General features: G+C 42.5%; 1 protein-coding gene across 1 annotated transcript; it reads left to right on the forward strand.

The window, feature by feature from the left end:
• The first annotated feature begins 478 nt into the window (after nucleotides 1-478).
• LOC133384185 (solute carrier family 22 member 2-like) lies at nucleotides 479-53,117 on the forward strand. The gene is made up of 10 exons (XM_061626107.1): nucleotides 479-983; nucleotides 6,220-6,323; nucleotides 8,771-8,925; nucleotides 10,404-10,572; nucleotides 12,023-12,137; nucleotides 12,615-12,727; nucleotides 20,989-21,203; nucleotides 33,847-33,955; nucleotides 42,578-42,690; nucleotides 52,993-53,117. The coding sequence occupies exons 1-10, from the start codon at nucleotides 570-572 to the stop codon at nucleotides 53,115-53,117; spliced, it is 1,632 nt and encodes a 543-aa protein (XP_061482091.1). The 5' UTR covers nucleotides 479-569.
• The last annotated feature ends 18,972 nt before the right edge of the window (nucleotides 53,118-72,089 follow it).

Raw genomic sequence — 72,089 nt, forward strand, 5'->3', positions numbered from 1 at the left:
TGCTTTGGGGCAAGTCAATGATTCTCTTGTGCATGGGTAGCCTTTTGCCTTTTATTTGTGTGTCTGGGTTCCTCAATAAGGCTGGAGATTTCACCTGAACCAAGCAGACAGAGAAAATGGGATTTCTAGAATGCTTCATAGAGGTTTAGCAATCAGTCTTCTTTTTCCCGCAACTAAGGGCTGTACCTCAGTGGTAGAGCAGCTTGCCATGCATGCCGAAGGTCCCTATCTCTAGATAGGCCTGGGAGAGGCTCCCTGCCTGATACCCTGGGGAGCCGCTGCCAGTCCGTGAAGACAGTACTGAGCTAGATGGACCAATGGGCTGACTCAGTACAAACCTTTCCTATGTTCCTAAAGGTGTTTTTTTCAAAAACAACCTTGAAGAGTACCAGCCGTTAGGCTTGCTTCTCTCTCATGCACACACACCACCTATGAAATTTAAATAAAAGTTACAACGGGTGGTTTAATAATTTATAAACTTTGACTTTGGGTTAAATGTCTTGTTATTTAAGCATATTTCCACTCAGCACAATTAGGAGCAGTGCTGTGAATAAGAGGCTTAATCCAACATGCCAAACTTAGATGACATTCTAGAGCACATTGGTGAGTTTGGCCTGTTCCAGAAAAGAGTCTTTTTTCTTATTTGCCTCCTCTCTGCTGCCTTTGCCCCAGTCTATGTAGGAGTTGTTTTCCTAGGTTTCGTACCCGAGCACCGGTGCCTGAGTCCTGGAGTTGCTGAGCTAAGCAGCAGGTGTGGCTGGACTCCCGAAGAGGAGTTGAATTACACGGTTCCAAAGTGGAAGACCAGTGAGGAAGGTTTCACCCATCAGTGCACGAGATACAATGTGGATTGGAATGCAAGCGAGCTGAGCTGTACGAATCCATTGGAAGACTTTACCAGTCACAGGAATGAGAGCATCTCTCTTACCACCTGCCAAGATGGCTGGGTCTATGATTCTTTGATACAGTCCATTGTGAGTGAGGTAAGATCATGCAACTGCCTTTCCCATAAATGCATAAATAAGGTCAGCCTTCGACAACCTAGTGCCCTTTTTGGAGTACAACTCCCATCGTCTCCAAACTGGACAGACATGTTGGTTTGGGATGGTGAGATAGTTCAAAATATCTTGAGGGTGTGAAGTGGGTGACTGCTAGGTTAGGTCACAAGACCTAGGTTAGGTCACTATATCATGCAAAAATGTGTGCCTGCTCAAATTTGATAAGGTTGTTCGCAAGCTTAAGATGGATTCAGGTGTGATTCTGAAAGATAGGCATATCTGCTGAGTTGTTGCCTCACTGGGCAGAACTGCCACTTTTCTAGGTGGAGCTTCAAAGAAACAAATGGAAAATCTATGATTTCCTCATAACAAACGTAGATTCCTATGGATATTTGTGTGTCAATGAATTGTTAGCATCAGAAAAATATAAATGGAAAGCAAACATTTATTTTTAAGTTCATACATTTTAATGCTAGTTATGAACACCTTTCTTAAATTTTTAAAAAAACCTTAAATTACCCCCTGTGTGGATAGTGCCATTTTATAATTTAGTTACTAGGTGGCACTGGATTTGTATCTCGGTGGACTTAGGAGTTTCCTGTTCTATTATTGTTTAAGAGAGACAATAAAGGTCTTGTGGCTTCCTGACTGGTATGTGTCCTTTTTATAACACCTCTTGATTGGAATTTACAAGGCTATTGGAATACTCGCCCATGCATCTGTTCTGTGTAAAATAATTTCTGTGTAAAATTATTAATAAACAAGGAAGTAAAAAAATGAGCAAAAGACTTAGGAAATGTTGGGCTGGTTGAGAAGACTGACAGCTTCTCCACCCTACGTTTAACGTGTGTTTGAAGCTGCTTGTGTCTCAATCAGATTTGTATCATCCACACGATATCACCCTGATGCCATTGCTAACACACTCACTTTCCAAAATAACTATGCACACACTTGGTTCTGGGTAAAATCCGAAAAGTTTTTAAAAAACAAACTCATTTCAAAACTACTACAATCCCAGGGATGGGTGTACTGTTTTTCAGTGTCTTCTAAATCATCAACTGTCCCTAATTCCTTTGCCTCTTCATTATTATTTCCATTTGCAAATGTGTTTACTTCCACACAAATGGCTTGAATAGCGGGTTTAAAAACCACAACCCTGTTTTGCACAAATCAGTAAAGGAAAGCAGGTTCCTTATTTCCCATTCATTTCAAAGAGAGAAAGCCTGCTAGAACTGCTGTGCACCAGAGCTCTCCATTTGGGTGCACAGCAGCTGCCTACAGAGAGGAGACTGTTTCCCTCCTGTTCATAGCCTGAGGAATGGGGAGAGGAAGCCTGCTGGATCTACTGTGGCTCCTCTCCCGTCAGCTGTTGGGTGGGAGAGGCTTTGCCTGTTGGACTGGAAGTTCAGCTCACCCACCTGTCAAATTTGGCCATGCTGAGATTGGGAATGTGGTGTGAATGGGGAACAGCAGATCACAGCTTAGAGATTTAAGTGCAAATCTGCACTTGTATGAATGACAAAGGTCATATATGAACAAGGAAAGTGTGGATTTTAAGCAAGATAGCGTTAACATGTGGACCATCCCTGACATTTCCATAACAGGTTTTCTCCCCCCACCAACTATGTGGAAAGAGGTTCAGCATGTGATCCATAATGTGTAGTGGCCATATTAATAACAGCGTTTTAGACCATTTCTAGGGTGAACTACGTTACCTTAAAAGCCTGGCTCCTGTTGACCCACATCTCCTGATAACGTTTAGCGAAAGCAGGCATGTGATATGATGTCATCACACTCAGATGTCATTCCCCACTCATACTCTACCTCATTGGCTGCTATCAATGGGGGTGAGGAATGCAGAGTGCAATGGCATCATATCATATGTCTGCTTTAACCAAGTGTTACTGGGAGATAGAGGAGCCAATTGGGTATTGCCAAATAAGTGCACAAAAGAGGACACAGATTTACATAACGTCTTCTTATGCTTATGTATGAGAAGATACAGATACAAATTTAGATATAATTACAATAATGTTACTATAATTTAAATAGAAATTCAATATGTCTCAGCATAGAGGCAAGACTGTGATTAGGTAGCCTGTGCGCCTGCTCAGCCATATCTTGCATATATGTTCACAGAGCAACTACTATGGGTTTTTATGGAGATGACAGTGCATCACAGACATTGTTGCAATGAATACAAATTCTTCTGAAATCATCTACATTGCCTTGTTTATTTCGGTGGGGGGGTAGCAATAATAAAGATGCAAATTTTATCTTGCTTGTTTAGGGGAATTAGCAAAGAACCACACAATTTCTATGAATAAAATATTTACACAAAATATTTATTTATATCCCACCTTTCCTCCCAGCAGGAGCCCATGTTTTAAAATACCTGTCTTTAACTGTTTTTGCAAATCATTTCATTGATTTAATTCCTTCTGTATACTGCTTTGAAATTTTGTACAATAAAGCAGTATATAAATGTTGTAAATAAAATACATAAATACATTTTGGAGTCACTGTGGCCCTTGGGTCTCTTTCCACTTTTAGGAACAAAGGTATCAGGGTATGTGATACCAACTAGCTCAGTACTGATGACATGGACTAGCATTGGCTCTCCAGGATTCCAGGCAAACGTCTTTTCCAGATTGAATTTTGGACCTTTGCATGCAAAGCATATGCCCTACCACTGAGCTATAACCCTTCCCATGTTTAAAAAAGGATCTTTTAACATTGTTCTTTTCCATTCACTAATGAACGCACAGCATACCTAGGGCAGATCCACACCATTCATTTAAAACACATTCAACACACATTTCAAGAATGTGAATCACATCACAGAATCATGGGAACTGTAGTATGTTAAGGGTGGTGAGAACTATAACTGAGGGGGAAACTACATTTCCCAGGATTCTTTAGGAGAAGTCATGTGCTTTAAATGCAAGTTGGATGTGCTTTAAATGTATTGTGTGGATCTACTTAATAAACTTTGCCTGCATGTAAATTGCTTTAATTAATTTTTTAAAAATGGAAATGAGCTATAAAGCTTACTGGGTGACCATGGGCTACTCACCATCTATCAGCCTAATCTGTCCCACAGGAGGAAAACAGCAGAGGGGATCCATGACCACCCCAAGGAAGAAGGGCACACTTAAAATGTAGAGGAAATAATGATGTACAACCATAGTGTGAAATCAGACACTTACTTAGACATAGTATGAAGAAATATTTATATAAGCATGACTGTCAAAGATGTTTATTATTTATACAACCTGTAAAGATTTATAGTGCAATCCTATGTTTGTTTACTCAGAAGTAAGTCCCAATGTATTCAGTAGGGCTTACTCAAACAGGGAAGCGTGAACAGAACTGCAACCTCATGTGATAATAAACATCACTCTCCCAACTCAAAATACAGAATCATGCCACTTTAAGCTGTTTTGCAACTGTCTATACTTGTTTTTATGGTTATTGGATTTTAAAGGGATTTATTTCTTTTTGTGAGCTGCCTTGGTTTCTAGCTGGCAAAAGGGTTGTTGGAAAGACCTCTCTCTCTCTCTCTCTCTCTCTCTCTCTCTCTCTCTCTCTCTCTCTCTCTCTCAAAACCACTTGGTCATTACAGAACATTTTTTATAAAAATAATATCAGTATTAGTTTCGTACATGATAAAAGCTGTGATACCTAAGTAAGTCTTGCCTAATTGATTTAAAAATAGGATTGGAGAGGAGGAGAAAGATTTACAACACAAACACAATTATTTGCTATATTCACTCAAAAGTCTCATTGCAGCACACTCCTAACCATGTCTACTTAAACGTAAGTCCTATTTACTTCAATAGGGTTTACTCCAGATATGTGGGGTTAGCATTGCAGCTTTACTCCCAGAAAAGCAAGTATTGGATTAAACCTTCATATTGGGAAGGTTTTCAAAACACTGCCCTCTTCAACAGCCCAGGAAAATTTAAACTTGTTTGACTCCTGCACCCAAGAGAGAAAAAGACTGAAAGCTATATACTTACTCAATTTATGAGATTTCCAGATAAGCAGGAAAAAAACTACCATTTTCTGAGCTTGCAATGGGGTCTAGCTGCTGCCTGAAGGTCAACAAATCACAAACCTGACTTCATTTATTGGCTACAAACCTGAAAGTGCAGAGTTAGAGCAGCCAGCTACAAGCTCATTTAACAGAAGTTGCGGGGGGCAGCTGACATTTTGGTGTATATCTTGTGAACCAGGCCACCTAGAAACTTAATTTTTTTTCAAAAATGAAAGCTGGGAGTCTGGAGATTATGGTGTCTCACCCACAGACCCATAGAGGACCCAAAAAATCCGGAGTCTCCAGGTGAAAACTGGAGACCTGGCAACCCAAGGTCTGAGGTATCCAGTTATAGGAAAGGAACTTTCTGGCAAGCGTGGGCTCTGACATAGTGGTTAATCTTGTTAAGGAGAGGGCTGGGTAGAGGATACATTCCATGACAAAATACAAAGGTAATGAGTTGTCATTAGACACCACAATATGATTCTCCTGCCATAGAATTGCAGGGTAGTCACAAAGGTTCTGTTAGCGAATCAGAGCATGCTCTTAGAGGACAACTTTGTTTTCATCAGAAAAGGTGCCAACATTTCCCCAGAAATACTATAATACTATTATGGAAGATAGGTACTTGCTGGAAGGTACCCCTTAATTATTGCTGTCAACAATTAATTAATGCTAAATAAGGATGCCTACGTGCATTAGATATTGCAGAAATTCCCGTGACTAATTAGACTTGAACTTATGATCTATTATGCATATAAGTTGCTATGAGTAAACTCCCCTACATAGCAGCTACTCCGGAGAGGGTCTCTGATGGAAACTGCTGGGGCTTCCCCTATTAGAGGTGGCTAATCTCTGGTCCTCCAGATGTTGTTGAACTACAATGTCCATCATCTTTGACCATTGCATAATGCAAGCTTGGGCTGATGGGAGTCCATCAACATTTGGAGGACCACAGGCTCCCCTAAATAAAATGCACTTAAGCTTAGTTTATAATTAGTTTGAACTCCCTCTGATTACTGGTACTAGTGACATACTGTTCGCTCAGAGCAAAGCCAAAGTAAACACATAGTCTTGGGGCATGTATAGAGTTCCAGTTGAACTGAGCTTCTCAGGAACAGGTTATTTTTATGCAACTATTTATTAAATAATAAATAAATAAAACTAATTGTGTCCTCACAGTTTAACTTGGTATGCGAAGACTCCTGGAAGTTAGATATATTTCAGGCATCTGTCAATGCTGGATTTTTCATTGGATCTATATATGTTGGCTATATAGCAGACAGGTAAGTGAAGAATACATATTGCATTAGGATTCTTTGCAATAGTATATACAAAATCAAACCTCCATATGACAACAGTGAGATTATTATTTACTAGGGGCTGCCGGCCCTGCTCACTTCACTCCCCAACCCCAGCTACCATCACTAAAGTGCCCCATTCACCCCATGGGTCACCAGAGTTCCCCACTCCCTCCACAGGTCACCAAAATCCCCTGATGAAATATTGCTGTGAGGGCCCTGCTCATGCCATCTTGAATTTCATTATGTAAATGTAATAAAAGAGCTTGAGGCTTTGCCAGTTGGCCTGCAAAGGCAGGTAGAAGAGACTATGATAAGTACAATACTAGAAGCAAAATGGCAGGCAGGGTATATCTAGCCCAAGGCCTGAATAGGTTTGACACTGTGTGCCTTCACTCTGTTTGAAAGTTTCTTTTAGCATGTCCGTCTTCACTCATCACTAATTTAGTTAAGAATAAAAATTACAAAAGTAGGGCTGAGCTGAAATTTCTCAGTAAGAATCTTTTTGCATTTTTTAAAAAATGTCTTTTTTGAGATTCTTTTGAAGTATTGAAGGTTTTCTGTCCTTTCCCTAAGAACATTGGAAAAGACTGCTGGATCAGAAAAAAAGGCACATCGAGTCCAGCGTCCTGTTCTCACAGCGGCCAGCCAGAAGCCTGGAGAATATAAATCAAAATGCCCCCACTCACATTTTATCATCCATGAATTTGGGGTGCATATGTAGATCCAGTTTGAATATTGTTTAATGGTATTTTAACATTATTGAAGGAAGCAATGGGTTTGAACCCTACTCCTTCCAGTCTTCATCTCTTAGTTCACCTACCAAGATGGACTAAGAGATTTTGATTCAGCACTGAAAATGGAAATGGACCGGCTTCAAGTTGATCCCGACTTATGGCTACCCTATGAATAGAGTTTTCATGGTAAGCGGTATTCAGATGGGCTTTACCATTGCCTGCCTCTGAGGCTAGTCCTCCCCAGCTGGCTAGGGAGTAAAACTGTTGGAAAACATCACTTCCCCCCCAAGAATATTTGACAAAACTCCCCTTCCTCATTTTATTGACTACAAATACTGTGAAGAATCACTTAGCCTTATTACAAAGGCTTTCCACTCTATCTTGCCATTTAGATTAAGTCAAGAACTTTTGGCATTTTCCACATCTTGACTTGACTGCCTTTTATGAACAATCTGTGCCTGTCTCTGCAAATAACACATGAATAAAATGGCCCATTTCCCTCTTCTGCTCCCTGGTATGATTATAATATTTGGAGACAAACTGTTGTAGTTAACATACTGGAATAAAACAACAGCAAGGCAGACTGCAAATGAGTAGCTGAGGGGCTACAAATGTTTAGCTGGATTAGGGTATATTCTCTCCTTTGCTGTTGTATCAAAATGAATAATTGTATATTGTCCCTTAGTTATTTTTCTTCATGATGTTCAAGAGAATTTTCAAGGAACCCTTAATGTGGGAACATACAGATATAGCAGTCCATGATACCTGAACTGGACCTCATCCACAGATCAATAAACCTTCAGGGTTAAAACAACAACCCACCCATCAAGATGTATGTGGCGTTTAGAAGGACCATGGCTGGATGGGAAAATAGATAGGGCCTTCTCAGTGATTCCCCTCAGATTATGGAATACTTTGCCCCATGAAGGGCAACTGCCTCCTCCACATTGTTCTTCATGAGTAATAATAATACCTTTTTATTCTCACAGATTATGTTTCTGTGACTTTTTAACTGCTGATCCCATCAAACAAACATAAGAGTTGAAGGCATATCTAATCCAGCACCCTGTTCTCACAGGGTCCAGCCAAATGCCTATGGGAAGCCCACAAGCAGGACCTGAGTGCAACAGCACTGTCCCATCTTATGATTCCCAGCAACTGGTATTCAGTGGAGTTAGAATATAGCCATTATGAATTTGTCTAATCCTCTTGTAAAGCCATCCAAGTTGGTGACCATCACTACAGCTTCTGGGAGCTAATTCTAGTTTAACTATGTGGTATGTGAAGAATACTTTCGTCTGTCCTGAATCTTCCAACATTCAGCTTCATTGGCTGGGCCTGAGTTATGGGAGAGGAAGAAAAACTTCTCCCTGACTACTTTCTCCACTGTTCCCTCTTGTTCACCTTTTTTTCTAAAGTAAAAAGCCCCAGATGTTGTAATCTTTCCGCATGGGGGAGTTGCTTCAATGGCTTGATCATTTTGGTTGCCCTTTTCTGATTTTTTTCCAGCTCTGTTTTGTTCTGTTTTTACAAAATTGTAATTTTTATATGTTATAAGCTACTTTGAGCGTTAAGGTGTTGAGGGAAGGATATAAATAGACTAAATAATTTATTAATTAAAGTATTCTTTTGCATGTGTGTTAAAAAAAATCCTTCTGTATCTTTTCTTGTGCCTGTCACTCCACCTCAATTAAGATTTGGACGTAAAACAAGTCTCTTAGTTACCATCCTGGTCACTTCCATCTCAGGAGTTCTTGTGGCCTTGGCACCAAACTACTTATGGTCGGTGATATTTCGATTCATACAAGGACTAGTCAGCAAGGGCAGCTGGACGGCAGGCTACATCCTAAGTAAGTCTGACACCCTGCAAGTGGTGTTAACAGGTGAAAAAACTCTGCCCAGTCACTGCATGTTGTTGGACTACAGCTCCCATCATGCTTGGCCATTGGTCATACTGGGTGGGGCTCATGGGAACTGGAGTCCAACAACATCTGGGGAGTCTACAGGTTCCTTTAAGTGTTAGGGACATAAGAAACTGTTATATTGAGTCAGGACAATACGCAGTAAGGGTCCCTATGTAAAACATAATCAGTAAAAAGACCCACAAATATGAAAATGTACTTGTATTATTGCTCATTGTCCTGTGTTTATTCTTTGAAGCATGCTTTCATATTTGCGGGTCTTATTGCTGATTGTGTTTTATATTAAGTCAGATATTTGGTCCATCTAGTCCAGTGTCCACTACACTGACTTGCAGCAGCTCTCCAGGTTTTCAGACGGGCCTGTCCCAGCCCTACCTGGCGATGCCACGGATTGAACCTGCATGCAAAGCAGTTGCTGTGCCACTGAACTGAACTTCTCCAACTATTGTCTCTGGTCACATGGGTTTTGCAAAATGTCAAAGGACTTCAAAAACAACAAAAAAGCTGTCAGCAGGTTATATTATTAAGCACACCTGGACATATTCTTCATAAGTCTGGCACCTGGCATATAGTCTGTACACGTGGGGATGGAGGTATGGTGTAAGAATCAGTCTTTAGATTTGAGTTTGGGCCTAAGAGTATGTATATAACATAAGCATAAAATAAGAGCTCTGCCGGATCAGTCCAAGTTTCCATTGAGTTCATCATCCTATTTCCAATCGTAGCCAGCCAAACCCTTCTGGGATGCCCAAGCAGGGTGTGAAGGCAACCATCTTCCTCTTTTGTTTGGATCTCTTCCCTTCCCTCCCCCACCAGCAAAAGAATGCACCCTCTGATCATCATATGTGATGCAGTATGTATGGGTATGCATCCTGTAGATGCAAATGGTAAGCCACAAAAATCCACATAACACATGCAAATGTACTGCAAAAGGGGAGTCAACCAAGATCCATGGATTATATACTTGTATAATGTACCTGTGTGTAGGCCAGATGTCATGGAGATGTATACACACAAGCATGCCCTTGCATTCCACCACATTTAGAATCAATGTGTCAGGGTTCTACGTGAAGCAGCTAAGGCCCAATTTACACATGATACTGAGCAGGTAAGGAAAACTTAGCTGAGCAGCATTCCACAGCTCTGGCTCTTTGTTACCTTTCCAACATAGGTTGTTTCACACACAAGGAATCTGTGGCCCAGCCAGGCATCACTCTGGGGAGCAAACACTGCACATGTAGGGACTGATGCGGACACCCTGTTTTAACTTGAGTGTATGCATTCATAATTCCAGATGGGCATGTTTCTTTTAAACACCCAGCATCATAACTAAACCAGGCTTGAAATTAAGCTACATTTCAGGTCAGAACTGTCCTTGTTATGAGATCAACTCATTTATTTTCCAGTCACAGAAATTGTTGGTCCAGGCTACAGGAGGATTGTGGCCATTCTCTACCAAGCGGCATTTACTGTAGGCCTCCTCATCCTCGATGCTTTGGCTTATGCAATTCCCTATTGGAGATGGCTTCAACTTGCCGTTACTCTGCCAGTTTTCCTTCTTTTGTCCTACTACTGGTAAGATGCTCTTTGCTCAGTTTCAGTCTTCTCATTCAGTGCTAATACTTGTCATCTCTCTTTATAAAACCTGGTTTCCAGCATCTTGTGACCAACAAACAGAGCCTGGGATGGAGCTGCAAAGGGATGGGACTGTGTGCAGCTAAGAACAGGCTTGATTCTCAGTAGCTTGGGGACACAGGAGCATACAGCAGGTTTGCCCTCTTCCCATATAAGTGAATGGTTGCCATTAGGGATAGACGATAATTGCATCTGGTCTGCATTTTACAATGAAACAACCTAATTTGCTGCTCCTAAACTTATACATGGATCAGAGTCCAGTCAACGATCAGACTGTGCATTTCTCTGACTTTTCTGATGTCATTTTGGTTCCAAAACTGCGTACCAAATGTGCACCAACTGTGTATTTTAAGGGGATAGCCACAAGAAAGCATACAAAAATGCATATGGGATGAAATGTGTACAAAATACAAATGTTCAGGGGAAGTGCCTGTAAAATTGTACAATTTAAATATAAATTTCACATGCTGTTTTTTGAGAAAAAAATCCACAGAAAACAGAATGGATTTTTGATTGACTGCATGCAAAACTGATATAGCATGGAAATAGGCTGATCTGTCTGCCCCCACTGTGGTTTGAAGAACTACATTTAGGGACACTGTTTCAATAAAGCCAAATCCTGCCCTCCACCCCTGCGACTGGGTGGCCTGTGACCCACTCACAGGGAAGAGGGCAAAAACTTGTTCACTGTTGTCCCAGAGGGCAGACCTAGCTCTAATGGGCTTAAATTACAGGAGGGTTAGGAGACATGTCTTGAGAATCAGAGCAGTTTGACAATGGAGTCCATTTCCTAGAGAGGTGGTGGCTCTCCCACTGGAGGTCTTTAGGCAGGAGGTGGATGGCCATCTGTTTGGGGAGACACTAGCTTTGGATTTTGTGCACTGAAGTTTTGGCTAGATTACACAGCCAAGAAGACCCCTTCCAACTATACATTTCTATGATGCAGGGGAAGGGAATGAGTATGGGTGGGCGGGCTTGATACTACCACCCATCATAATGACTGCCATTTTGTTAATTTGAGATAAATAGCAGTAGAGTGTTTTAGGACTGATTCAGATGTGTACACATTCTTTCCTGCTAAGCATGTGAACTCATACGATATATTCACTGGCATATATGCATACATCAGTTCCTGACTGCCTGGTATAGATGACATATTACTCTATAGTAGTCTCATTTGTATTTTGTTATGGGGTATTACCGGAGCCTGAAAATATGTGCTGACACATACAGGGGTGGTGAGGACTTGCATGTAGGAATTCCATTTCATCGTCACTGTGTCCCTAGTCTTCCTGCAACGGACTAATATCACAGCTAATCTGGAATGTGTCACATGGCAATGATCTTTCTGGAACGTGTTGCACAGCAATGATCCTGATTTTAATTGTAGGTGTGTTCCAGAATCTCCCAGATGGCTGATCTCTCAAGGACAGAATGGCAAAGCTATGGAAATTGTGAATGACATTGCTGAAAGTAATGGAAAAATCTTGCCTGCCGATTTTGAGGTGAATTTTCTTCATAGAAATTAATAGCTTTCTTGGAATGCTCTTGAAACTATAAGGGTGCAATCCTGTGATCCATGGGAGTGCATCCTACAGGCCATGGACTAGATCAACTCTATCCCCATGACACTGGAGACAGAGCTCCAACGTTGGGGAAGGAGATCTGATGTCCGAGCCTTCCCCTCCAACAACACGTGAAGCGGCCTTATCCTGAGTCAGAGTATTGGTCCGTCTAACTTAGTACTGTCTACACTGATGGGCAGTGGCTCCCCAGGGTTTTGGAAAGGGTTGTCTCCCAGCTCAGATGCCAGAGATTGAATCTGAGACCTTTTGCATGCAAAGCAGATGCTATACCACTGAGCTACATCTGATGCCCTGGCCCTACCTCCTTTGAAGCTCTGACATAGGTAGGGACAAAAAATTAAAAGCTGCAAACTGTCCCATTACCCTTGGTTAATATTGCAACCATTATCTTATTAGAGTATAAACACCGAAGAAGAAAATGAAGAAAGTGGAAAACAGAAACCTTCACTGATAGATCTTGTGAGGACATCGCAGATGAGAAAACACACATTTATCTTGATGTATAACTGGTAAGAGACATTTAACTCTGCATTATTTTCCTTGCTTGTTTTATATATGCCTTCCCCCTGCATGCACATGCTTATTATGGATCAGTTTGTTGAAGGCCCTTGGGTTTAAGGTGGTACATGCAACAGGGTTGTAAGTATGAGGTTTGCAAACATAAAACCTTGAATAAAACCTGGATCCTAATGCCTATGAAATTATGCAGTTAAGTCCTGTTTGTACAGGCTGTTCACCCCTTTCTCATAGTGAGTGAGTGAGACCTATTTGTGTAGGCTTTTTAGTCTGTAGCTCCCAATTCATAATTAGTATTGAGAAGCTCTGGGAAGGAAACTCAAGGACTTTGGGGCCCAGATAGTTTTTTCATCCATCCTTCCAGTACTGAGAAGAGGAGTAGAAAGGGAAAGAAAAATACTCCATGTGAATGAATGGCTACGAAGGTGGTGCCGACGTGAGAGATTTGGATTCTGGGACCATGGGCTATGCTTCCTGGAAGATGGACTGCTGGGAAGTGATGGGTTGCATCTCATAAGGACTGGGAAGAATGTGTTTGGCCACAGAATGGAGAAGTTCATCAGGAGGGCTTTAAACTGAATCCTAAGGGGGAGGGAGACGTAAACTTGGTGGTAACGACTGATGAAGGCTGGTGTACAGTAACGGGAACAGAGAGATCGGCTCTAATAGGGCCCAGTAACAGTCCTCAGAAAAATGTAGTAAGGAAGCCAAGCCATAAATCACATGGTCTTCGATGTCTGTATACTAATGCACAGAGCATGGGAAGCAAGCAGGACGAACTTGAACTCTTAATACAGGAGGGCAATTACCACTTGATAGGTATACCTGAAACTTTGTGGGATGACTCCCATGACTGGAATACAGCAATTGAAGGATATAACTTGTTCAAAAAGAACAGAAGGAATAAAAAGAGAGGTGGAGTCGCGCTATATGTTAAAAATATGTATCCCTGCACAGAAATACAGGACTATGAGCTTGGTAGCTCCACCGAGAGTATCTGGATTAAAATTAATGGGGCAAGTAATAAAAAGAATGTGGTGCTTGGAGTCTATTACTGACCACCCAAACAAGGAGAAGATGAGAATGTAACTTTTGAAAAGCAAATTGCCAATGTTTCGAGGAGGCATGATGTAGTAGTAATGGGGGGTTTCATTTATCCTGATACCTGATACAAATTCTGCCAAACATGGTCCCTCTGAGAAATTTCTGACTTGTGTTGGAGATAACTTTCTCCTACAGAAAGTGGAAGCAACCAGAGGATCAGCTATCCTTGACTTGATTCTAACCAATAGAGATGATTGGGTGGATGAAGTGGCAGTTAAGGGAACTCTGGGGGAAAGAGACCACACCATACTTGAATTCTTGATTTTAACAGAAGCAAAAGCTGAGAGTAGTCATATGCGCACCCTGGACTTCAGGAAAGCTGATTTTAATAAAGTCAGAACAATTGTAAGTACGGTTCCATGGCAAGCCACCCTAATGAGAAAAGGAGTCCAAGATGGGTGGGATTTTTTAAAAGAGGAAATTCTAAAAGTGCAATGGCAAGCAATTCCAACAAGGAAAAATGAGGGGAAACAACAGAAGAAGCCAATGTGGCTTCACAAAAAGCTTAGAGATGGCCTGAAAACAAAAAAGGAAAAATACAGGAAGTGGAAAGAAGGCCAGGCCACAAAGGAAGAGTACAGGCAGGTATCACGGAATTGCCGGGATGGTGTCAGGAAGGCTAAAGCTGAGAATGATCTGAGGTTAGTGAGGGATGCTAAAAGCAACAAAAATAGGGTTGCCATATTGCCCGGTTAGCTGGGTTTTACCCGGATTCTTTGCATGCCACCTGACGCCCGGCTAGCCCCTTAGGTGGCCCGGATTCTCACCTTTAATTTAAAAAAAAAATGAAGTTTCCAGGTGGTCCGGTTCTCGAGATATACATAAAAATGTCAGCCGCCCCCCGACTGTTAAATCTGTCTTTAAACAGTACTGTATACAGTACTATAGCACTTCGTAGCTTTAATCCCGCCCGTTCAGCATTGCAGCCAATCAGAGAAGCCACGATTGTTTCAGTTTCATTGACCTGAGGCAGTGTCTAGAAAACAAAATGGTGGTTCCCCCCCCCCCCCCGTTTATCTGAAAATCTCATAAATTGGGTAAGTATATACATTTCAGTTTCTTTTCCTCTTTGTGCAGGAGTCAGATCTTGGGCAGTGTGTTAAAAATCTTCCCAATACTAGCTTTTTGTAAAAGCAATGTTAATCCCATATGTTGCTTATCACTTGAGGTTGCATTTCTGTCCCTGTTTGAGTAGGCCCCACTGAATACACTGGGACTTGCTTCTGAATAAATAAACCTAGGATTGCACTATAAATATCTTTACAGGTTGTGTAAATAATAAATATATTTGATAGTCATGCTTATATAAATATTTCTTCATTTATCATATTTTTGGTTAGGAATCCTGACTGGTTGTGAGATGCTTAGTTTTCTGCCTTACTCATAGGAATCTTGTTGTGGTTGGTATGGTGTTGCATTTAAGAAATCATGGTACTAAATGGCCTGAATCAGTATAAGGCAGATTCCTTGGTTCCTAAAAGTGGGAAGAGACTCAAGGGCCACAGTGACTCCAACATTTATTTATTTTTATTTACAACATTTATATACCGCTTTATTGTAAAAAATGTCAAAGCGGTTTACAGAAAGAATTAAAACAATAAAATTATTGGCAAAAGCTTTAAGGATAGATACTTAAAAACATTCAAAATAATAAAACGAACAATGAGTTAAAAACAGATTTAAAAACACAATAGCTTCCACATGCCTGGAGAGGCTTGCCTCAGGAAAACTGATTTTAGCAGGTGCTGAAAAGAGGCGTCTGCCTAATGTCAATAGGCAAGGAGTTCCAAAGTGTAGGTGCTGCCACTTAACAGGACTGATTTCTTACAAGAGCAGAACAAGTACTATTTGGCACCCATAACATGGAAAGCACAGCTTGAACTTGACCTGGTAGCAAATCAGCAACCAATGCAGATTTCAGAGCAGAGGTATTATGTGCTGATAGGATCTCACTCATGTCAGCAATTGTGCTGCAGCATTCTGCATTAACTGCAGTCCCCAGGTCAGGTTGTGCTGCATGGGGATTTCTGTGACCTTGGCTGACTGTCTGCTAGGATTTTTTTAGTTTGGGTTTTTGGTTATGAATCCTGACTGGTTGTGGGATGCTGAGTTTTCTGCCTTACTCATAGGAATCTTGTTGTGGTTGGTATGATATTACATTTGGGAAAGTGATACTGCTTTTTGTGTTGTTTTTTTCCTATTTACATTTCACTTATCTTTAACCTCACTCCATTACAGCCATAGAAGCAACAGTAGCATATGCAAGATAATTAACTCCCATTAGTGATAAGAGCAAGAATTTATAATTATTATTTCAATTAAAACAAGAGGCTTATCAATACTTTGAAGAAGACCAGATATTTATTTTCTTTCTGAGCCCAGAACTGGGTCTTTCATGATGCCGGGGGGGGGGGGCAGGAGAGTAGTCGATAAGACAGACATCCTGGCATTGGTAATCTAATTAGCAAGGTATGTGTGGGGCTGTTGCACACTTCCAGGCCCAGTTTCATTTTGAGTATGGAGGTGGAACCTGTGTAGATGTGGTTGATCAAAGGGAGAAGAAATTTTGAGTTAAGCAAAGCTCTGCTTTTATAAAACCTAAGACACATACAGATACTTTGAATGTCTGAGTGCCTGCACCAGTGGAATACTGTAGGAACTTGTAAAACTTGCTGCAACAGTATTTAGAACTGAGCATGTGGTGTGAAAGACTCCTTTTCCTAACATTTTGGCTTCTTGTTTTTCTCCACCCACCACATCTTTGAAATATATCGTATACGGTTAACCGTACTGCTGCCCTGACTTACTTTATGTTTGTTGCTATTTTGTGTTTTTATTATGTTTTTATATTGATTGTGTATTTTTATTGTTTTTATATTTGTAAGCTGTGCTGAGCTCTGTTTTTAACAGCAGAAGGGCAGGATATAAATCCTCTTAATCAATCAATAAATACTCCATAGTGTTGGGAACTAGAGTCTAGGCATTTAAGGCTGAAAATGTTGCTTTTAAAAAAAAGATTTCTCACATCTTTCCCCAGTTTTTGGTGGTAATTCCTAGGCACAAAAACAAAACAACTGGACAATCCAAATATTAATATGCATAATATGCAAATAATTTGCATAATATGCAAATTAGCCTGCCGGATTTGTGGAACTGGAATATGGCAACCCTAAACAAAAAAGCTTTCTTCAGGTATGTCCATAGTAAAAGACAGATAAAAGAAATGGTGGCACAGCTACTCAATGAGGATGGCAAAATGATAACAGATGACAAAGAAAAGGCAGAAGTGCACAATTCCTACTTTGGCTCAGTCTTCTCCCAGAAGACGGTCTGTGACCCTTCCGGGAAACATGAAGTGGAAGGGGCAGGATTGCAGCTTGAGATTGATAGACAAATGGTCAAGGAATACCTGATCACTTTGAATGAGTTCAAATCGGCAGAGCCTGATAAACTGCATCCTAGAGTATTGAAGGAACTGGCTGAAGAACTCTCAGAACCGCTGTCTATTATCTCTGTGAAATCATGGAGGACTGGTGAAGTGCCGGATGACTGGAGCAGAGCTAATGTTGTCCCTATCTTCAAAAAGGAGGAACTGGGGAACTACAGACCAGTCAGCCTAACATCAATCCGTGGAAAAACTCTGGAGCAGATTATAAAGTAGTCAATCTGTAAACACCTTGAAAACAATGCAGTGATTACTAGGAGCCAACATGGATTTATGAAGAATAAATCCTGCCAAACTAATCTTATCTCATTTTTTGACCGGGTAACTCTCGACTTCAGCAAAGCTTTTGACAAAGTGCCCCATGATATTCTGATTACCAAGCTAGCTAAATGTGGGCTGGATGGAACAATCAGGTGGATCCACAGTTGGCCCCAGAATCGTACTCAAAGAGTGCTTATCAATGGTTCCTTCTCAAACTGGGCAGAAGTAACGTGTGGGGTACTGCAGGGCTCAGTCCTGGGCCCAGTGCTCTTCAACATTTTTATTAACCACTTGGATGAGGAGGGAGAGAGCACGCTTATCAAATTTGTGGATGATACAAAATTGGGGGGCATAGCTAATACCGTGGAAGACAGAAACAAAATTCAAAGGGATCTTGATAGGCTGAAAACAACAGAATGAAATTCAACAGGGATAAATGCAAAGTTCTACACTTAGGAAAAAGAAACCAAATGCACAGTTATAAGATGGGGGATACTTGGCACAGCAATACGACATGTGAGAAGGATCTTGGAATTGTCGCTGATCACAAACTGAATATGAGCCAACAGTGTGATGTGGCTGGAAAAAAGGCAAATGGTATATTGCGCTGCATTAACAGAAGTATAGTTTCCAAATCACATGAAGTATTAGTTCCCCGCTATTCAGCACTGGTTAGGCCTCATTCTGAATACTGCATCCAGTTCTGGTCTCCGCATTCAAGGAGGATGCAGACAAACTGGAACAAGAGGAGGGCAACAAGGATGATCAGGGGACTGGAAACAAAGCCCTATGAGGAGAGACTGAAAGAACTGGGCATGTTTAGCCTGGAGAAGAGAAGACTGAGGGGAGATATGATAGCACTCTTCAAGTACATGAAAGGTTGTCACATAGAGGAGGGCCGGGATCTCTTCTCGATTGTCCTAGAGTGCAGGACATAGAATAATGGGCTCAAGTTGCAGGAAGCCAGATTTCGACTGGACATCAGGAAAAACCTCCTACCTGTTAGAGCCATATGACAATGGAACCAATTACCTAGAGAGGTAGTGGGCTCTCCGACACTGGAGGCATTCAAGAGGCAGCTGGACAGCCATCTGTCGGGAATGCTTTATTTATTTATTTATTTAAAATATTTCTATCCCGCCCTTCTACCCTGTAATAGGGCAATCAGGGTGACTTACAAAAATAAAATCAAACATGTACATATTAAAATTGTAAACAATAAAATCACAAAACATTAAAATTAATTAAAATACATAAAATACAATTAATATATATATATAATATATATACACACATATATACATATAGAGAGAGAGAGTGGTGCTAAAGGGGACTACAAGGGTAAAATTTAACATAGAAGGCATAAAATAATAAAATCAGTGTCAGGCTCTACCTTCAGTCCCTCCCAAAGGCTCTCCGGAACAAGATCATTTTCAGAAGTCTCCAGAAAACCATCAGGGAGGGAGCAGAGCGGACTTCTTGGGGTAGGGTGTTCCAAAGCTTGGTGGCCACAGCTGAAAAAGCTCTCTCCCGTGTGCCTGTCAGTCTAACGTCTTTCACTCCAGGCACACAGAGGAGACCAGAGGCAGATGATCTTAAACCCCAGGCAGGTACATATGGGCTTAAGCAGTCCCTCAGGTACATTGGTCCAAGGCTGTTTAGGGCTTTAAAGGTGAGAACCAGCACTTTGAATTGGGCCCGGAAGCAAATTGGGAGCCACTGGAGTTGATAAAGCACAGGGGTGAGATGCTCCCTGCACGGTGCTCCAGTTAACATTCTGGCTGTTGCATTTTGAACCAACCGTTTTCAAAGGCAGCCCCACATAGAGTGCGCTACAGTAATCAAGCCTCGATGTCACCAATGCATGTGTCACTGTGGCCAAGTCAACTGCCTCCAGGAACGGACACAGCTGGTAGACCAGTTTGAGTTGGCCAAAAGCACTCCTGGCTACCGCAGCCACCTGATATTCAAGTAGCAGGGCAGGATCCAGGAGGACTCCCAAACTGCGGACCTGCTTCTTCAAGGGGAGTGCAACCCCATCCAGAAAAGGTTGCAACCCTGTTCCTGGTGCAGTTTTTCCTTTGACCAGCAGTACTTTTGTCTGGATTAAGTTTCAGTTTGTTAGCCCACATCCAGCCTTTCATAGCCTCCAGGCACTTAGGATACTCCCTCCCTCCCTGCAATCAGGTGGCAGGCTTTGATTTGGATTCCTGCATTGAGCAGGGGGTTGGACTTGATGGCCTTATAGGCCCCTTCCAACTCTACTATTCTATGATTCTATGACATATGAGCTCCCACACCTTACCTACCATATGTATTATCTTCACCCTGGACTATCTCAGGAGGAGTTATCTATTTGATACCAAGCATGGAATGCACTCATCACATCTCAAATTATCTCCCATTCAACCCCATCTTTTGGATTTGTCAAAGTATACTCATTGATCCTGAGACCAGGGTAAAAGAGAGTTAATAACAGTCAAAAGGTAAAGCTAGTGAAAAGAGTCCAGAGGACTAATGCAAAGTAATTCATTCTATTTCATACCACTATAGTCCAATCCCAGCTTGTTTTTCAGAAGTTTGTCACTAGAGAACCCTGGTGGAACAGAAGAAAGATACATTATGTATTAACAACAGCAACAAAGAGTTTTGTGGCATCATAAAATCTAATAAATTTATCATGGCATACATTTTTATGGCATAAAATTTTATGGACTATTAATAACTACTACTCCCTACTGGGAGGAAGGGTGGGATATAAATCTAATAATAAATAATAAATAAATTTTGATAATGATATTTTCCCCAGTATTTTATTGTTATTGCTGGCTTATTAACGGTCATATCAGAGGCTCTAAAACCGCATGTGATCATCCTTGTCACAAGTAGTCCACTAACTTGTGTTCTGCCTCTCCTCCCTACTGCTTTGTTTCCTGGAGCTCCTTAGAAAACCAAGGATAGAGAGTAAGGGGGAAGATCTTAGCTTACCCTGGATGTGTGTCCCACACTCATACAACATGGGAACGCCCTGCTTTGTGCCACCACAGCCTACTGCCATGTCTAATTCTAAAATAATTGCTCCTCTCCCAGGAAGGCCACGTTAATAATTCCCTTATCTGAATCTGCCCACACTGCCTGTTACCTCCACATAAGATGAACTTGCAGAATACAGAAGGAAAAATAGGGAAGACACATTTTGTAGTTTCCTTCAGCATTAAAAATGATAAAGAAGCAGTCAGGAAGTTGACAGGAAAAAGACAATTTTTCCAAATAAAACTTTACCATGGATCAACTTCAAAGGTTTTGAATGTAATTTGGGGCCAAAGTATCATGTTTTGAGCAGCTATTTCTTAAACAGTTGTTTCAAATTTCTGAAAGGAACATGTCTCCTCTCAGACTGATACATTGTTCCACATTTAACCACAGTGGTTCTTCTTTTCCTAGGTTCACAAGTGCCATAATGTACCAAGGACTTATCATGTACGTGGGAATTTCTGGAGACAACGTTTACCTGGATTTTTTCTACTCTTCCCTAGTTGAGTTTCCAGCAGCCCTCATACTCATACTCACAACGGAGCAAGTGGGCCGCCGCTATCCCTGGGCCACTGCAAACCTGATGGCGGGAACCGCTTGCCTTGTTGCAGCTTTCACCCCAGAAGGCAAGTTGATTATCTCCATTGATACAGTTATAGGATTGGTGGGTTGGTCTGGATGATGCTTGTGGTTTCCCTCCAAGCCCACAATTTTGTATCTATAAGACGGGAGTCTATAGTACAGATGGCTGCCAAAGTGGCAGTTCCTACCGGTTTGTTAAGTTAATAGCCCTAACTGGACCTATTAAGCACTCTTTTTACATGTCTAAAGAGTTGGTCAAGAATAGATGTGATACCATAGGAACAACTGCCTGGTGATACTCTTTCAGGAGAGGATAGGCCTTTCTCCCTCACCTGTCTGGAGGCCACCTTATGCTAGGGCCAGGAGGTAGCCTTCGTGTTTTTAATCTGGTCTGCAATTGGGAGCTGGGTAGACATAGGGCAAGAAAGACTGAAAATAAATGAAAGAAATGTAATATTTATTTTTATTATTATACAGCCATGAGAGTGGCTGTATACTATAGCCAGCATGGATTTTTCACATTCTGCAATGTTAAATTGAAAATATCCCCCATACCATTCTGATGCTTCCCATAAGCTCATTTCAAAACAAAACCTTACAAAATGTGTAGTCCTGAACTCAGAAACGCTTGCTTAACAACCCTCTGTTTTCATGGCAATACACAAAACAGAGAGAATCGAGAGTTCAAAGTCTAAAGCAAGAGAAAAAATCCAGACCCCTGTTGGACTTTTTTCTTTCAGTGGTCTCATAATTTGTTGAAATTAATTAAAAATCAGCCATGTTCACAGAGTACCTGTAATAACTGACCTTGCTCCATACTGTGACCTTCATCGTCTGCAGTTTAAAGGTTAAAAAAATGCATGGCTGATTTTTAATTAATTTAAGAAATTTAAAATTGAAGTCTATTAGAGTGTTGGGCATGCTCAGTAAGAACTGTCAGTGTTCTAAAAGCCAGACTCACAGCTGTTTGCTTGGCCAAACCCACACCAGACATTTATTTCACTTTAGACACTCATGGCTTCCCCCAAAGAATCCTGGGAAGTGTAGTTTGTGAAGGGTGCTAAAAGTAGTTAGGAGACTCCTATTCCCTTGATAGAGCTGCAGTGACCAGAATAGTTTAACAGTCATCCCCCCCTTCTGCAGATTGTAGTTCTGTGAGGCGAATAGGGCCTCGCCTAGCAGCTCTCAGCACCCTTCACAATACATTTCTGAGGGTTCTTTGGGGGAAGCCATCACTGTCCAAAGTGAAATAAAGGTCTGGTGTGAATGTGGCCAGGGACAGCTTTGGTTTAAATTTGGGTGGGAGACTACATGTGCCTGCTGTAGAATATAAAGGAGGGGAAAACACAGAAAAGCAATGATACTGTTCACAATGTTTTCCTTTTGGAAAGGGGCTTTCCCTCTGCCCAGAGCCCGCTCACCCAATCTCATTCTCTCCCTCTCCCCTCCACCTTCCTTTCTACTCCTCCCCTTCTATCTCCCTTCCCCCTCCTTCTCTCTCCCTGCCTCTCCCCAGGCCAGTTTCATCTATCCTAAGCATGATTGTACAGGAGTAAATCCCAATGAACTCAAAAAGCATGCAAATGATCAAACCTGCCCTCCCCTCCTCCTCCCTCCTATCCCCTTCCTTTTGCCTCTTCCTTTGGCCATCCCTTCTCTTCCCCATCCCCTTCCAGTCCCCTTGCCCCTCCTTCCCCTTCCACTCCATGGTCAGTTTCATCTATCCTAAGCATGATTGCATGAGACTAAAAGCCATTGAACTCAATAAGCAGGCAGATGATCAGATCTGCCTCCCCCTCCTTCCCCTCCCCTCTCTCTCCCTCCTTCCCCTCCCCTCTCTCTCCCTCCTTCCTTCTCCCTCCCCTCTCTCTCCCTCCTTCCTTCTCCCTCCCCTCCCCTCTTCCTTCTCCCTCCCCTCCCCTCTTCCTTCTCCCTCCCCTCCCCTCTTCCTTCTCCCTCCCCTCCCCTCTTCCTTCTCCCTCCCCTCCCCTCTTCCTTCTCCCTCCGCACCTGCCCACTTCAGCCCTCCCTCTTCTCCTCCTCCCCCACTGTCAGTTTCTCCTATTGTAGGCATGATTGCACAAGAGTAAATCCCACTGAACTCATAAGCATGCAAATGATCAAACCTGCCCTTTTCCTCCCTCCTCTCCTCCCGCCCCTTCCCTCCCTCAAACCTGCCCTCCTCCTCCCCTCTTGCTCCTGCCTGCTCCCATCCCCTCCTCCCCTCTGCCCTTCCTCTTCCTCCCCCCTGTTCCTGCCCTTCCTCTTCCTCCCCCCTGTTCCTGCCCTTCCTCTTCCTCCCCTCCCCATCCCCCCATGGTCAGTTTCACCTATCTTCAGCATAATCACAGGGGAGTAAATCCCTTTGAACTCAATAAGCATGCAAACGATCAATTCATTCTCTGCAAACTTGCACAGGATCCCATTTCTTACCTCCTGGATTAAAAAGCAGGGAAATGCATTAATAGGGGGGAAACCCTGTGGTTTAAGAATGTACCTATACCCAACAGATATTTCTATCAAACTTTAAAGAGCTTGGGAAATTGTGCTATAGTTAATGCACCAGGGGAACAGGAGACCTGACCTCCTCTTTGATGTATTGTACTGCCCTACACATTTGTAAAAATGCAAACACAATTTGGATTGGTGTTTCATAGTCCAATCCATGTCCAGTATAGCTTGGAAGAATTTGTCGGAAGGCAGAGGGGGGTCCCAATCCCGGGGAGCTGGATCCCGGAGAGTTGGGAGAAGAGTATTCGGATGGATGGCAGAGGGAAGGGGGAGGAACTTCCCCCCTTTGGAGCGAAGATGAAACAGAGGAACTGCCAGTGATAAGGTCGCTTAGCAACGGGAAGCCTGAGCCCTCCCTGGACATTCTCACGCCTCCCCCTCTTTCAGGCTCAGAGCAAGAGGGGAAAGAGGGAGGGCTGCTCACAGCCGAAAAGCGGGGAGGCAGTTTACCATCAGCCCCTCCCCTATCCCCCATCCTGGAATCGGAAACTTCAGAAGAGGAGGGGGTGATGCTTCCCCCCTCACCGCACAAATGCAGACAGCTGAAAAGACAGGAGAGAAGGGGGGGGAAGGGGGGCAGTACCTGAGGGGCAGTTAAGGAGGAGCGAAAGATTGCGCGCCCGTTTGGCCCCTTCTTAAAGAACAGGTGGGAAGAAGTCCCTTGCTCTGTCAACTTTCTCCCAATGCCGCAGGACCTGTATCCCTGTATTGCTTCATGAGAAAACGCAGTCTTTGTTTGGACATTACCCTAATAAAACACGAATTAACTACAGCCGTTGGTCTGGTTCCTGAGTCACATCCTGGGCCTGACAGAATTACTATTGCTGTTTCTTTTTGGCCCTGCCCCCAAATCTGCATGTTTACTCCTTCCAGAGTATTGCTAATGGAGAAGGGGAGGGCTGTTTTTTTCATTGTTTCTTGTCAATTGCATGCTGAAGCATGGAAACCCCCCCCTTTTAAAGTACTTATAAAATATAATTTTTAGTGGAAGAGTGTATGTGCATGCGTGTGCGCATGCCTTCTACAACCTCAAGCAACTACCTTATTTACTCAGCCTCAACAGGGCTTGCCCTCTGCTCAGGGCTCATCATTGATAACCGTATTCTTAGTTGTTATGCACTCTGGGCTCCCTCAAAGCTGGGAGAGTGCAGTTGACACGAAAAATCTTTTTCATGCTGCGGTGTCCAGAGGGATTTACTCCCCTGCACATGTGCGCAGGCTGCAGCCTCAAACAACTACCTGGTCCCTCTCTCCCTCCCATAACTCACCTTTCCCCCCCAACTTCCCCCTTTACCTCCAGCCATTTCTACTTTCGTAAGGAAGCGGGATCTTGCTGCACGCGCACTCACACATACACACTGGCTGTGTTTTCAAAAATGTTCTTTTTCTCCATGGTTTTTTTCTTTTTATATCTAAGACTGCAATCCAAAACATGTCTACTCAGAAGTAAGCTCTCTCCAGCCAGCTACAGAGAGAGATCTGTTACATGTTTACTCCCTCCCCAGTATCGATTTTGCTAATGGAGAAGGGGAGGGGTTTTTTGTCAGTTTCATTGTTTCTCGTCAATTTCACGCATCTCCCTGCTGGGGGTGGGATTGACACGAAATGGGGGGAGTGAGTGAGTGAAAGCAAGCTGATCCAGCAGCAGACAAAGCCTCTCTTTTCCTGCCCAACAGCTGATGGGGATGGGAGGGGGAGCTAAAAATCAGGGAACGTGAAGAAGGGGAGATCAGGTTCTCTCTCTACAGGCAGACAGATCTGTGTGTGTGAGTGCAAGCACACGCACTATGTGTTCTTTTCCTCCCAGCCTGAAACAACCCAGATGTTTATTTTGCTTACACTTGCGGGGGGCATTAACGTTGCCCTTTTGCACATCCACAAACCTGTGTTAACGTTAATGGGGAAAAGGGGGGGAAAGGAAGGCTAGAGCTGCCAGAAGTGTTGGCTAAGGCAAGGGAAACAAAATGGAATTCTTGGGGAGTTTAGTGGGTGGAGAAAGGGGAGTATCTGCAAGTTACAATCCACCCCCCAGGAGGAAACATCGGAGTAAGGCGACTACTACATGGGAGGAATGCTGCGAAGCAGAGACATTTTTCCTTACTTTTAGGATTTTCTGTGGGTTGGTTTGATCCGCATTTAAAGGGATGCAGCACGCCTTCCCTTTCCAAGAAACATCATGTGATCGCTGCAGATTAAACAGGTGCAGAGAGGCACCAACTCAAATTAAATTGCTGTGTGAACGAGTCCCTAGTTATGTATTCACCTAATTTAGTTGCTGAGAGCTTCAAAACTATCGCTTTTTCTACAGTTTAGTATCTTTTCACGCCATTCTAAAGCTGCTGAGGCCTAGAAACCATCATACTTCCCTGTTCTGATTATTTAAAATAGTGTTATGGGTTTGGGGTCGAGATAAATTATTTTTATGAGTCCCCTTCAGCCTCTGATTTGGAACCCTGCACCTGGAGGTGAGAAACCTGCTCTGCTGGCCAATTTCCCTTTGTTAGTTTAATAGAGTGGCCAGGTGAGTTAATGGGCCTATCAAGTGCCCATTAACTGGTGAATGAGTCAGGGAGATCCTATTGCCATTGAAACCCTTCAGGACAGCCCCCACTTCTTTAGGGCAAGGAGAGGTATGTGTTTTTTTAGAGTGAGTCTGAGGAAAGGCTGGGGACTGGAGGCAGGCAGAGAGGCTGGCTCTCTGCACCATGACTTTGGGGTGCCTCCTGTAAGCCTGATGGAAAATGCAAGATCTGTTGGACTGCTGATGCCTTGAATCCCTCCATCCTAAGCTCAGGTTGGAATGTGTGTAAATTAATAAACCACATTTCATATAAAGATACCACAGACTCCACTGACCTTTTTTCCAAGGAAACCAAACCCCGGGCCAAGTGCAGGGACCCCTGGACATCTCCCACCGCTCGGAGATTGGGGTGGTGCACAACCATAGTTACCAGATGTTCCCACCAAGAAATCTAGATCTGTACCTCAATTTCCCATCTGTGTTCCATGTCTATTTAGATTGCAAGCATGGGCAGAGTGCCTGTAACTCTTGCTCTGTCCTGCCTGTTTCATTGTCTGCTAGTTCCTTTTCCCCCCTATTCTTGCTCAAGCTAGCTGCAGGCCTGACCACAACTTCCTGTTCTGACACAGCCAGCACTTTGTTGTAAGTGTGAAACAGAAATAGGACAATACTTTCAGTACCATGCAAGAGAAGTAAAAAGAAACAGATTTGTGGATCCAGATTTGTCCTTCACAGTGGAACTCTCATACTACAGACTGTACATTGGCAGCATACCCCAAAGTCTTGCACAGTGGATGTTGAGCACTGTGACGCCCTTCCCTGGCTCTCCCTGTCAGGTTACTACCTGCTCGTGGCTACTGCCTGTCACTAGGCACCACCAGGGACTCCACCAGTCCAGACCGTCCTTTTTTTATGGTTTCTCTCTCCGCTCTAGCATAGACCTCACCAGATCCCCCTGCTAGGCAGCACCACCAGTCACGTTCTATAACCAGTATCCCCAGAGACTCTGCCTGAGTCTCTCTCAATCAGGTTACCTCTGTGACTGCGTGCTCAAGCTGTCCCACTCCCTTTGTATCAATGCAGATACATATATTTCTGATTTGTTCTGAATACTTGTGGTGTTATTCTTCAATTCCCCGCTGCCACTATTTATTACCCTTCAGCCTTGGTATTTACCTTACCCTCCCTTCTGGTCTGTGAAACCCCAGCCAAGGATCAGGCCTTTGGTAAACCAAAAGTATTTGTTAACTAACAAAGATAACAAGATTACTTTAAAAGGCACTTAAGCATATGGTTACATCTATTCCTGAGGTACTGGTCTTAGTATTAATCCGAACTCCACACTCTCCTCTCATAAACCCAACCAAACAACCCACTAACATCCACCTCACATCCACCCAGATTTACATGTCATCCTTCCATTTATACTGTCAGCCATTTTAAACATTCAGCCAATCATCTAGCATTCTACTGCCCATTCACTCCCCCCTCCTCTTTCATTCCACTTACCATGTATCTCCTATACAAACAGCACTTACCATATATACACTAATAGAGGAACATCACATTTCCCCCCCCTTAAAACAACGGCAGAGTATTATTCCTGTTCCAGGATTTATACGTCGCGTTAACAATATAACAAGTCTCTATGGGGAAAATGTCTTTCTTTGTTCCTCCGTCTGGTCACGTCACTGCAGTCCTAGCCACTTGCCTGGAAAGTCCATTGGCCAGTACATTGTCCTTGCCTTTTATGAACTGGAAGTCCACTTGATAGTCTTGTAGGGCCCAGGATCACCTCTGCAGCATAGTGTTATGGTTTTTCATAGTCTGCAACCATAACAAGGCCCAATGATCCGTTGTTACCGTGAATCTTCGTCCCCACATGTATGGGCGCAACTTGTTCAGTCCCCACACGACCGCTAGGCACTCCTTTTGGACCGACGAATAGTTTTTCTCCCTTGGCGTCAGCTTGCGACTCAGATACGCCACTGGATGTCTGGTGCCTTCTCTCTCCTGCAGCAAGACGACTCCCAGCGCGAGGTCTGACGCATCTGTAGCCACGATGAATGGTTGCTCATAGTCTGGTGCTATTAATATGGGTCCTTGGCACAAGGCTTGCTTCAGCAGATGAAAAGCCTTCTGACATTCATCCGTTCATACCACACGCTCAGAACACTTCTTCTTTGTCAATTCATGCAAGGGGGTTGCTATTTCCCCAAAATTTTTCACAAACTTCCTATAAAAACCAGCCACACATAGAAATGCCCTAACTTGTTTTTTGGTTAAGGGGATCGGCCACACTTGTATTGCCTCCACCTTGCTCCATAAGGGGGTGATTTTCCCACTCCCCACCTTATGTCCTAAATAGACCACCTCCTTCAACCCAAACTGGCATTTCTTCGCTTTTATTGTGAGGCCTGCCTTTCTTAATGCCTCTAATACTGTTGTCAGGTGTTGGACATGTTCAGGCACCGACTTGCTATAAATGGCCACGTCATCGATATAGCCCACTGCAAAATCTGACATGCCTCGCAACACAGTATTGATTAGCCTCTGAAATGAACTTGGTGAGTTCCTTAGTCCCATGGGTAAGGTCACAAACTCATATAACCCATCGGTGTACTGAAGGCAGTTTTGGCTCTGGATTGCTCGTCTAGTTCCATTTGCCAAAATCCTTTACAGAGGTCTAATGTAGAGGTAATGGTTGCTGCCCCCAATAACTCTAACATTGCGTCTACCCTGGGCATATGATACGCATCTGGGACCGTAATTTTATTGATTAGCCGATAATCAATGCAAAATCTTGTCGTTCCATCTTTTTTCGGAACCAGGACAATACTTGAGGCCCAGGGACTGATGGATTCCCTGATCACTCCTAGTTCCAGCATATCTTCCACCTCCTTTTTGATCTCACTCAAAACTTTCCCATTCACACTGTACGGCATAGATCTGATTGGGGCATGATCTCCAGTATCAATGGAATGTCTGGCTATACTGGTTCGGCCAGGTTTATTGCTAAAGAGATTCCCATAGTTTTTCAAAACTCTCAGAATCTCTTCTTTTACTTCCTCCTTCACCTCCTCTGACCATTCCACTTGATCTACCCCTCCTTTGTCTTTGCTTTCCTGTACCAAATCTGGAAGTTCAGGCCCACTTCCCTCAGGGAATAAGGTAACTTGCAACACCTTTGCATCCCTGGTATGGTAAGGCTTTAACATATTTACATGAACCACTTTGCTTTTGTTTATTTGGTCTGTGGTGATTACATACGTCACTGTGTCAAGCCTTTCTCTAATGGTATATGGTCCTTCCCAGTTAGCCTGTAATTTGTCATGTTTCCTGGGTATGAATGCCATAACCATATCTCCCACATCATACACACGTTTCCTGGCTGTTCTGTCATACCAGTAACTTTGCTTCTCCTGTGCTTGACCCAAATTCTTTTTCACTACTTCCATCATTGATGTTAATTTATTGCGGAATTCCAATACAAAATCTACTACAGATGTTTTGTACTCTCCCAGGGTTCCTTCCCATGAATTTTTTAACAGTTCCAAAGGTCCCCTCACTTTTCTAGTGAACATCAGTTCAAAGGGTGAGAAACCTGTTGACTCCTGAGGGACTTCTCTGTATGCAAATAAGAAGCATCCCAAACGTTCATCCCAGTCTTGTGGGTGATCTTGAACATAGCTTCTTATCATGCCCTTCAAAACTCCATTGAATCTCTCAGTTAGCCCATTAGTGGCGGGATGGTAAGTAGTGGTCTCTAGATGTTTTAGACCACAACATTTCCACATACATTGCATCACTTCTCCCATGAATACACTGCCTTGATCCGTCAGCACTTCATGAGGGAAACCCAGCCTCATAAAGATTTTTAATAAAGCTTCTGCCACCACAGGGGCTTCTACAGATCTCAGTGCTTCTGTGTCTGGGTACCTGGTGGCAAAATCCACCACCACCACTAGATATTTCTTGCCATGCCTTGTGGGTTTGGAAAAAGGGCCTACCAAATCTATTCCCACTCTATAAAAGGGTTGTCCAATTATAGGAAGGGGCTTTAAGGGTGCCTTAGTCTTTACTCCACTTTTTCCCACCTTTTGGCATATACCACAAGATAGACAATGTTGTTTTACATCTTTGGAGATGTTTGGCCAATAATAGTGTGCAGCCAATCTCCTCTTGGTCTTTTTTATTCCCAGATGTCCTGCACATGGGACATCGTGGGCTACCTCTAGCAATCTGGTTCTGTATTTGCTAGGTACTATCAATTGCTTCACTGGTTCACATTCATCCTTTCTCTCAGCAGGCATCCACAGTCTATATAAAATCCCATTCTCACACACAACTTGATTCCTCAGTTTGTCAGTGAAAGGAATCTGTTGGGTCAGGGCTTGTTCCTTTATTTGACTCAAACTGGTATCCTTATTCAGTTCTTCTCTGAAATGCTCTGTCTCTTCCCCAGAGACCAGTTGATACAGTTTGTCTCCTTCAGCAGGCCTGCCAAGGGTTGCTATGGGGACCTGAGGCTTGTAAACAGATTCCACCCTGTTTCCTTCAGCCCCCCTTAACATGGCTTCTGTTTCTCTGCCAAGTTGCTGTCTGGTCACCACATATATTTTCCCTTGTGCCCCCATAACATCTCTTCCCAGTATCACTGGTTCTTGTTGTTGGGCATTAATGCCTACTTTATATCTGCCCTCTCGGCCTCTCCATGCCATTTTCACCAGGGCACAGGCAAGCTTTCTGGTTGACCCCTCACTCCTTGGATATTCACCGTTTCCTGAGGTAATATTTCTTCAGATTTTATTAAATCTGGCCTCAGTAACGTCTGAGCGGCACCAGTGTCAAGCAATGCCCAATAATTTGCCCCTTGTACACTCACTTCCTCTCTCAGACTTGAATCAAGGTCTGTTACTTCTGTCCAGTTTATCTGGCAGAACTGAACCTTTTTTGTGGTTAAATCTTTTGGTTCTATTTTTACTGCCCTTGCCTGAGCAGGATTACTAATGGGGTTGGCAACCTCACATTGAAAACGTAGGTGCCCCGGTCTACCACATTTGTAGCATAATTTCTCCTCTGTTTTAGGGTACACAGATCCACTCTGGGGTGTCCTGTGCCCTTCAGATTTTACTGGAGGACTCACTCGCTGTGGTACCACATCCTTTCTGCCACCATTATATGGTCTGGGTTTAAACTCTCTTGATGTTTTCCCCACCTAGCCAGTTCTGTTGGAGGCAAAGTGATCCGCCATCTCTGCGGCCTCCTGCACCGATGTAGGGGAACGGTCTTTGACCAGGAGCCTTATTTCTGGTGGTAACTGATGGAATAATTGATCCAGTATCATGAGGCTTTTCACCTCTTCCACTGACTGAGCTTTGGCACTACTCATCCACTTTCCAAATATATCCATCAACTTTGCTCCCAGTTCAACAAAAGACCTCCCTGCTTGGATCTGACAGTTTCGGAATAATTTTCTAAAATGGTCAGGTCCCAGTCTGAACCTTTTGTATACTGCCTCTTTAAACTCAGCATAGGTGACGGGCTTGTCTGAGGGGAAATATTGGTATACCTCAGCCAATTCCCCTTTAATCAGGTTTGATAAATATTGCATATATTTATCCTCTGGTAGCCCCCACAATTGAGCTGCCTTTTCAAAAGTGCTGAGGTAAATCTGTGGATCTTGTCCAGGCTCAAACACTGCAAAGTCTTTTGGTGTAACTTTTATTTTTATTTCATTTCTGTCCTTTCTTGTTTCATCAGAATGAAACTTCTCCCTTTCAAACTTTAACTTTTCCACCTGTAATTCAGCATCCAATGCTCGTTGCTTCTCCCTCTCCTCAAACCCCATTCTCATTCTCTCAATTTCCAACTCCCTCTGTTTTTCTTTCTCATCCATTTCAAAGACCCTCTGCTTGTCTTTTTCCTCAGCCTCCCTCCTCAGTCTCTCAGTTTCCAACTCATGCTCCCATCTTAACTTCTCTCTCAAATACTCTATATAAGCGGGATTGCTTGAGTATCCTTCTGGGGTCTCTTCCCTGACAGGTTGTTTTTGCTGGGCAGTTGCAAATCCTATAAGTGCTACCCTCAATTCATCTACCCCTTTACCCTTGTGAGGTAAATTGAATGTTATGCACTTCTCCACCAGCTCCTCTCTTTTCATTTTTATATATTCAGCCATGGTCACTCACTCTTTGCCACACACTCTTTGCCAGTCACTCTCACAAGTAATCTTGTTTTGTTATTTCTGTTTGCCACACCACTGTTAGGGATTCTCTAGTATTCGTACCACCGCTACAGCCAACACCTGTGACGTAGTCTCCTTTGTTCGTATCCCACCGCTACTGCCACCACCTGTGACGCCCTTCCCTGGCTCTCCCTGTCAGGTTACTACCTGCTCGTGGCTACTGCCTGTCACTAGGCACCACCAGGGACTCCACCAGTCCAGACCGTCCTTTTTTATGGTTTCTCTCTCCGCTCTAGCATAGACCTCAACAGATCCCCCTGCTAGGCAGCACCACCAGTCACGTTCTATAACCAGTATCCCCAGAGACTCTGCCTGAGTCTCTCTCAATCAGGTTACCTCTGTGACTGCGTGCTTAAGCTGTCCCACTCCCTTTGTATCAATGCAGATACATATATTTCTGATTTGTTCTGAATACTTGTGGTGTTATTCTTCAATTCCCCGCTGCCACTATTTGTTACCATTCAGCCTTGGTATTTACCTTACCCTCCCTTCTGGTCTGTGAAACCCCAGCCAAGGATCAGGCCTTTGGTAAACCAAAAGTATTTATTAACTAACAAAGATAACAAGATTACTTTAAAAGGCACTTAAGCATATGGTTACATCTATTCCTGAGGTACTGGTCTTAGGATTAATCTGAACTCCACACTCTCCTCTCATAAACCCACCAAAACAACCCACTAACATCCACCTTCCACCTCACATCCACCCAGATTTACATGTCATCCTTCCATTTATACTGTCAGCCATTTTAAACATTCAGCCAATCATCTAGCATTCTACTGCCCATTCACTCCCCCCTCCTCTTTCATTCCACTTACCATGTATCTCCTATACAAATAGCACTTACCATATATACACTAATAGAGGAACATCACAAGCACAACTTGGCTTTTGCACAGCAGACATCAGTGAATCTGTTCATTGTTCAAAAACTCAATTCAAGATTGTTCATCACATCACGCAGCACAAGGCTACAGTTCAGATTGTGTACTGCTATTACTGGTTCACAGTCTAAGAGGCTTCACCACCAGGAAACCACCACAAAAATATGCAGATCTGTCTGATAAGAGAAGTACTGTGCACACTATGGGCAATAACAGTTATAGCTGCTGACCTTTGGAAAAGCTGGTTGCTCTCTAAGAGTTCAGGATTTTCAGTTGATGTTTCACCAATGGAGATGCAGACAATGGGGTCTTCATGGCTGGAAACTGTTTTTCAGCATCTGGAATGAGAGCCATCAGTCAAAATTAAACCGATTCACTCTGTCATTGAAACTTCTCACTGCTCCAAAATCAGGAGTTTATTAAAAAACAATTCTCTGGAAAACAATGATCGGTCATGTCATCAATATTAATTGTCTTCCTGCAACGAGCCTTTTGGAAATTATGTATTAATCCTTCCTTTCCAGATACGTACTGGTTAAAGATGATTACAGCTTGCTTGGGCAGATTGGGAATCACAATGGCATTTGAAATGGTTTGCTTTGTCAATTCTGAATTATATCCAACATTTCTCAGGTAGGTGCTTTTGCAATCAAAGGAAATGTGACTTTTGAAAATGCAATATATATATTACTACTTTTATGCTTTCACTGACAGGTATTATTTACAGGCACAAGAATGCTTTTTCAGAGAGATATTTCCTATTTAGTACTAAAATATCAGGCTATTATGGAAAGCCATTATGCTCTTTCCCTTTAAGACTTCTACTGATAATCATCATCATCATAAATAACTTTCATATTTAAGATTGTGTGTGTACACACACATTCAAAAATATGGATAAAGAGCAGTACATTAAAAACACTCCCTGTTCATAGACTTATAATTGACATGTGAGGATAGTAAGAGAAACTGAACATGGATAAGGAGGCACCAAACCAAAGGAAGATTGAGTTATTGTTTGAAAGTATATTAGTATTTTTATTCCATCTGAAAAAGTTTTCCTTCTGATAAACACACCAGTCATACTTTGTGAAGATGTTTACAGAAGATCTTGCATGTGAAATGGGCAATCTGCCTTCACTGAGGCATATTCTGTATATACCAGAAATAGTTTGGTTGACTTACATAGTGTACTTTTGCTATTTACTATTTAGGTTTTTAATTATCTTTTTCACTATACTTATTTATCAAAGTGATTGATAATACATCCTTCCTTACCAGAATTTTTGAGTGGGTAATAAACTGAAAATGTTTTCTGATTCATATACAACAGAATTTAATCCACCAAATGGAAATTTGCCACCACACCAAAGAAGACTCATGACAAATATATGGAGGAATGTCATATTTATTAAAATATAACACATAATCAATCAAATTCAAATCAGACAATTAATGAATCTCAGATACTTCGGGCAGGTGAGGCTCAACCTATCTGTGAGGGTATAGACCCTCCAAACCAGGAGGCAAGTCAGTCACATCATACTGCAACTCCCCAGTCAAGGATGTGGGAAAACTTCTCCATCCTTGCAATTGGAGTCAGGTATGTGGTTCCAACCTCCGCATCCTGGCCCCGCCGTACAGGCGTTCACCATGACGCACAAGCTGGTCCCACGAGGACACTCCCCAGATCCACACCAGACATTACGCCTTGATGTTTCACCAGGGGGTGCCCTTTACCAAAATGCCTCAGCCACCTCATTTTAACGCCAATTACTTCACCTGCCCGAATTCGATGCCAGCCAAACCGGAATCACCATGACCCCCCTAGGCAAGCCAATTGAATCAAACCCAAGCAGTATGGAGTAGGCAAAACCAAAGAGATTCTGAAATCAGGATCTCCAAAAAAAATTCCTACTCAGCCCCATCAGGCGACTAGCAGAGCCCATACTGAAAAGGGAGGGAGGGTGGGTGCCACAAGGCAAAAAAGGTGCGATTTTAGGGAGGAGCAGGCTATATATAGCTGCTCAATCCCTCTCCTATATGGTCAATATGCCCCACCTGACCAATTACAAACTTTCTCGAACCTTCTTGAGTCTTCCCATAAATAGGGTGTCGGCAAACACCCCCCCCCACAAGAATGCAGGAACGTCATTACCACCACACCAAAGAAGACTCATGACACATATATGGAGGAATGTCATATTTATTAAAATATAACACATAATCAATCAAATTCAAATCAGCCAATTAATGAATCTCAGATACTTCAGGCAGGTGAGGCTCAACCTATCTGTGAGGGTATAGACCCTCCAAACCAGGAGGCAAGTCAGTCACATCGTACTGCAACTCCCCAGTCAAGGATGTGGGAAAGCTTCTCCATCCTTGCAATTGGAGTCAGGTATGTGGTTCCAACCTCCGCATCCTGGCCCCGCCGTACAGGCGTTCACCATGATGCGCAAGCTGGTCCCACGAGGACAATCCCCAGATCCACACCAGACATTACGCCTTGATGTTTCACCAGGGGGTGCCCTTTACCAAAATGCCTCAGCCGCCTCATTTTAACGCCAATTACCTCACCTGCCCGAATTCAATGCCACAAGAGGGGATCAGCTGAAGCTTGGTCCCCGCAACCCAAAGAAAATAGAGCCCCCAAACCCAACCTATAGTCCTCCAATAATAAGTCACACCCATTCTCCGAGAGATGGACACCATCATCCCGAAACAAATGTGGGGAATGAAAGCGAATCCCGTCGTGTGGGATATAAGCCCCTCCCAATGACAAAACCAAATTCCTGAACCTTCCTATTCACCCACTTTCTGGATCTGTCGATCCTGTTAGGGTGTTGTGCACCCCTCCAAATTCTTCTCACCAGCATATCGGACCACACTAGAATGAGGTCCGGATATGACTGAATGAGTCCAGTGAAATCCCGCATGATCTTGAGCAGCAGATCCATACCTGGCCACTGCACCAAGTCATTTTCGCCCAAATGAACCACCAGGACATGGGGCCGATTAGTCGATGACATAATACGGCACGCCAAAGGCATTAACGCATCCCACAGCATACCCCTCTGAGCCTCCCAGCTAACTGTTGCTCCAGCAGAAAGCTGCAGCTGTGTCCCGGCAAGAGAAGGCCCTCCGATGGGACAAAAACAAAATCGAATGGCCACACAAGACGACCCTTGCAGGCACTGTAAGGCTCAGCACACCTAAGACAAAAGAAAAGAAACAACACATTAGAATCAATACCTGATATAAGACTTAAAAGCAGAAGAACGCCACCTTCCTAATGCCTGTATATCCTCAACGCTCATGCCCATGAGGGTAGAGGCCGTAGCCGACCCAATCCGAAAGGAATGCAGCCCATAGACTCCAGCAGCGCGACCACTGGCCAACAAGGCCCGCCGAACAACGGCCCAAAATTAAAATTGAGTCAGGGCAGAACCATCCACGTGTATAAAGAGATAACGCTGGCTCGCTGGCCTGATAGACAAAATAGACACACTGCAGCAACTGGGCATAATTCAGGAACCTGGCAAACATTCAATGAAATAATACTGCCACGGCCCTTTTGATCAGTCTTAGAGACTCATAGAGAAAGCCTAACTATATCAGCACCTAATGTGCAATCGCCAAAGCAGAAGGCTCGGTAGGACACATCACGCTTCGAGGAAACGAATACTTCACTAGGGCAAAAAGCACCATAGAACATTGTCAGAGTTACTGCGGCGAACAGGTGCGACTCATACAGCGATGAGCACATAGACCTAAATAAAGGCAGGATCTGAAGGAGGACATCGGGCGTGATTGGCCTCCTTCGGTCAGAGGGCCTGTGGGCGGAACGCAACCAACCCTGAAGGACCTTTCTGACCCTAAAATCTACAGAATGATCCTGCACTCCTCATGCCTTAGAAATAAAGGCCAGCACAGAGAGGTGCCCGGTGATGGTGGAAAAAGAATTATTTTGCCCTTTTAAATATAACATAAACTGCAGCAAATGAGATATAGGAATTGGCCAAACAAAAGGCAGAGCATTGTGGGCTCGAAACGACTGGAATTATTCCAAAGGTACGCTGATACAGTCTCTTGAATGCTGAGAGCAAAGGCAGAAGCTATGGCGGCCCCCACCTCAAATTCCAAAAGCTCCACAGGAAAGGAGGTAACGCTGGCTCGTATAGCCTGAATACTATCTGGACGCATGCCCATGAGGGTGATGGCCGCTGCCGGTCCACTTTGAAAAGAATTGCGTTAGTGCGAATCCATCGAGATGTATAAACAGGTAAAACTGGCTTGTATGACCAGAAAGCTTCCAAAAAGCAGGTTTATGAGGGCAGCGGCAGCAGCCGCTCCTGCATGGAAGAAATATAACCCTTCCCCTCGGGTATCACACCCATGGGCCCACATGGCCCTGGGAATATACCAAAATTAAAATTGAGTTAATGCATAGCCACTGATGCATATAAAAAGATAGTGCTGGCCCGCTGGCCTGACAGAAAGAAAGCTCCTTTAGAGCAAAACCAGACACCAGGTGGGCCATGCGTAGCACCTCAGCTACAACACCCAGCTACTACCCCCCTGGTCCGTAGTGAGTATATGCACTGAAAACATCACAGCAATGTAAGCGCAGGGCTCCACATGTCGTGACTTGCCTTGAAGGCTCATATATTACGAGGGCAAAAGGCTCCCTACAAACCATTAAGGCCACTTCCAGGAATAACTTTCCCTCGTAAAGAGGGAAACACAAAGTGCTGATGGAAGGCAGGAGCATCATGAGTACATCAGGGGTAAATGGCCACATAGAACCGGGCGGCCTTAGGGTGGAGCGCCACAATCACCTTTGAATTTCATGAAGTAGGTTTCAGAATGCGCTTGGCATGGAAATTAAAGGCCAGGCAGAAAGGTGGGCGGATATATTCCTTATGATAACACCCTGCCCCTTTTAGGAGAACATGAACTATGAAGGTGTAAAACTGATATCGGCCACGCCCGAAGTGGGGGATACCAAGATGGCACAGCTGCATCAGTCTGCAAACCCAGAACATGCCGAGCCACGAGCAAAATATAAGAATGTACATTGCAGAGCAAATGCATGCACAAGGCACATGGCACAAGTAGAGTTAGGGGTCTGGGGATTTACCAAAGAACCAATAGTCAGGCTGGACCGAAAACGTACCGTGCAGTTCCGAAGGGCAGAAGTCCACACATGTACCACAAGCACTATTGGAAAAATAGCCCAAGAAAATAAAATCCAGGGAAAACCCCATGCAGCCACCAACTGCATCAAAGCTTACCTGCAGTTCATCCTCCAGGACAAGTCCTCTTCTCCCAAACAAAGAACGGCCACTGAGGTCCTTCAAAAAAGTAAGCCACAGGGGATATCCACACACCTCCGATCTGAGACACCACTGAAATAGAAAACGTGAGCACACCACTTCCGTGTTCTCACCAAGGCACTGAATTAATGCTCTGTCAGAGGAAAATGACCTAAAAGGTAAGTACAAGTGACCAAGCAACTCCTGTCAGAAGAAATGACCCAGGAGGTAAATACAAGTGACCAAGCAACTCCTACAATAAAAGGAGTCTAAGCATAGGACCAAAGACATGATGCATAGGATCCACCTTTTTAGGATGGCAATACAAAATCCTCTAAATGTGAACTTGAAATATCATCAAAAAAGGCATTACTGTCCGAGAGAGTGCTTGTGCACAATGGTTTAAACCAGTCACCAGTTGCCAGATAGCTTTGGCTCTAAAAAAGTTAATTGAATATGACAAATGGGCCAGTGTTCAATTACTCTCACATCTGGTCAACAGCACCTGTACAATCCCAGAGACGTGTCGGCCTGGTCATGAAGTGAATGCCCACACAACCTATGCAGCCTTTCCACCGAAGGTTCGCCTTTAGATGAGAAAACAACAACAACAACAACAACTGCCAGCCTGAAGTACAACTGAATATGAATATGACAGGTAGCAATCGCTTCTTATGTGCAAGACTGCCGTGAAATGGTCATGACTTAAAGGGTGCCTATATATTGTTAAACATATAATATAGAATTGACATTTTTGGAAAAAGTTAACTCGACTTAAACAAGCCCTGCAAAAGCTTCATATTATAGATTTACCAATGCTAGAGCAGCACTTGAAGCAAGGACCAGTAAACTGTCATTTTTAAAATGAACATATTTCATTTAGATATTTCAGTGATGAGAACAAAACATATGAAACTACAGGCAATAGAATGCCTTAGGCAACCAAACATATCAAAACATTCCTGCCATACTCCTGCTGAATAAATAACTAATTTTTATCAGCTAATCAGCTACTAGAGATCCTTAAAGAAAATTACAGTTAAACTTAATCCTACAAAAAGCCATACTTCGGATTCAGCGAACTTATAATCTTTTCAATTTAATCATTAGCTTAAACATCTTGGCTCATAATGACAGCCACAACGATGAATTTTAACTGGCTAAGAGCATTTCCTTTAAACTTCTTGGCATACATTACCTTTCACTGAATCTCACTATATTAACATATTTTAAAGCTTCATAGGAATTCTAAGAGGCAGGATTTTTATTTACCCAGATTAAAATATCTATTATGCCCTCCAAAGATGATATTGCATAGGCATATCATTGTATTGTTATTTTATTTTAAGTTATTTATTATTTTGTATGATACATGGAGCAGAATTAAGAAGCTAAATAATCTAAAACAGCATTATAAGTCAAACCTTGAACTCACCAAGGAACAACAATGAAGTGATCGCAGAACAACAAAATGTAACTGTATTGAGTTCAAGCTAATCGAAATGAAACCCAAACCATATGAATGGCACTTAACTAATTAATTGATCAATTAAATCAATCAACCAATCAATTATTTATTTATATATTCATATATATTGGCAAAATATGCCCAGGGGAGAAATCAATTAATTGTACCCCACAATGGAATACCCCAAACCCCTAATGAATGAAGCTGCACATAAATAATTGACTGGGAGAAAAAAGGAAGGGGGGGTAATAGAGAAATATGAGCATAGGGCTGCAGGCGCACTGCAAAAACAAACAAACAAACAAGGTGCCCAAGGACCAGCACTACTTAACCCCCTATATTGTACTGCTGTGGCGACTAAATGCGATATGCACGCCAAATCTGCATGACGTAATCAAATTATGTACATATACAATTTTTCTTATTATTTTTATATGGCTTTACTTAAAAATCAATGGGAAACAGCAGGGAACAACTCGTTCCCGGCCTCAACTCCACTCCCAAACCACCCGGCTGGGCCCTGAATGTGGAGGAGATAATGTGCAGCAGGGCGGGAAATTCAAACAAAAGCCGGATGCAGGCCCAGCGCTCAGGCCCCAGCTACAGCAGGCGAACTGATAAAAGCTGCCAGGCACCTGCCTCCCAGCTCATGTGCGGAAAGAGTTTTACTGGCCTCTACTCGGCTCCCAATCCACCCGGCTGGGCTCTGAGGGTGGGGATAGAACAGACAACGGGGCGGCAAGTAAACAATGAAGGCAGGCTCAGCGCTGCGACTTTAGCGGCGGCCAGCGAGCCAAGGAGGAACCGCTCGGTGCGCGCCGCTCTTCTGGCGTGCGTGAAGGAGGAATTCCACCCAATAGAAGGCAACGCAGGCAGGCAGAGGGACAGGCAAGCAAAATTTAAACTGGCCCGATGCCCGCTGCCCAGCTGACACGCGGGAACGGCCAGTGAAGCAGCCAATCTTGAGAGAGCAGCTGCTGCTGCTCAGCGCTGCAATGCAAGCCTGCAAGAGGAGGCACAAGTTGGCATTTCTTGTTAGGGCCGGCTCACAGAGAGGAAGGCTGACCCAACCCCTGCCCCCCAGGCAAGCCGCGGGGAAGAATGAGGGGGGCCCCCCCCCACACACTCCCACTTGGAGACAATACAACAACAACGACGACTCAAACCTGGAGGTTAGTCACAATGTGCTGGAGGATGTAGGAAAGGTGCAGCCCAACAGTTACGGAGTTGCCACACAGCGTGCCGCAAGGCAAAAAAGGCACGATTTTAGGGAGGAGCAGGCTATACATTGCTGCTCAATCCCTCTCCTAAATGGTCAATATGCCCCACCTGACCAATTACAAACTTTCTCGAACCTTCTTGAGTCTTCCCATAAATAGGGTGTCGGCAAACACGCCCCCGCAAGAATGCAGGAACGTCATTGGCAGAAATCACAGAACTAATATCTCATATTCAGATAGGTCCATAGTCCCAGTTACTGGGAAATCTAAATTCCTCCCTCTCACCATTAGATACATAGTCACTGAGTATAAAACCTCCCAATATGCATTGTTTTGAGCAGATGTAACAATAATGTTCTGTTATCTGTCCCCAGCCTTGGGAATGTGACACCCATCAGAAAAGGGGAAAGGATAGCTAGAAGCAGTAGCAGTTATGAACTGGAATGCAAAGGCAGGGAGTACAGATAATTATACTTGGAGTTAACTGGACTTGAAGCAGCTTGGTGGGGGAGGGCCTGTGGTTGTGCTGGATGATCTGAATCAGCATCCACAGTTGTGATGCGTGCTGTAGGCCAGCCTTCCCCAATCTTTGAGTCCCCAGATGTTGCTGGATTACAACTCCCATCAGCCCCATCCAGCATGACCAATGGCCAGGAATTATGGGAATTGTAATTCAGCAACTTCTGGGGACCCAAAGGTTGGGGAAGGCTGGCCTACAGCACGCATCACAACTGTGGATGCTGATTCAGATCATCCAGCACAACCACAGGGAAAGGCTGCTCTAGAAGTATTTTTCTTTCTACTTGGCTATGCATTCATATCTGTACAAAGGTGCCTTAGCTGTCCTGTGCACTCTCACCCAAAAGAAACTGAAATCTATATTGCTACCCCCCTGAGGGGCGCTCACACATTACATTCAACCAGTATGCAATCTGTGTACCTGCGCAAACAAAAGTGGAGCTGTACAAATCCAAAAGTATAGCTCTTTCACAGAAACACTTGAAAATAAAGGTTTTGGCAGGAGTTGGATTTTTCTTCTATCTCTACCTATACTTGAGCAATGACTATGGAGAGTTTCACCATCCTAACTGCTGTGAAAAATGGGTGGAATATAAAGGCATCTGTTCCTTCTCCCTAAGAAAGACATTACTATTGACAAGGAATAAGATATTTGCAAGATTTACAGCCTAAATTAACTATATAAGTTTTTGGAAACCTATAATATAATGTCTTTTTTCTTTTTTATCAGAAACCTTGGTGTGATGGTCTGCTCCTCTCTGTGTGACTTGGGTGGAATAATTTCCCCATTTGTTGTTTATAGGCTAGCAGAAATCTGGCACAAGCTACCTCTTATAGTCTTTAGTAAGTAATATTCTGCTTTAGGTTGTTGGACTATATGAATGCCTAAGTTGTTAATTTAAGAAAAATTAACTATCTATATGCCATTTTTCTACTTAAAAAGTAATAGGCTTAAATGAGATAAAGCAGCTAAAGAGTTCTATCTCTTAGCAGAGTATAATTGGCAAAAACGGATTTAAGCAATAATCCAGCCCACCTCCCCCTCACATAGATTAGCGGAATAAAACAAATAGTCTTCTTTAGTAAGGAAAATAAAGTAGACTTTAGTCACAACCTCATATGTTCAGGAAACATAGACTTTAGTTTGGAGAGAAAAAGGTAGAAGTAGGTAGTAGATTCAGTTCATTATTCGGATGTTCTGGCAGAGAAGCCTTTTGAGGTTTCTCTCTTCTGTGGCTTAATGGAGAATATGCAAACAGACAAATCTTAACAAAGAAGAGGAAGTGAAAGGAGGAAACCACCTGGTCAACAGGAAGTTACATCCCAGTAAACAAGCATAGAAGTGTACCCAAACCTGGCTAGAGAGGACATCTCCCTACTACATGCAAGCTTGCTCATTCCCAACAAAAAGTATTGTTACGAAGGGATCTTGAACTTCCTCATGAGCAGAGCTCACTAGAAACCCAAATTCCCCAAAAGAGAGCAGCAGGATCTTTTGCTGGAGTTACCCGCACGTCACTCCCAGAACATGTATAATTTTACCCTTAACCCAATAACACATACACTGAAAGTAAAATAAAGAGTGGTTTTATTAAGACAAGGAACAAGGAAAAATATTTCAGTTTACAATTGCAGTTAACAATGAGTAGTTTTCTATTATTCATTCATTCAGCAACACTGGATAGACTAAAGCAAACTCGTTCAAAGTGAGTAGATATTCCTTGATCATTTGTCTATCAATCTCAAGCTGCAATCCTGCCTCTTCAACTTCATGTTTGCCAGGAGGATCATAGACCCTCTTTTGGGAGAAGACTGAGCTAAAGTAGGAATTGAGCACTTCTGCCTTTTTTTGGTCATCTGTTATCATTTTGCCATCCTCATTGAGTAGCTGTGCCACCATTTCTTGTCTGTTTTTTTTTACTATGGATGTACCTGAAGAAATCTTTTTTGTTGCTTTTAGCATCCCTCACATCTCTCACTAACCTCAGATCATTCTCAGCTTTAGCCTTCCTGATGCCATCCCTGTAATTCCATGCTACCTGTCTGTACTCTTTCTTTGTGGTCTGGCCTTCCTTCCACTTCCTGTATGTGTACTTTTTTGTTTTCAGGTCATCTCTAAGCTTTCTGTGAAGCCACATTGGATTCTTCTTCCCCCCTTTTTTCCTTGTTGGAATTGTTTGCCATTGTGCCTTTAGAATTTCCTCTTTTAGAAACTCCCACCCATCTTGGAGTCCTTTTCTTCTTAGGGTCCCATGCCACAGAACCTTACTTACCATTGTTCTGAGTTTATGAAGACTGGCTTTCCTGAAGTCCAGGGTACACCTTTGGTTACTCCCAGCTTTTACTTCCTTTAAAATCAAGAACTCAAGTACAGTAGGACCCCACTCATATGGCAGGTTAGGTTCCAGACCCCCGCCAAAAAGCGAAAACCGCCGAAAAGCAGATCAGCTGTAGCATGGGGTTCTGGAACCTAACCTGCTGATTGTGCAGCAGGAGCAGATCAGCGGTAGCACGCTACCGCTGATCTTCTCCTCCGGTGTGATCAGCTGCAGCACACCCTTGTCCTGCTCGTCGCTTTCGTCCTGGAAAGGGATGAGCTCGTCTGGAGTGCCCAGGTCGTCGCTGCCACCACCACCACTGACTGGCTGCAGCTGAGGCATGGTGCAGTGGGGTCCCGGTGCAGCGGGGGGGCTCTGTGCACCCCACCTGCCTCAGCCCGGCCTCCCACCTCAGCCCCATGCTGGCGCCGCTGCCTCTGCTGCTGCTGCCCAAACAAAGTTTTGACACTTGCAAGAAGGGGAGGAGAGGGATGAAGAAGAAAAAGAAGGCACCACAGAACTTTTAAAAATCTTTTTTGGTGTTGAAGGAATGGGATAGGCAGGAAAGGAAGAGATCAAGGGGAGGTGGCACCCTAGAGGGGGGTTGGGAGGGGGGAAGGTGAGCAAGGCAAAATCCCTGAGTTGCTCCAGCAGCGGCTGGCGGGGACCCCTGCCTAGCCCACCCAGGGAGGGTCAAAAATGCAAGCAAGGGGTCAGGATGGCTCCCGCTACAAACTGACACCTTGAGACAGTACTGGGGGAAGGATGGGAGGGGATGGAAACGTGCCCCCTCCACCTTCATGGCCCCAAACAGGGACGGCAACCACTACCACCCCTATGCACACGCACACCCCCTGCTTGGGCACTTCACTCTGCTGTTAACTACCCTTTTCTCCACCACCACCCGTAAATATATATTTTCCCCATATAATACACTTATACTCTCGTCTCCATTTTTATTTTAATTATTGAACGTTACAACTGAGGGGACTGGGGGGAAAACTCTTAAGGGGAAAAGGATATTTTGTACAAAATAAAGAGTACAGTAAATCAAAAAAGCAGGAAGTTGGACCCTCTTGTGTATCTTCTCCTTCCACACGATCAGCTGTAGCGTGCGATCAGGGGGAGATACAGCTGATCGTGCTGGAGGAGGAGAAGGGGCAGAGGACGGGGCTGGTGCTGTATCAGCAGAACACAGAAAAGCAGGGTGCCAAAAAGCGGGGCCCTATGGTCACTTTCCCCCAGAGTTCCTGTAACTGCCACTTCCTCCACTAAGTTATTTCTATTGGTTAGGATCAAGTCAAGGATAGCTGATCCTCTAGTTCAGTGATTCTTAACCTTTTCCACTACCAGCACCCCTTGGATTTCCAAAATATGCTCTCGCCCCCCCTGAAAAAATACTGTTCATTTATTTTATTTTATTTTATTTTAATGTGTGTTTTAGCCTAATTTAGCTAAGATAAATGAGTTTTCCAAAATCTTTGGTTGTATAGTTAATTTTCTTCCTTCCTGACATCATCCCTGCAATTCTGTGATACCTGCCTGTACCCTTCCTTTGTGGCCTGGCCTTCTTTCCACTCCCTGTATGTGTCTTTTTTGTTTTCAGGCCATCTCTAAGCTTTTTGTGAAGACACATTGGCTTCTTCTGTTGTTTCCCCCCTTTTTTCCTTGTTGGAATAGCTTGCTATTGCTCTTTTAGAATTTCCTTTTTTAGAAACTCCCACCCATCTTGGACTCCTTTTCTCATTAGGATGGCTTGCCATGGACCCGTACTTACAATTGTTCTGACTTTATTAAAATCAGCTTTCCTGAAGTCCAGGGTGCGCCTATGGCTACTCTCAGTTTTTGCTTCTGTTAAAATGAAGAATTCAAGTATGGTGTGGTCTCTTTCCCCAGAGTTCCCTTAACTGCCACTTCATCCACCCAATCATCTCTATTGGTTAGAATCAAGTCAAGGATAGCTGATCCTCTGGTTGCTTCCTCCGCTTTCTGTAGGAGAAAGTTATCTCCAACACAAGTCAGAAATTTCTCGGAGGGACCACGTTTGGCAGAATTTGTCTCCCAACAGATATTGGGATAATTGAATTCCCCCATTACTACTACATCATGCCTCCTTGAAACATTGGCAATTTGCTTTTCAAAAGTTACATTCTCATCTTCTCCTTGATTGGGTGGTCAGTAATAGACTCCAAGCACCACATTCTTTTTATTACTTGCCCCATTAATTTTAATCCAGATATTCTCGGTGGAGCCACCAAGCTCATCTTCCTGTATTTCTGTGCAGGGATATATATTTTTAACATATAGCATGCTTTTCTTTCTATTCCTTATGTTCCTTTTGAACAAGTTATATCCTTCAGTCACTGTATTCCAGACATGGGAGTCATCCCACAAAGTTTCAGTTATACCTATCAGTCATATTTACTCTCCTGTATTAAGAGTTCAAGTCCATCCTGTTTGTTTCCCATATTCTGGGCAGTAGTATACAGACATCAAAGACCATGTGATTTACAGCCTGGCTTCCTTACTACATTTTTATGAAGACTATTACTAGGCCCCATTAGAGCCTTTTTCCTCAGTTCCTCTTACCGTGCACAAGCCTTTGTTAGTCATTCCTGCCAAGTTTACATCTCCCTCCCCCTTAGGATTCAGTTTCAAGCTTTCCTGATGAATTTCTCCATGCTGTGAACACATTCTTCCCGGTCCTTGTGAGGTGCAACCCATCACTTGCCAGCAGTCCATCTTCCAGGAAGCATAGCCCATGGTCCCAGAATCCCAATCTCTCGTGTTGGCACCACCTATGTAGCCAGTGATTCACATGGAGTATTTTTCTTTCCCTTTCCACTCCTCTTGGAAATATACAATATACAAGTTTACCAATATACAAGTTAACCTGTATATCTCCACCTAAGCTCAAACTTTCCCAGTAGCAAATTCCATTGTTGCACATCAGATTCCCAGAGAGAGACAGCCCACCTCTCCTCCTGGGCTTTCCAGAGCCCACAGCTAGCTTTCTCCCTGTGTTCCTCTCTTTATGAAAGTCAAATGCAGTGTGTTCTATTTCACAGACACAAATCTAGATTAGATCATGGGGGAGGTACACCTTTTGTCAACATGTTTCTCACTTTAAGATGTGTGTCCTGCCATTTCTGAGTCATTGTGGGCCATTTATCTCTTAACTGCTTTGGCAAAAGGTGTGCCTGGCATACTTTGCTACTAAGGAATATTCCAACAGTCTTTCTGACTTCATTAATTTCCCAACACTCCCCAAAAGGAAAGAAAGGGGGACAGATATTTATTTTGGAAAAGCCCAGGGTATCTCTTCTAAGTACCGGAAGGATGGATGAGAAAACTATCTGGGCTCCAAAGTCCTTCAGTTTCCTTCCCAGAGCTTCAGTCTGATGTGATTTCTTCATAGCACCACTTGGCAGTATCATTTGTTTCCACATGGATGAGAAGAAAGGGAAACATATCAGTGGGCTTCATGAGCGATGGCAACCCTTCCATCACATCTCTAATAAATCCTCCAGGGAGGCAACATACCTGGAGAGTCCATGGATCTTCTTGGCATACTTGGGTTTCAATCCCACACACAGGAGAGAGTCTCCCACCGCTACTACTTTTCTCTTCTTCTTGTCGCAGGGTGTGGTTTCATTGCTTCTGCTTGACTGAGCTTCAGCCTCTCACTCGCTGTTGCGTGGGGTCTCCTGTATTTTTTCCCCTTGCAGACTGTCCTCTAGTCTCATCCTCAAGTGCTTGGAAACAGTTCGATAGTTCCACTGGTGATGGATGTCTTCTCGCTCTTCTGCTCCTATCTGTCATCTTTTCCCACGGAGTTTCCTCAACTTCATTGTTGCCTTCCACAACAGTCTCCTCTTCTGCTTCAACATGCTGCTCTTCTTCCACCTCCTGTACTTTGCTGTTGCTGTTCCAGTGTTCTATCTAAGAACTCTTCATCTTCTCTTACATTCCGGTTCCAGGCCTGTCCCATTTTTCTTCCAACAGCGCCACAAGCTTGCACTTGTTGCACATGTATGCCATGTTGTTCTCAGGCAAGAAAACAAACATTGCACACAGCTTGCAGGTCACCACCACTGGAGTGTCCTTCCCGTCCATAGTCTCTACTGCGTTTTGTTTCTTTCTTCCTACATGTATTAGAATAGCCTGTGCTTTGTCCTGTCCTCCTTCAGAGTAAATAGGAGAGTCCCACTGGTATGTGGTGCGCCATACAAGGGAAAAACATTTTTAGGGACCTCCTCCTTGACTTCCCCTGCCAAACTCCTCTGCCGAACTCCTGTTAGTTCTCCCTGTTTGCTTGCTCTCTTAGAGCTGGCTCACCTGTATCTCCTCTGGACTTGCTGACCCAGCTCCCTCTATTCTGCTCAGTGAGGACTCGGGAAACAGAATGAAAACTCTCAGCACACACAGCTGCTCCTAGTTGCACTCAGCAGCCAGAGCTTGGAAAAGTTACTTTTTTGAACTACAACTCCCATCAGCCCCAGCCAGCACGGCCACTGGATTGAGCTGATGGGAGTTGTAATTCAAAAAAGTAACTTTTCCAAGCTCTGCTATCAGGCCATGCCCCTTCAGCCAGCAGCTTTCAGGCCACCCCTCTTCCAGTCAAGCTTCTATGGAGCCCTTCAAAAAAGAAACTGCTCTAAGACATCTCTAAATGCTTAGAGGTTTTATTTACAATTAAGCTGTATACAAATTGTGTTAAATATAACCAATCAATCAATTAAAACACTTAAGAAACAGAGAAACAGCAGAATGCAGATCACCCATTAAAAGTCTTGAAGAACTAAAAAGTCTTAACATGATTTCTAAAAGAAAATAATGTTACTGCCTCATGAATCTGCCTTGAAACACATTGATTAGTAGTAGCAGTAGTAATATAAAATACGTTGAGACTGGATCAGATTGGCACCTTCCAGAAAGAAATCTAGCTAAATTTCTGAGCAGTTTTTAAGGAAGTCCTGCATATAACACATTGCAATAATCTAATTTGTGTCATCCCCAAAGACAGACATAGACATATGGGTGTGCTTTTCTTTAGTAGATTTAACGGAAAGTTTCACTTCAGAGCTCTTAATGAATCAGCTTACAGGTTATACAGAGTTCAGCATCATTACTTGGAATAGCTAGGCATGGCTACACTACACTAAGGCATTGTTGCAGCAATTAGAAATGCCTTCTTACCAGCCTTCAGTAAGGATGAGTGGGCTCCCTACTTACATGAGGAAAGTGTCATTGTTGAGAGTGCTGCTCCTCAGAGGGACAGTGGGAAGTCTTTGGGCCTGCCAGCCCACAGCCTATGTGTCTTAGGTGAGGGCAGCTGAACCACCTCATCAACATCCTCCTCCTAAGGAGGGGGGCTGTGTGGCGGTGGCAGCGTGAACAAGGAAGGGGGTGTGAAGGGAAAGTGGAGAGGCAGTTTCCTGATTGGGCTGTGCCTCCTCAAAGGTAGCTGTCATGAAGCTGTTACTGTCTGCAGCACAGGAGCCTTCAGGCTCAACTGTGTCTGGGGGCATCACTAGTGTCTTCCCCCAAGTCCAAGCATGCCTCATCATCATCATTCTTGTCACTCCAGATGCTTTTGACGGGACTCAAGACAACTTGGATGTTACCAGAGCTTGAACAACTAGACTAGGGATGGAATGATCTGTCAATTTTGGTTCTCTCAGTTTCTCATTTTTCCAATCTTAATTTCAGCTCTCCACATTTCTGCAGAAGTTTGTGATTTTTTTAAAAAAAAAATCTTCATGAAGATTCGTCAACATTTTAGTGTGAATTTCTCCTAACAAATACATTTTTGTGTGCAGTTTTGACTAATGTATCCATTTTGCAAGTAATTAATATAATGTATTTTGTATGTTATTTTCACCGTTCTAGTCATTAAAAGCACATTTGAAAATACATATGCTTTTTTGTAAACATTGGTTGGAGAACTGCATTGCAAAATTCAGATAAGTGCAAATTTCAAAGGGTGGCTGTGTTTAGGTTCTCACATTGTTCCAGAAAATCTGAGTTGAATAAATTTGGCTTTAAATGCAAACTGAATTGAATTTCTCCCTCATCCCTAAACTAGACCAACTCTTTCTCTGAATTATAAGGGGCCATAACTAACCTAAGTTGGTGAAAAACCTCTTGCATACTGCATTTTTATGTTTCATTCACTAATATATGTGTGTTTGTGTATACTTTCCTCTGATATGCATATTTGTCAATACATCGGTTGGAAAACTGCACTGCAAAATTCAGACGACTGCAAATTTCAAATGAGAACTGTGTTTTGGTCCATCTATTCTTTCACAAAGAAAGTTTGTGTGTTCTTTAACTTTTTCGGCATTAAAATTTGAACCAAACTGAATTTCTCCACATACCTACATCCATTTGTAAACAGAATATGAGATGGTCTTCAGTTTGTAAACAGAATGTGAGATGGTCCATATCAGGGATTTAAAAAAAATTTAAATTTATTTCTGTTGGTACAATGTGCATTCTCTGGGCTTAGAGTATTTAAAGACTTAAATTTTTGAAATTGGATAAGTGTATTTGTACAAAGTGCAATGGAAAATAGGCATGTGTAAAATAATATCAAAATATATTATTTTGATATTTTTTATACATATTTATTTTCCACAGCATATTTGTCACTTTATTTCATATACATATGAAATAAAGCATTGCTGTTGTTATATGCCTTTAAGTTGATTACGACTTATGGCTACCCTATCAATCAGCAACCTCCAATAGCATCTGTCATGAACCATCCTGTTCAGATCTTGCAAGTTCAGGTCTGTGGCTTCCTTTATGGAATCAATCCATCTCTTGTTTGGCCTTCCTCTTTTTCTACCCCCTTCAGTTTTTCCCAGCATTATTGTCTTTTCTAGTGAATCATGTCTTCCCATTATGTGTCCAAAGTATGATAACCTCAGTTTCATCATTTTAGCTTCTAGTGACAGTTCTGGTTTAATTTGTTCTGACGCCCAGTTACTTGTCTTTTTTGCGGTCCATGGTATCCACAAAGCTCTCCTCCAACACCACATTTCAAATGAGTGGATTTTTCTCTTATCTGCTTTTTTTGCTGTCAAACTTTCACATCCATACATAGAGATCGGGAATACCATGGTCTGAATGATCCTGACTTGAGTGTTCAGTGATACATCTTTGCATTTGAATACCTTTTCTAGTTCTCTCATAGCTGCCCTCCCCAGTCCTAGCCTTCTTCTGATTTGTTGACTATGGTCTCTGTTTTGGTTAATGACTGTGCCAAGGTATTGATAATCCTTGACAAGTTCAATGTCCTCATTATCAACTTTAAAGTTACATAACTCTTCTGTTGTCATTACTTTAGTCTTCTTGACATTCAGCTGTAATCCTCTTTTTGTGTTTTCCTCTTTAACTTTCATCAGCATTAATTTCAAATCATTACTGGTTTCTGCTAGGAGTATGGTATTGTCTGCATATCTTAAATTATTGATATTTCTCCCTCCAATTTTCACACCTCCTTCATCTTGGTCCAATAAAGCATAGACATATGAAATAAAGCAAAAAGCTTCCCTTCCTCTTATAATTCTGGATAAGACAACCAACCAATAATGTTACTTACCTCCTACATTCTATTGGAGAGGCTTAGCATTAGATGGTATTAAGATGGCACAGAGGGTCAGTCTTTCAGAGCTTGGAAAAGTTACTTTTTTGAACTCCAACTCCCATCAGCCCCAGCCAGCATGGCCACTGGATTGGGCTGATGGGAGTTGTAGTTCAAAAAAGTAACTTTTCCAAGCTCTGGTCTTAATGACCATAAGACAAAAAGGCAAAGAGCCTTTGAAATGGATTCTAATAATTTACTTCTAATGTAGTGGAGATATTGACAATGGGATCACTTCAGTGTACATGCTTATTATGGCTATAACCCTATTGTTATGGGTTTGGGGGCTTGGGAAAAGCTGTTATTCTGTTGTTTGTTTGCAGGTCTGGGACAGACCTTTGTCAGGGAAGGGGGTAGTGTTATAGGTTTGAGGGTTGAGATAGATGATTTCTATGAGTCCCCTTCCAGCCTCTGATTTGGGACCCTGCACCTGGAGGTGGGCTCTGCAGCACAGAAACCTGCTCTGCTGGTTAATCTAATAGAGTGGCCAGGTGAGCTAATGGGTCTGCCAACTGGTGAATGGGCCAGGGAGTTCCTATTGTTATCGAAACTCTTCAGGGGAGTCTCCCCCCCTCCTGGGGCCTGGGAAAAGGTTGTGTTTTTTTAGTTGAGTCAGAGGAAAGGCTGGGAACTAGAGACATGCAGAGAGGCTGGGTCCCTGCATCATGGCTTTAGGGTGCCTCCTGTAAGCCTGATGGAAAAGCAAGATCTATTGGACTGCTGATGCTTTGAACCCCTCCATCTTAAGCTCAGATTGGAATGTGTGTAAATAAATAAAACATATTTCATAAAGACACCACAGCCTCCGCTGACCTTCTTTCCAAGGAAACCAAACCCTGGGCAAGCGCAGGGACCCCTGGAGATCTCTCACCGCTCGTAGATTGGGGTGGCACGCAACACTATATATGTTTACCTGGGACTAAGTCTCATTGAATTTAATGGGACTTCTGAGTACACATGCATAGGATTGCACTCATATTAGGCATTCTATATATTTATAAGGCTTGTCACTCAATGCTGTGCATGTTTACTTGGCAGTGAGTCTTACTGAATTCAAGGGGGTGATTTGTTTAGAGTACTACCTTCATGATTTCCATTGTATTGCTTTTTGTTTAACATGTGCATTACCATATGTTGGGTTCTAACTTTGCCTTTTACACATTTCATTGGCAGCTGCAGTTGGCTTGATTGCTGCTGGATCAGTGCTACTTCTGCCTGAGACCAAAGGGAGAACTTTGCCTGAGACCATAGAAGATGTAGAAAACTTTCAGCGGCACAATGCTAGGCAGCTTAATTAATATCAAATGAATGTAAAATATTATTTGAAATGTGTTCTTTCAATGGTACTTTATAAGATCCTTTGTTAATTAATCGCTTGTCACGGAAAGGCAAAGATAAAACAGAGAGGACTTCCATAACTGAACATAATGTAAGATCATTATATATACAGTATATATACTCCCACACACACACATAATTGTGATTAACAAAACAGATATTTTTTTTAACTTGAACAACATTTTGGCTTCCGCCTTCATCAGCTGCTAACATACAAATGCTGTTAGCAAGGTGGTAGTTATAGAGCTTTGGAGGATGGAATGCTCAGGGGGCTTCATTTGCAGAAGCTAAGTGATGTTTGCACTGTCCTCAAGGTTAAGACCATGTGATTCCAATGTGTTCAGGGAGTATATCCAAACGTTCTCCATCTGAGTCAATGCCACTGGATCTGTTGGCATCTCTACAGATGTTACAAAAAAAAGTTCAACAGGCTGTGGCCCTCAGTGTTAAAATGTTTTGCAACTAGTTGCTCTACTTCTTTTGGTCAAGATTACCGATATGTGGTTTCTGAAGCATGTGCATAGGTCAGTTGTAGTTTTTCCTATGTACTGGGTATGACATCCTTTTTTTTTGCATTTGATGATATAAATTATATTGCAGGACCTGCAGGTGATGCTCTGTTTGGTGTAATATGTTCTGCCTGTCCTAGTGCTTTTGAAAGTAGCTGTCTCCATGAAGTACACACAGGTGATACAGCATTTGGAGTGACAAGGATGAGATCAAGGATTACTGATAGGTGACTTAAGCACAGCTCTCACTAATAGTTTGCATAAATTAGGAGACTGGCGAAATGCTACAACAGGAGGCTTGGTGATGGCTCCAGCAAGATGTTCAGAGTATGCTAGCAATTGGTAGCTGTCCCTGATTGCTAGGTGATAGTTAGGAGATGTTAGATGGAAATCTACCACAAATGGAATACATTTCTTTTTGATATACTAACAATACTCACTGTGGTTAGGAACTGGAAATAATGATGATAATTCTGAAAGCTGGCTAATATGCCAAGGAAAACATAAAATTGTGTAACCCCACTTGGTTACACCACATAAGCTGGCTGCTTCTTATGGTTTGTGGTTAGCAAATGGAAATGGTGGTGGTGGTGGTGATACTGAATTCAGAAAGCTGTGGCTAAATATGCCCACAATGTTTGGGTGACTGGCTGGTGAATAAAAAAATGATTATTTTTTTTCATTTTCATTTAATTTAACCCGACTAGGCTACAAAACACAAGCTGGGTCCTTCTTACAGTTTGTGGTTAGCAATTGTAAATCATCACCATCATCTTAATAATGAGAAGAGAATAAAACTAAAAAACAAACAACAGACATGTAAAAAAAACAAGGAAGGGACTAGGATTGATTGGGAAAGGATAGAAACCAAACACAAGCTGAACGAATACCACCCAACACCATCAAATGCTTTCTATGAGACAGAACAAAGACACCACCCTAATGTTGGCGTGTGCGTGTATAGATCATACAAGGATGGAATCCAAGAGTAGCATAGAACAGGAATAAGCCAGGCCGGGCAAGTTTCTTGTAAGAGTCTTTACTAGGCAAAGACATTAGACACAGTTCTCTCTAACCAGAAACCTTCCCCCACACTGAGTTTTTCCAAGCATCCCACCTTATCAGGCTTCCCAGCCAGCTACTGACCTTGGCAAACCTGGCGCTCTGTTCTCACAGCTTAACCCTTCTGCTTCAGGTTTCACTCTCTTTGCAAAAAACCCTGTCTGTGAGTCTCACAGCCTGCTTCACTGATCAACAGCCCCCACCTGAGACTCACAGATTACAAAACTTCATTGTTCATTATTACATTTCTACAATATTAACTTTTCATTACAATACATATCAGTACATGGTTTGTTTTCTTACAGTTTCTATTTACATTTTCATTTCAGTTCTTGTTTCTTTATTTCTTTATTCACACAAGTTTTACAGATTCATTTTGTTCACTTTTATTTGATAATACATTTATATTTCATTCCTCAACACAAAACTTCCACATAAGATCCATTGTTTCTTTATCTATTGGTCCTTCTTTTTCCCATTCTACTGGATATTTATCTGTTTCATTATTCTGTTGTGTAACATTAAATGTGAATCTCTGAGGTGGTTGACCTTTCGTTTTTCTTTCTGATCTCCTAACATTATCTATTTCCATTTCTTCCTCACTCTCTATTTTACTTGGACCTGCACCTGTGTCTGCACTTGTACTTGGCATTTCTGTATCTTGCATTGCCATGTCTTCACCTCTCAGCCTTTTTACAGTACGTTTGCCACCGTGTATAAGATCAGTCAATGCAGTTTTTAATGGAATTTGCTGTCCAAAAGGAACATCTGCTTCCTGCTTGCTTGCACCTTCAAGGATAACTGTTTGACTGTCTCTCCAAGGTTTATCTATCACCTTTATGCTTCTGCTTAACACTACTTGTTGTTTCTCAGGCAACCAAACTCTATAATATGAATTCTGAAATCCCAAAATGTGTCCTGCCTGAGCTCTTGAGCCTAATTTACCATGCCTTTTCTGTTTTGCAACATGTACCCAGCATTTTGCCCCAAAACGTTCTATGTGTTTCACCCTGGGCTTTCTTCCAGTCAGTTTCTCATAGGGAGACATGCCTATTGTTCTGTGCATGAGACGGTTCTGAATATAAACAGTGTACAGAATACATTCACCCCAATAAGTGTTATTCATATCAGCATCTGCTAGCATGGCTCTCATTGAATCCTGCAATGACCGGTTCCTCCTCTCTGCTGTTCCGTTGGAGGATGGGCTGAAGGGAGCAGTGAGACTTTGTATTATTCCCTTCTTTTCCAAATATGTTTTCAATGAATTACTGGTAAATTCACCACCTTGATCTGATCTGATATTTTTGATAACAACCCCATATTGTGTCTCTGTTCTCTGTATAAATGCCTTCAATTTCTCTTCTGCTTCACTTTTCTTTTCCAATAAGAACACATGTGTAAATCTAGAGAAATCATCCACAATCACTAAATAAAACCTTGCTCCACCTTTTGAGCACTGGAAAGGACCAGCCAAATCCACATGTATGAGCTGATAAGGTTCAGTGGTCGTGCTTTCACAGCTCTTATTTACTGGAGTCACAGTCATTTTTGTTTTATAACATACCTCACACTCATCCACATGCTCACAATGTGTTAATTTCAAATCTTGACTATGCTTTGGGGTGTTTTGTACCTTTTCGAAATGTGCGTGTGCTAATTTTCTGTGCCATTCATGTAAACAATTATCATGTTTATCTTTATTAACTCTTATCCAAGCACACGTGGGTTTATCAAGATTGCACTCAACCATAAACATTTGGTTCTGTAATTTCCCTTGCATGCATATTTCACCATCTTTTCTCACAAAACATCTATTCCCTTCAAATGTAACTTTACAACCTATTTGAGCCAATTTTCTTACTGATAGAATGTTATATTTTAAACCAGAAACCAATAATACATCTGTTAATATAGTTCCCAAATTACTCAACCTGAGCGTGCCTTTCGCAATCGTGTCTTGAGTCGATCCGTCAGCCAGATAAATCTTCTCCTGTGTCGGCTTTGAAGTGTAAAATAAACTAGAGTCTGTGATTAGGCAATTAGACGCTCCACTGTCGAGAAGCCACTTAGAGTTAATGAGTTTATTGTCCTCCTTAGTAACAAAGTTCACGTTTGTTCTCTGACTTCCAAAGTCCCTGTTATTTCTCTTCTTTAAACAATGTCTCTGTATATGTCCACGTGACCCACAAAAGTAACATGTTTTATTCTCTTGCCTGTTTCTTTGATATTGTTGTTGTTGTACAGCCACAGTCTCTTTTAACTCTGTTTTCTTATTCTCTTGTCTTCTATTCCACTCTTGTTGAAGTTTCTGTTCTACAAAGTCCAAATTCAGATGTCCGTCGGGTAAAGTTTCCAGACTCGAGACCATTACGTCCCATTTTTGATCAAATGAAGATAACAGTATATAGACCATCTGAATGTCACTATGATGCACTCCTCTATCTTGCAGCTCAGCATTTAATCTCCGAAATTCAGCCAGATGCTCTGTCATAGTCACTTCTTCTGTAAAACGCATCTGATAAAGTTTCCGTGCTAAACACAGCCTGCTCCCTGCAGTTTGCTGCACATGAGCTGCTCTTAGCTTCTCCCACATCTGATTAGCTGTTGGCTCATTACTCACCAGCAACAGTTGAGAATCAGACAGCCCCAGAGTAATAAAAGCCTTCGCTTTCTCATCTTTCTTCAACCACGCTGCTGAAGGAGCTGCCGGAGGGGGGTTTTCTACGACATCATTCAACTCTTCTTTAATCAGAACTGCTCTCATTCTCCATTTCCAGCTGGAGTAGTTTACAGCACTCAGTCTCTCCATCGGCATTCCGGATAACAGGTTTCCAGCCATGTTGCCCACTCTTACTTGCCTCTTACTTGCACTTTGTTTCTCTCTGCACCAACGTCACGTCAACGTCTCTCGAACCCGCTACCTTGTATGATAAGCTGGGCCCATAACCCCTGTTGGCGTGTGCGTGTATAGATCATACAAGGATGGAATCCAAGAGTAGCATAGAACAGGAATAAGCCAGGCCAGGCAAGTTTCTTGTAAGAGTCTTTACTAGGCAAAGACATTAGACACAGTTCTCTCTAACCAGAAACCTTCCCCCACACTGAGTTTTTCCAAGCATCCCACCTTATCAGGCTTCCCAGCCAGCTACTGACCTTGGCAAACCTGGCGCTCTGTTCTCACAGCTTAACCCTTCTGCTTCAGGTTTCACTCTCTTTGCAAAAAACCCTGTCTGTGAGTCTCACAGCCTGCTTCACTGACCAACACCTAAAGCACCTTTATTGGAGAGTGTTGGGTGGGGTGAGATCATTCTAGCCTTCCTCCAGCTCTCATTCTCCCCTTTTCCCTACCTTGGCATTCTCCTTATATAGTATTGTAATTGCAACATTTCAGACACTCTGTCTGGCTTTTTGAGAAAGTATTTTGAGCTACAGATCAACACAAATCTCTGCAAATTGATTTGCGACAAGCCAATCCACTCTGTGGTGATTTGTAGCTGCTTCAACGAAATCCAGATAGGAACCAAATCAACCCAATTTGAGATTCAGCAGAATCTGGTGCACAGCCTTATTATATAGCTTTTACTAGGTTTCAATTTAGGTCTTTTCCCACTGAATTCATAACTACTGGTTGGTCTCTTGAGCTCTTGTGCAACATGTTATGCAAATGTATCTGTGAACTCTTAGAGGACCTTTGTCCTAGCAGCTTAGAGTTTTGTGAGCACTTGCCAAGGAGGATTGTTTGCAGCTATCTGAATCTAATTATAATGTCTCCTGCTGCTGTTAGCTTAATTGGAAAGTTAGCATCAGGCCAAATCCTTTTTTTCAAAGCTGGGTTTGTAGTGAAAAGTAATATATCAGAGGGATGAGAAGGAAAAGATTTTCAGTGTTACCTTTGGACGTTTGCCTGTACTTTTTTTTTTTTTGCTGCTCAATAATGTCTCTCATTTTCAATAGCTATTCTCACTGTTGAGAAAGCCTTTTCTTGGCTTGGACCCCAGCATCATGTGCTTTCTGCTTTCAAAAGTGTATTTAATGGCTGTAGTTTCTCTGCCAAATTTGGCAAGAAGTGTCCTAAATAATGTACCATGCCTCCAAATCATGCAGAAATGCCTTCTACTTTCTTAGGATCTGGAGTCACACCATGCTTATTTAAATGTTGCACCAACCTCATCGTAGCTGCAACATTTCGGCTTAGGAGATTATTAGTCTTTGCACAGGTCACATAGACATTGAAGTCACAGTCATTGTCTCTATAGCAGGTTCTTGCTATTTAGTATCCCATGCAATTTAGATTCTGTCCTCTAGAACCAGTTAAAACTGTTGTTGTTTTCTGGAGACTAGTCGGGTTAGAAAAAGACTTGTAAATAGACTCAGAAATTATGCTGACATCTGCACCAGTGTCCATTTTAAACATTATGGAGAGCCCACTGATTTGTAGTGATACTTCCCAAGGATCTGTGGAATTTTCCACCCGTGTGACTGGACCCAGAAAAAATTGTTCCTGACTTTTCTGCTGCTTCAAAGTTTCACTCACCATTCTAGTGCGGCACACAGTGGCAAAATGACCTATCTTCTTACATTTGTGGCATTCTGCAGCCTTTGCAGGAGATTGCTCTTTGTGTATGACCTTTCCCACATCTTGTGCATCTAGAGCAGAGCTTGGAAAAGTTACTTTTTTGGACTACAACTCCTATCAGCCCAATCCAGTGGCTATGCTGGCTGGGGCTGATGGGAGTTGTAGTTCAAAAAAGTAACTTTTCCAAGCTCTGATCTAGAGGCTTTTATTTGAGCATTAGATGTTTGGCTGTCTATTGGTTTCTGGTATTTTGGAGTTTGGGGTTTCCATTTCTGCAAGGGTTTCTTGGCTATTTCTGGCACCCCCTTTAAAGCACCCTGGTCTTGGACCTGGCCTTTTATAAGCTCTGAGTTTTTTATCATCTTCACAGCCTTCTCCAAAGTGAGATTGGATTCCATCTGCAGCTTCTGGGACAGGCCTTTATCCAAAATTCCCACTAGCAATCAGTCTCTGAGTATTTCACTCTTGGCGTCCCCAAAAGCACATTCATCAGCTTTCTCATGCAGCCATCTCATGTAGGCCTCTGCAGATTCCCCTGGTTTCTGATGTCTCTGGTGAAAGCATGTCCTCTCATGAATGAGTTTTTTCTTTGGCACAAATTATTCATCAAATTTCCCCAGGATTAGGAGATAGTCATCCTGGTCCTCTGCAGCAACAAACTCAAATGATTTAAATATCTGCTCTACTTGCTGACCCATGGCATAAATCAAGGAGCATTCCTGAATTTTTTTTCTTCTCTTCATTCAGTTTTGTAGCAATGCGGTATCTGGAAAACTCTGCTTCCAATCTGTCATGCTGCAGGCCTAGTGAAATCAAAGGCCTCTGGTGGGGAAAACTTCTCCATTGCTTTCCTTTGTTTTTGTTTTGTTTTTTTAGTTGTCCAGGAGCTGTACTACTCTGGAGACACTATGAGGATTTCTTAACTTCTGACACCATGCTATATTGATCAGGATGAGACCGAGGATAAAATAAAAGCTTCTTTATTTAATAATTCTCAAACAGTAAAACATCTGAGCTTGTTCTGTGCACACACAACCCTAACTTCAGTAACTAAATCAGTCTTGCTCCCCCTAGGGTGTGTAATAACCTCTAGAGAAAGTTAACTCTTTCTTTGCTGTGCCTCTAACTTAAAGACACATTTCACTACAGAAAGGGTGGTGCATTGGGGTGACTGGAGTATTGCCGTGCACCCCACGCCCTGGATGGAGGAACCGAAACATCTCACTACAGAAGCCCAGGGAGCAGACAGACAGTTTTTGGACTCTGTTTTCCCTGATCATATTAGCGCTGTTGATGGGTGCTAAATCCCCATCACTTGCCTGGTTTATCAGAGCTCAGAGTATCAGCTGCAAATACATTCTTCCTGAGGCCCATGCAAGGAATTCCAGTGTTTGAATCTTTTGCACTTGGGTCCCTTGTGACCTACTCTGGCTTTTATATTGTATTTATGTATATGGATATTGTTCATGTATTTTATTTTGTAAATTAATTTGATATGTTTTTATTGTACATTGTGTATTCTATTGTAAACCGCTTTGAGATCTTTCAGATAGTAAGTGGTCTATAAATAGAAATAATAATAATAATAATAATAATAATAATAATAATAATAATAATAATAATAATAATGTGGAATGGGCACTTCTCCTGCATGCAGGTCTTTGTGGGGGTGTATTTTTTGCAGCATGCACATGAAATCACCATTGAAATGCCAGCCTGTATTTCCACCCCACCACAATTTAAACCAGATTTATCCTTGTCCTGGAAAAATCCAATAAGTTAAAGAAAACAATGACCCATATTTGATATCTGAATAACTCTTTTACAATATTAAGTCCCAATTTGGAAGCAGCATATGTTGCAGCTGACTTTTGCATTGGGGCCAATGAAACATGAATCCCTGTAGTTTTCCGTTTGCAAAACTTGCTCAAGCCAGCCAGAAGCTGGTGTTCCATTTCAAAGAACAATTTTCAGAAAGGTCAGTGATGATGTCAGAGGGCAGGCAGATGTTCCTCCTTGGATGCCCAGCTGGTGATCTCTTAACTCTCTTAGTGAACAAGAACAGAAAGAGAGCTCTCTGGAGATTTGTTTGGGGCCAAACTCACTGCATTGCTCACTGTGATAAAATGGCAACGTTGGGAGAAAGCCCAGATGAATATATAGGCCAAAACCTACCCCAAGCATCTCTAGCACTGCCTTTTGAAAACTGACAAGAAAGGATATTCCAGAACCCTATAGCCAGCCTTCCTTGTTAGGTGGGGCAGCCACATTTCTAGGTGGGGCATTTTTTTGCCAGGGGGAGGTACATAGCTCCAGCCAATTCCCCCCCCCAATGATGGAGAGAGTGTGAGGGCCAGGGGAAGGGAAAGGCAAGCAAAAGGTATAAAACAAAATAGTTAAAAACTAGTGCAGAGCTTGTTTTCTCAAAAATTCAGTTTTAATCTTGTATCACAACAACACTAAAAACAGGTTTAGAAACGGTAAGAACACATTACAGTGCAACCATAGTCAAGCATTTAGAGAGAGGGTGCTGAGAATAATATGCATAACTTTCTTGTTGAAGTCAGTGAGAGTGAGTCCTTAATTTTGTAAAATGTTTACTGAATAACAGACTTTCATAAACTTATAAAAATGTTTGATAAACTTGTAAGAAAGTTTTCTGAATGGTGGGTTCCTGATGCACCCTTTCAGAGAGAAAAAAGGGATAGCACCTAAAAATCATACTTTAGCTGCAGTGTTTGGTTTTTCCTAGAATTAAAGTAACATAATTTTTAAAAATCAAAATTAAGGTTACCTGTTCTTTCTTTTTCAAATGCAAGAAAAACCAAATTTGCTAAATTCTTGTGAGTCACTGAACACAATACAAAGTTCTCATATTTAACTGTTGAAGGGTCATGTTACTATACTGGCTGTTGTCCCCCCCCCAGGATCATTTAAGTAATTATAGGATTATTGTGAGCATGAAAAGTCCACCCTCAGGAAAAGTTTTGAGTGAACAGATTTTTGGAGGTCTTCTAGATGAGGCTTCTGTTGTGCACTTGCCCTGCCTTGGGCTGCAATCCAATACACACTTACTTGGGAGTAAGTCCCAGTGAACCAAATGGAACTTACTTTTGAGTAGACATGTACTGGATTGCAGCCTTAGTCACTGAATTTTTCAGAGGGTCTTATTCTCAAACTGTTCCTATTCTTAAAACAAGCTGTCATTCTTTAAATGGAGGCTGTCAGTGTCTATTATGTCACATATTTAAAGGATAATTTCCCCCAAAATTCAGGGGGGCAGTACCCCCATTTGCCCCCCTTCCAGCTACAGGACTGATTCCAGAACCTTCTTAGGGAGCCTGTTCCATTGCTTAAAAGCAACCAGGAGAGGAAATTTCTTCCAAAAACACTCAGTGGGTTGAATCCAGACACACATGACCAAAGTTCCACTTGCATATTGGAGATTTCCAGCCACTTCCTTCCTTCCACAGCCATTTGCGTTTCTGGAAAGCTGCTCCTGATGGATGGGGCACCTCCAGAATGCAGTGGAATTTGGCTTGTGGGGCTACAGCTAGAGAGGGGAATTGGCAACATTTAGTCAGCTATGTGAGCAGAAGGTACTGCCACTCTGAATCCTGCCCTATAAATCTGTTGCTTTCATGACAGCCCTTTGTTTTAACCACCTTTTTCACACTTTTCTTCCTGCCATCCTTTTTAATATTTGAAAATGCCAGTTTGCCAAATGCTAATTAAAGGCCTGTGCAGGGGTATGACATCCTCCTGCCTATTAACGTATTTACGTATCAACGGACTCCATGGGCAATATCTATTTCACATTGAGATCTACTGCTGCTAATCCCATTTGTTTCTGTAGCAAGTACCGTATTTTTTCTATGAGCTGAATATACTGAGGTAATTCACCTATTCGTTCCATAGCCTGATTTTGAGATCCATTAAACATCCTAGCTGTTTCTTCTAGTAGTTCCCCCCTGCTCCAGATCTTTCCAGGTCATCCATGGGCTCTCTGAGCTGTGACATACTACTTATAAAGAGTCTCTATTACACTTTCCCCCCCACAAGCGTTGAATAGAGATTTCCCATCATTCTGTGTTCCAGACTGCCAGGCTTTCCTACCAAGGCATTTTTAAAACAATAGCTGTGTGTCCTAATGGACACCCAGTCCTAGCTTTTGGACACCCAGTAGACACAAATGGACACATAAGATTTAACCAATGAACCAAGAACAAATTCAAATTGAAACCCACTGGAACACTGACTAGAGGTATGAAATTTTAGTGAAACTGAACAGAAACAGAACATAGAGGCACATTACATAATAATTCTTAGGGTTGTTACAAACCATCAGTTTTTCTGAAAAACGTCTTAACAAAATCTCTCTCCCTGTGTACTTTGTCTGGTTCTCTGTATTCTTTTTTTGGTAAGAATTCTGCTACAGGAGGGCATGGCTCATAAGCCACTAGTCCCTTTAGTACCAATCCCTCTGTGTGTGTGTGTGTGTGTGTGTGTGTGTGTGTATAGTATTTTATGTATTTTAATTGTATTATATGTATTTTAATTTATTTTAATGTTTTTGTGATTTTACTGTTTACAATTTTATTATGAACAGGTTTGATTTTATTTTTGTAAGCCGCCCTGAGTGCCCTATTATAGGGTAGAAAGGCAGGATAGAAGTATTTTAAATAAATAAATAAATAAATAGACAGCAGTTTTTAATTTAATTTGCTTTTTAATTCATGTATTTACTGTGGGTGGGCAGGCTAGTAAGAATTTTGCTAGGCTAGTAACTTGTGTAAATGCATTTACAAGGCTGTATTCACTCTTTTTTTTTTAGTTTTAACCACTTTTGCCTGATAGCACGTCAAATGCCAGAGCTTGTACATGCTATAGAGGCTTCCACGTCCAAGCCATTTGAATGAAAAGATGGACACCCAGTAATAATTCCTTTTAAAAAACACTGTTTCCTGCAAGTAAGTAAGGAAATCATTCAGTAGGGAAAGCTTGCAAAATATTTAGGTTGCCTCATTGCCCACTACGTTAGAAACCCTTTTCAACTGAAAAGCAAAAACAAATGCTTCAGTTATAAAAACTGGTTCCTTTCCCAAAGGATCAAACAAAACTATGTGATATATCTGCTTGTGGGGAGGTAGATGCTAATCTAACACACACTTATTGAAGCTATAAGGAAATGTATAGGTTTGGGGAAGATATCGAGCACAGATTTAACCTCACAGGCACAACTGGTGCATTTTCCTGCATTCATTTGGTGATGATTATATTCCAGTTCTGTGGGTCCTAAGCAAGGTGCACGTGGCTTGGATTCATGGTAAAGCTTTAGTTGCTGATTTTACAAGCTTGGAAATCTGACTCTCCAACTGGTATTGATGAGCTGGATAGTAAAGCTCTTAGAATTCACATTCCTGGAGCATGTGAAATTTATACAAATGAATACTTGACAAAAATGTAATGACGTATGAGATGCCTTTCAGGAATGCTTTGATGACAAATGTATTCCTCCCTAGCAACAGCTGTTGTGACATAATATCTCATCTGGCTGTTTGCCCAAGTGACCCCAAAAAACCTCCTCTCTTGCCTTACCACTGTATTTTTTCATTTCCCCTTCTCCCTTGCTTTCCTTACTTACCAGTCGGAAGACAGAAGAGTGGAGCGTATGAATTCATTATACAGCCACGAGAGTGGCTGTATACTATAGTCAGTAGGGATTTTTCACGTTCTACCATGTTAAATGAAAATACCCCCCCACACCCCATTCTGGTGCTTTCTGTAGTTCCAATTCAAAACAAAAACTTACAAGGCTTATACTGTTGGATTCAGAATCGCTTGCTCTACAACTCTGGAAGTTTTCTTGGTGATACACAACCCCCCCACAGAGAATCCACAGGTTAAAGTGAAAAACGGGAGAAAAAAAACTAGAAGCCGTTTGGACTTTTTCCCCTTGAAATTGACATAATCTGTCATCCTTGATTACAACTCAGAGATGACTCTAAGGTATCCCTAATGAATTGCCCGAGCTTGCCCCAAACACAGTACTTCATCTGAAGTAGTTTTAAATTAAAAAAACAGCATGGTTTATTTTTAATTAATTTTTTTAAAAAAATGTATTGTAGTGGGTGATAACGTACCGCATGCATAGAAGAGTTCTTTCAGTTTCACTCTCCCTCCCCCTCCCCCTCCCCTTCCAGTTACTTGGAGGAAGCAGGGAAGTCTGCTCCTGTGATTGGTGGGCAACAGACATGTGACTCATACCGGCCTTCTGCTGAGCTTGCTCTGTGTGAAGAAGCAAGAGAGAGAAAATGACCGATGGAGGGAGAAAGCAGCAGCAGAATGGAGTGAGTGGGAAAGTTTAGAATATTTTTTCCAGGCTGATGTGCTTCAGAGTGAACAAATAAGAAGACCTAGAGCCCAGCTAAGTCTTGCTAGCTGGATCCTCCAGAAGGTCACATTAACCTGCTTTTCTTGATTCTGCCTTGTGTAATTATAAGCATTAAACGGTGCTGTGCTTCTATAGCTAGAATGAATTTCCAGTGTAACATCAGATTGGTTTGGAGAAATGTACTGGTTTCCAAAGTAAACTCTCATGAAACCTACAGGCTTCTTTTTAAAACATCAAAGCTTTGGCTATGGGGCAGTATATAAATACAATAAATAAATAAAATAAATAAATCAAGTAAGGAAAATTGTGGAATCCCATGTTAACAGGTTTAAGTAATTGGGGTACACCTATAAATCATACCAGCAACAGAGGATACTGTGTTTTAGCTTCCATATTGTTTTGGAAAGTTCAAATTAGGTACTTTTCCTTTTAAATGTGAACTGAATCAAATTTCTCCCCCATTCCTAGCTGAACTGTGGTCTTTACATGATTTGTCTTTCTTGTGAATATACACACCTTTAGCCCTTCCCATGTTAGACGCAGATACTTATTTAGCTGTGTTTAGGCTAACACATGAAGGGTTAAACCAGGGATGGGGTCAGGAACACACAGGCAAGCACAGATGCAACCCAATATATCTGGGTGCAGCAGCTACATTTTAGATTTTTGCGCAATTACTGTGAAAGATTTTAAAGCTAGATTGCACATGATTTTGAAGGGAAGGAGGATAAAGTCTACTCAGAAGTAAATCACACTGAGTTCAGTGGGACTTACTCCCAGATAAGTGGAGCGGAGCATGTGTGTGCTAGCAATGAGCTTCAGGGAAGGAAGGAGGAAAATTGTCTACTCAGAAGTAAATCCCATTGAGTTCAGTGGGGCTTACTCCTAGGTAAGTGGAGCAGAGCTCTGAATAGACTTTTAAAAAATTGCAGAGTCCTTCAAAGCTCCCCCCCCCCAATTTTTTGACTCTTTCCTTCCCTCAAGCTAGATTCAGCGAGTGGGTAAGGCAGGCAGTAGGAGAGAGCACAGGTGGGGGCAGGGTGATTGAGCCAATGGAAAGGGCAGGCTGTGGGAGACAGCGAGGGTGGGAACACACATACACACACACATCACCAGAAGTAAGTTCCACTGAGTTTATTGCAGCTTACTCTTGAAGTGAAAGTGAACATAGAATTACAGCTTTTAACTTCTAAATTCAGTCCTTTCCTTTAAATACTAGGTGATTTATCAATAAATATTATAAAATTTATGTCTGTTAAATGTTCAGTCTGTCATCATGTGACTCTTACTGTTGCTTGTTAAACACCTGCTCTTCAGGATAGTGCCACAAATAGATTCCAAAAAGCCTGCTTTAAACTTGCTCCAAACCCCCGGTGGCATGTAATGAATGTAATTAATGTTCCAGTTTGTCTGCATCCTTCTTGAAGTGCGGAGACCAGAACTGGATGCAGTATTCAAGATGAGGTGTAACCGGTGCTGAATAGAGGGGAACTAATACTTCACGCGATTTGGAAACTATACTTCTGTTAATGCAGCCTAAAATTGCGTTTTTTTGCAGCCACATCATACTATTGGCTCATATTCCCCTTGTGATCAATGACAATTCCAAGATCCTTCTTGCAAGTATCCCCCATCTTATAACTGTGCATTTGATTTCTTTTTCCCAAGTGTAGAACTTTGCATTTATCCTGGTTGAATTTCATTCTGTTGTTTTCAGCCCAATGCTCCAGCCTATCAAGGTCCCTTTGTTTGTCTTCCACGGCATTCACAAGGTTTTCCCAAGGTTTTCCATTTGGAAAGGAAAGGGGGTTCCCCTCTGCCCAGTGCCCACCCACCCAATATCCTCCCCTCCCCCTCCCTGCTCCTCCCCTGGGTCAGTGTTGAACTATGAACTGGGAGACCGGGGTTTGAATCCCCACACAGCCATGAAGCTGACTGGGTGACCTTGGGCCAGTCACTGCCTCTCAGCGTCAGAGGAAGGCAATGGTAAAACCACCTCTGAATACCATTTACCATGAAAACTCTATTCAAAGGGTCACCATAAGTCTGGTCGACTTGAAGGCAGTCCATTTCCATTTTCAAATATGATTGCACAGAAATAAATCCCACTGAACTCAAGAAGTATGCAAATGATCAAACCCAACCTCCCTTCTCCTCCCTGCTATCCTCTCCCTCTTGCCCCCCCTCCCCATTCCCATCCCCTTTCAATCCCCTCCTCCCCCTCCCCTTCCTCCTCCCCGTGGTCAGTTTTACCTATCTTAAGCATGATTGCATGGAAGTAAATACCATTGAACTCTATAAGCATGCAAATGATCAAACTTGCCCTCCTCTCCCCCTTCCTTTGATCCCCTCCAATATACTCCTTCCCCCCCTTTTTCCCCATGGTCAGTTTTTCTTATACTAACCATGATTGCATAGGAGTAAATCCCATTGAACTCAATAAGCTGCAAATGATCAGACCTGCTTTTCTTCTCCTTCCCCTCTCCTCTCCCTTCCTCCTCCCATTCCCTCCTCCTTCTTTCTCCTCCCCTGCCCACTCCAGCCTTCCCCCCCTCCCCACCTGGTCAGTTTTACCTATCCTAAGCATGATTGCACGGGAGTAAATCGCACTGAATTCAATAAACATGCAAATGATCCACCCCTCCCCCTCCTTCCCACTCCCATCCCCCTCCTCCCCTCTGTGTTTCGTCCCCTCCCTCCTCCTTCCCTCCCCATCCTCTGTGGTCCGTTTCACCTATCCTAAGCATGATTGCAGGGGAGCAAATCCCATTGAACTCAATAAACATGCAAATGACCAATCTATTCTCAGCAAACTTGCATAGGACAGGATCCCATTTCTTACCTCCCGGATTAAAAAGCAGGGAAATTCACTAATAGGCAAAAAACCTTGCGGTTTAAGAATGTACCTATAGCCCACAGCTACTTCTATCAAACTTTAAAAAGAAGGGAAATTGGGCAGCTCTAGTGAATGCACCAGGGGAGCAGGAGACCTGAACTCCTCTCTGAGATATTGTACTGCCCTACAAATTGGTCAAAATGCAAACACCATTTCGGTTGGTCTTTCACAGTCCAATCCACTTCCTGTGTAGCTTGGAAGAATTTGGTAACATGTGCCTCTGAGCATATGGTGAGTGGTGGCAAAACCTGCAATCAGCCCAAATAACAGAAACAAGATGTGTGCTGTGATGATCTTGTTTTAGCAGGGAGGAAGCAACATTATTAAGACAGTTGATATAGATCAGAGGGTCACTTTGAATATGTATGATTTCCTTTGCAATTTTAGTGACGTTTCCTATAGGAAATCATTTTCTTTTGTTTCTGTTTCTGTGAATGTGTGAGGTACAGCAACATTTTGCAAAATTTACACTAAAAAGCTCCAAACATAATTGTGGAATAAGGGCACTGACTTCTGCAGAATAGTTTCCAGTGGACCTCAGGAGTGTCTCAATTTGCACAAGATAAAACAGTGGGAGGTGAAATATATTCTAGCCAAATGCTAGGTGTGCTCTATGTTTTTAATTGACCGTGCCCACCTTTCCTTTAATGAAATGGTTTAAACATAGCAGGCTGAAAACATCTTCCTCTTTTTTCCAACAGCTAGAGTCATCGCTGGAGCCGCAACATATTGGAATCAGTCTGATTTTACATCAAACTGCAGGTCCAAATTCCACTTTTAATGCACCCAAAATAGAAATAGGACATAACCTTCAATTTGAAACACAAAAGGCTGTGTTCACCATCATATGACACTGACCAATAAAAAGGCTTTGAAATTAATAAAAATAAATTTGACACAGATTTCTGAGATCAACTGTGAGGGAAATAAAATTTTCTAGTTCACATTCTCTGTAGAAACATTAATAACACAGAAAAGAAGCAAAGTAAGAAGAACACCAACAAACATACAAAAATATAATTCTCTATCTTTCGAGATGGCAGGTGTTGTCACCACTCACCATATGCTCAGAGGCACATGTTACCAAATTCTTCCAAGCTACACAGGAAGTGAATTGGACTGTGAAAGACCAACCGAAATGGTGTTTGCATTTTGACCAATTTGTAGGGCAGTACAATATCTCAGAGAGGAGTTCAGGTCTCCTGCTCCCCTGGTGCATTCACTATAGCTGCCAAATTTCCCTTCTTTTTAAAGTTTGATAGAAATAGCTGTGGGCTATAGGTACATTCTTAAACCGCAAGGTTTTTTGCCTATTAGTGAATAGCAATCAAATGACTGAGAATGTAATTTATTATCAGCTTTGTTTCTTCCATATAAATTTGCACCATGAAGAGATATTTCATTTTCTGCATTGCAAGATTTTGAAAAATTGTTTGCTGTTTCTCTTTTCATTGCTAAAGAAAATGGAACATTTTAAATAATCTATGAAAAAGGTACTGGGAATGCCTAATATGCAATAAAATGATATTCATTTTCCTTGCATGCTTTATCAAATCAGTGAGACTCAAAAAGCAGATACAGTGCTACCATATTGGTTTCTCTTCCATCCCCCCTCCCACAGTAGTGGTAATTGCTAAAGAATGAGTTAGATTCAGACTACCAGATTGGACTGAAGTCCACATGCCCACTACATGTCAGAGGAAAGGTAGCAGCAGACTTGGCAGAATCCTACGGCTTGCAAGAATACATTTTTTTTAGGCGGGAAATACTTTAAGGGGGACAGTAAAGACTGAGCAGGCTCAGAGGGCATAGAATGCTGACTGTTGGGAACTGGAGACAGAAAACTCTAGATGATGGGGGAATGGAATAGATCAGTGTTCTTCAACCTTGGGTCCCCAAATGCTGATGGATTACAACTTCCATCATCCCTGACCATTGACCACGCTGTCTAGGGATGATGGGAGTTGTAGTCCAACAACATCTGGGGACCCACGGTTGAAGAACAGTGGAATAGATTCCCTTGGAACAAGGTTTGGCTGAACAGGAAAACTCCATTCTGCAACACTTTGCTGTAGTTTGCCTGTAACAATTTATTTATTTATTTATTAAATTTCTATACCACCCCATAGCCGAAGCTCTCTGGGCGGCTCACAACAGATAAACATCCAATATACAATTAAAACATATGTGAACAATTTAAAAATAAAACAATTACACCAAAAACCTAAACATAATTAAGCACATAAACAACTGCAAAACTCAATACTAAAATATTAAATATTAAAAAGTATTAAATTAGTTGAAATATTAGATTTATTTTATTATTTTATTATTTATTAAATTTATATACCGCCCGACTAGCGATAGCTCTCTGGGCGGTGAACATAAAAAGATGTTAAGATATAAGATGTTAAATATTAAATATAAATATTAAATGTTAAATGTTAAAATGTTAAAATCCCTGGGAGAAGAGGAAGGTTTTTACCTGGCACCGAAAAGATAATAATGTTGGCGCCAGGCGTACCTCATCAGGGAAAGAATTCCATAACTTGGGGGCCACTACTGAGAAAGCCCTTTTTCTCATTGTCACCTTCCGGGCTTCTCTCTGAGTAGGCCCCCGGAGGAGGGCCTTTGATGTTGAGTGCAGCGTACGGGTAGGATCGTATCGGGAGAGGCGTTCCATCAGGTATTGTGGTCCCAAGCCATGTAAGGCTTTATAAGTCAAAACCAGCACCTTGAATCGAGCCCAGAAGCATATAGGCAGCCAGTGCAAGCGGGCCAGAATCGGTGTTATATGTTCAGACCTCCGAGCCCCTGTTAGCAGTCTGGCCGCTGCATTTTGCATGAGCTGTAGCTTCCGAACCGTCTTCAAAGGCAGCCCCACGTAGAGTGCATTGCAGTAGTCCAATTTAGAGGTTACCAGTGCATGGACAACTGAAGCAAGGTTTTCCCTGTCCAGATAGGGGCATAGTTGGGCCACCAACCGAAGCTGATAGAAAGCACTCCGTGCCACCGAGGCTACCTGTGCCTCTAGTGACAGGGATGGTTCTAAAAGAACTCCCAAACTACGAACCTGCTCCTTCAGGGGGAGTGCAACCCCATCCAGAACAGGTTGAACATCCACCATCTGGGCAGGAGAACCACCTACTAACAGCATCTCAGTCTTGTCTGGATTGAGCCTCAATTTATTCGCTCTCATCCAGTCCATTATCGCAGCCAGGCATCGGTTCAGCACCTTGACAGCCTCACCTGAAAAATATGAACAGAAGTAGAGCTGCGTGTCAACAGCATACTGGTGGCAAAGCACTCCAAAACTCCTGATGACGGCACCCAGCGGCTTCATGTAGATGTTAAAAAGCATGGGGGATAGTACTGACCCCTGTGGAACTCCATATTGGAGGGCCCAGGGTGCCGAGCAAAACTCCCCAAGCACTACCTTCTGGAGGCGACCCGCCAAGTAGGAGCAGAACCACTGTCAAGCAGTACCTCCAACTC

The sequence above is a fragment of the Rhineura floridana genome, chromosome 4, assembly GCF_030035675.1.
Source record: "Rhineura floridana isolate rRhiFlo1 chromosome 4, rRhiFlo1.hap2, whole genome shotgun sequence".
NCBI classification, from domain to species: Eukaryota; Metazoa; Chordata; class Lepidosauria; order Squamata; family Rhineuridae; genus Rhineura; species Rhineura floridana.

What these genes read in the sequence shown, in the direction of transcription:
- LOC133384185 (XM_061626107.1), top strand. Translation starts at nt 570, where the DNA reads ATGCCAAACTTAGATGACATTCTAGAGCACATTGGTGAGTTTGGCCTG. An exon ending in TGCAGCTTTCACCCCAGAAG is followed by an intron (nt 21,204 to 33,846) that starts GCAAGTTGATTA and finishes CTTCCTTTCCAG; the next exon opens with ATACGTACTGGTTAAAGATG. An exon ending in GCTACCTCTTATAGTCTTTA is followed by an intron (nt 42,691 to 52,992) that starts GTAAGTAATATT and finishes TTTCATTGGCAG; the next exon opens with CTGCAGTTGGCTTGATTGCT.